The sequence below is a fragment of the Miscanthus floridulus genome, chromosome 1 (assembly GCF_019320115.1).
Source record: "Miscanthus floridulus cultivar M001 chromosome 1, ASM1932011v1, whole genome shotgun sequence".
Lineage (NCBI taxonomy): Eukaryota > Viridiplantae > Streptophyta > Magnoliopsida > Poales > Poaceae > Miscanthus > Miscanthus floridulus.
The window spans coordinates 133,640,754-133,711,893 of NC_089580.1; the positions used below are offsets into that span (position 1 = coordinate 133,640,754).

Here is a 71,140-nt window from a genome sequence, read left to right on the forward strand (position 1 = left end):
CCAAGTTGAAAAGCCGAAGCTCTCAGAGGGTATCGAGGAGATGAAGATGCTCGCTCAAACTAGCCATAATAAGGCTGAGGAGGTAATTACTCAAGCTGAAGAAGAACTCATGCTTGCTAAATTGATTAGGCGTAGAGCTGATAGAGATCTTGTGCAGGCCCAAAAGATCATCAAGGACTTGACTGGCAAGTTGGCCACGGCTACTGAAAACTGGAAAGCTTTGTGGAAGTCTTTTCGGTCAGTAGCCGACCTTCTTCGGACTTCAGCAGACGATGGTCATTCTTGGGCTCAATTCATTCCCCAAGTGCCGACCCATTTCCAGGAGTTCGTGAAGTGGTGTGCCCATCTTTGCACCAGGAACATTCTTTCCTAGGTCCGGGTTCTTTCTCCAGATTTTCCTTTGTCCAAGGTTGCCGATGAAGCCGAGAGCCAAGAGTACCTAGATGCTGTTGAGAGGTTGGAGCCTAAGGTTGATGACTTAGCCAGGAAGATTGTAGATAATCTTAACATTGATGTTTCTACTCCTGATGACAATGCTTGAATGTAATCGACCTTTGTACTCTGGCTTTTGTAACAGAATACTTATACTCTTTCTTGAATGAAGATCCTTTATCTTTGTTGATGTCTTCTTTGTCTGGATGTCTAATCCTTGCTTACTCTTTAAATGTGTTGTCCATGTGATCAGAATTTTCTCCGAGTAGTTATCTGTTCTGACTTTCATCTGTGTTGTATAAGCCACTCGGTGTATGTAGATCATTGTATTTGACAAATTTTCTTGATTTGTCGAGTACTTGTCTGGCTTTCATCTGTGCCGTGTGAAACAACTCGGTGTAGATCGTTGTCTTGACAAACTTTGTGTTCTTGTTAGTACTAAAAAGACTTAGGACCGGTGATCTCAGCTTTTTTGCTTAACTCGAGATGTGATCAGCATCTGGTGTAGCCCCCGAGCACTTCATGGCTGAGCTCTAGGAGCCTCGCCTTGTTCCTTTAGGTCTTGCCGAGCAGGTACAGGCGTTGTCCGAGTGCTTTTCTGAGCAAAACCATGTAGCGCTTCTTGCGATCTTCTGAGTGTATCCCCCGAGCCCCTTGCTATTTGGCACAATGAGCTGGAGGGTCTTGTCTTGAAGTCATTTTAATTTATGTTCAGGCTTAGTTTCTGTCGTTTTGCTTTTTGGTTCAGGTGTTAGCTTATTAGCTACCCTCATCGGCGGGCTCAAGCATCTTTTCAGCTCTTTTGCTCTCGGCTGGTATGCTCAGGCATCTTTTCAGCCATTTTGCTTTTTGGTTTGGGTGTTAGATATTTAGCTACCCTCATCGGCGGGCTCAAGCATGTTTTCAGCTCTTTTGCTCTTGGCCGGTATGCTCAGGCGTCTTTTCAGCCATTTTGCTTTTTAGTTCAGGTGTTAGCTTATTAGCTACCCTCATCGGCGGGCTCAAGCATATTTTTAGCTCTTTTGCTCTCGGCCGGAATGCTTAGGCGTCTTTTCAGCTATTTTTCTTTTTGGTTCGGGTGTTAGCTTATTAGCTACCCTCATCGGCGGGCTCAAGCATGTTTTTAGCTCTTTTGCTCTCGGCTGGAATGCTCAGGCGTCTTTTCAACCATTTTGCTTTTTGGTTCGGGTATTAGCTTGTTAGCTACCCTCATCGGTGGGCTCAAGCATGTTTTTAGCTCTTTTGCTCTTGGCCGGAATGCTTAGGCGTCTTTTCAGCCATTTTGCTTTTTGGTTCGGGTGTTAGCTTATTAGCTACCCTCATCGGCGGGCTCAAGCATGTTTTCAGCTCTTTTGCTCTCGGCCGAAATGCTCAGGCATCTTTTCAGCCATTTTGCTTTTTTGTTCTTATTGGAACAACTCGGGGTAAGCCATAATGAGACATATGTTTGTTGAGAAAGAACTATCTTTATTGATCATGAATATTGATAGGTCACAATAGTACATATGTTGTTGATGAGCGCTATCTTTGTTGATCATGAACGTTGACCTCTTGTGTCTTGTGTACATATTTTCCCTTGAGTTGTTTTCATGCGTAGAATCTTCGTAGCTGACTGATGTGCCATGTATTGTTGACTTCTTTTCCGTCTTTGGTTATCAACTTGTATGTGCCCGGTCCGATGACTTTTTTGATGATAAAAGGACCTTTCTATGGACTGAGTAGTTTATGGCGTCCGTTGTTTTTTTGTATTCTTCTTAGTACTAGGTCTCCGACTTATAATGATCGAGACTGGGTATTCTTGTTGTACTGGCGTCTTAGTCCTTGGTGGTATCTTGCAGATTGAAGGGTAGCATTTACTCTGACTTCTTCTGTACTGTCGAGTTCTAATATTTGGGTGTGTTCTGCTTCTCCTTCGTCGTATTGTTCTATCCTTGGTGACATCCAGATCAAGTCTGCAGGTAGTACGGCTTCTGATCCATAAATCAGGAAGAAAGGTGAGTATCCGGTGGCTCTGCTTATTTGAGTCCGTAGCCCCCATACGACCTTGGGTAATTCTTCAATCCATTTTGATTCATAGTCTACTAGTTCTTCATACAATCTTGGTTTTAATCCAGCTAGTATGAGCCCGTTTGCCCTTTTGACCTGTCCGTTGGCCTCTGGATGTGCGACTGATGCATAATCTATTCTGAAGCCGCAGTCATGTGCCCAACTTTGGAATTCTGTGGCTGTGAAGGGAGAACCCAAATCCGTGATTATTCGGTTGGGCATGCTGAAGCGGTGCATAATGTCTTGGATGAACTTGACTGCTTTGTCTATGCTGTATTTCGTGAGTGGTTTGAATTCAATCCACTTGGTGAACTTGTCAATTGCTACGAAGATGTACTCGAAGCCGCCTTTTGCTTTCTTGAGAGGTCCTACTTGATCTAGCCCCCAGTAGGAGAAAGGCTAAGCAGGTGGGATGCAGATGAGGTTGTGAGCTGGCACATGAGCTTGTCTTGCGAACATTTGGCAACTTTACATCTTCTAACGAGTTCTTCTGCGTCTTTCAAAGCGGTTGGCCAATAGAAACTGGTGCGGAATGCTTTGCCGACTAGTGTTCTTGAAGCGGCGTGATTTCCACAGCAACCTGAGTGTATTTCGTCTAGGATCTCTTTGCCCTCTTCAAATGAGACACACTTTAAGCGTACTCCTGATGATGCGGCTCTTCTATAGAGCTTGTCTCCCACTAGGACGTAATTCTTGCTTCTGCGAACAACTCTGGTAGCTTCCTCCTTTTTCGCAACTTATTCTCTTTGATGTAATCAATAAAAACCTGGGTCCATAAATTGGTGATTACCAAAATCTGGATGCCTTTAGCTGAGATTTCAGGGGTTATCTCACCGGGTTGTTTGATAGAGGGAGCTGATAATTCCTCTATGAATACACCAGGTGGGACCTTCGCCCTGTCTAATCCAAGCTTAGCGAGGACGTCTGCTGCTATATTAGAATCACGCAGGACGTGTAGAATTTCTAATCCTTGAAAATGTTTTTCGAGCTTTCGTATTTCTACATAGTAAGTGCCCATGTTTTCTTTGGTGCAATCCCAATCTTTATTGACTTGATTGATGACTACTGTTGAATCTCCGTATAGGAGTAAACGCTTGATTCCGAGGGTAATTGCCACTCGTAGCCCGTGGATGAGGGCTTTGTATTCTGCTTCATTGTTTGTAGCTTGCCATAATATCTGAAGGACGTACTTGAGTTGCTTTCCGTCTGGAGAAATGAGGAGGACGCCTGCACCGGCTCCGCCTAGCTTGAGTGATCCATCAAAGTACATCTTCCAATGATCAAGTATGGTACTCGATACAGGTTGTTGAATTTCTGTCCATTCGGCAACGAAATCAGCCAGGGCTTGAGATTTAATTGCCTTCCGTGGGGTGAAATCGATATTGAGAGCACCAAGTTCAACTGCCCACTTAGATATGCGCCCTGTTGCGTCTCTGTTGTGTAGGATGTCTCTGAGTGGGAAATCTGTTACTACGGTAATCTTGTGGCTTTAAAAATAGTGGTGAAGCTTGCGTGAAGTGATCAGGAGGGCGTAGAGTAGTTTTTGCACATGCGGGTACCAGATTTTTGATTCTGATAGTACTTCGCTGATGTAGTATACGGGGCATTGTACTTTATATACACGCCCTTCTTCTTCTCTTTCTACGACAATTACAGTGTTGATCACAGTAGAAGTTGCCGCAATGTATAGCATCATGTCTTCGTATTTCTTCGGAGGTGTGAGAACGGGTGAGGATGTGAGATATGCCTTGAGCTTCTTGAAAGCTTCATTGGCTTCTTCTGTCCACTCGAACTTGTCTGTCTTCTTTAGTAATTTAAAGAAAGGTAACCCTTTTTCGCCTAGTCTTGATATGAAACGATTGAGTGCCGCCATGCAGCCTGTTAGTTTCTGCACATCTTTGACACTTCGAGGAGGGCCCATCTCCGTTATGGCTCGAATCTGCTTGGCGCTTGCTTCGATTCCACGATGACTAACCAGGAATCCAAGTAGTTGTCCTAAAGAAACTCTGAATACACATTTGTTTGGATTCAATTTGCACCTCCATCTTTTCAGGTTTTCGAAGGTTTGCTTTAGGTCTTCAATTAGTGTATCCAGGTTTTTTGTCTTTACCACTATGTCATCCACGTATGCTTCTATGTTTTTGCCGATCTGATCACCGAGGCATGTTTGGATAGCTCTTTGGTAAGTTGCACCAGCATTTTTGAGTCCAAATGACATGGTTTTGTAGCAGTAGGCACCGAATGGAGTGATGAAAGATGTCTTGCTCTGGTCTTTTTCCTTTAATGCAATCTGGTGATATCCTGAATAGCAATCAAGGAAGGATAATAGGGCTGATCCTGCTGTTGAATCAACTATCTGATCAATGCGTGGTAGCCCGAACAGATCTTTCGGACAATGTTTGTTGAGATCTATGTAGTCAACACACATGCGCCACTCGTCCGTATTCTTTTTCTGTACCAGAACTAGGTTTGCTAGCCAATCTGGATGGAGGATTTCTCTGATGAATCCGGCTGCCATTAGTTTTGTAATTTCCTTTTTAATTGCCGCCTTCTTATCTGGTGAGAATCATCGTAGTCGTTGTTTCACAGGCTTGGAGCCTTCATTGATATCAATTATGTGCTCAGCCAACTCTCTTGGGACCCCTAGCATGTCGGCTGGCTTCCAAGCAAAGATATCTTTGTTGTCCCGAAGAAAGTTGGTGAGCGCAAGTTCCTATTTTGCCGATAGGTGGGCGCTGATGGTTGTCGTTTTTGAGGGATCACCGGTTCCCAGGTCGATTTGCTTGACGTCGGCTTCTTTTGGTGGTGCTAGGATGCTGGGTCTTTTAGCCGGTATCTCTAGCTCTTCTGGGCTCATTTCTGCTGCAACAATGGTTATTTCTTTTCTTCTATCGTTGGCCTGTGCTTTTGTTGCAATTTGGATTGCCTGAACATCATAGTCAAATGCGCGCTTCAAATCACTCCGAAGAGAGAGGACACCGTTAGGCCCTGGCATCTTAAGAAATAGGTACGGATAATGCGGTATTGCCATGAATTTTGCTAGTGCTGGGCGCCCGAGGATTGCGTGATATGATGAATCGAAGTCTGCGACTTCAAACTTGATGAATTCTGAGGGAGTCCCAAAAGTAACCGGTAGTGTGATTTGTCCAAGTGGCATTGCTACCTTGCTGGGTACTATGCCATAAAAAGGTGTGCTTGTTGGTGTGATCATCCTAGCGAGTTGTAGTCCCATCTTCCTTAGAGTTTCTAAAAAAATGATGTTGAGTCTAGCTCCTCCGTCGATTAGTACTTTCGTAACAGTCATTCCAACAATGGTTGGATCTAGAACCAGTGGGTAATGGCCCGCATTTCCTACGCTGGTCCATTGGTCTTCTCTTGAAAATTGGATTAGATACTCTGACCAATTGAGATATCTTGGTGTAGCAGGTTCTGCTACCATGATGGTTCGTAACGCTAGCTTTTCTTGATGTTTGCTTCTGGAATCTGGAACCCCGGCAAAGATTACTGCCACTGTCCCCCTAGATTTTTGGAATCCCTTGTCTTCGTGGTTGTCATCTTCTTTTTTCTGATTGCCTTCTTTGGTATTCTCCTTACTATCTTTCCTTGTGTATCGATCTTTGAAGGTGTAGCAATTTCCGATGGTGTGATTTCCTTTGGGGTGCAAGGGGCAACGTATGTTCTCAATGTCGTCATATCTTCTGGGCTTGGAAAATTTCCTTGATTTGTCGGTCACTGCTACGGTGTTGTCTGGACCACTCTTTCTTTCCTGATGTCTGTTGTTTCGAGGATTTTGCCTATCCGGGTTGTCTCTGTTATTTCTATCCGGGAATCTTTCTTGTGTCTTTTCCTCTGCGGTAATCATCTTTTCCACTGTTTGTCTAAATTCTTCATTGTTTCTTGGATTTTCTTTGCAGAAGTCTTGAAATTGCCACCTAGCCATGATTTCATGAGAGAAAGCTTCGATTACTTCTCGTTGTGTGATGTCATGTACTTGAGCTCGTAGTTCATCAAATCATCGATAGTAATTTCTGAGACTTTCACCTCCTTTCTGCTTGAGTCCTTTTAACTCTGCGTGGGTGATTGGGTGTGTAATAATACCCATGAAATTTTCACAGAAAGCTCTTTGCAAGTCCTTCTAATTTTTGATTGATCCTGGATTCAATTTGTCAAACCATTGAAGTGGCATGGTTTCTAGGGCCATGGGAAAGAACAAGGTCTTGATGTCATCGTCTCTTCTGGCCAATTCAATCGATTGCGAGTAAATCCTGAGCCACTGCCTTGGTTCGGTCTTGCCATCATACTTGGGGTGGTTGGACGGCTTGAACTTGTGAGGCAGTCGTATTGAAGCAAGTCTGTTTGCAAAACAAGAGAATCTATCATGCGTTCTGGCTTTTGTGTATTCTGATTCCGCGCCCCCTTCTTGCCAACTGTTGTCTTGGTGAGAGTAGTTCTGCGTGGCTGTCCGAGTAGGTGCTTTGCTTCTAGCCTTTCTTGGTTGTTCGACCCGGTCGTTTTGACTATGGTTTCTTGTACTTTCTCTATTGTGACTTCCACTTGGTCCAAGTCTCTCGAAGGCGGACTTCCTTTGATTTTGATCTTCCTGTTCATGAGATGTTGCCCTTTCATCGTGTGTCCAAAGGACTGTTGATCAGAGGAAGTCCCAGAGCTGTTCTTGTTTTTCATTGGGATATGAAGTCGCCCTGAGTTCTTCTAGTGCTTCTCGGATTTTATCGTAGGGTGTATTCGCTGCTCGCCCTTCTTCGACCTCTCGCTCTGATCTTCTCCTATTGTACTCGGCTAGGTCTGACTCATATTTGATCCAAGTTTCCTTTCGTTGCTTAGCACGACGTTGACGTCCTTGCTTCAATTTGTTCTTTCTCTCTCTGGCCTGCCTTTGACTCTCAGTTTCACCATCGTGCCCCTGGATAAATGGTGTTATGTTGGATTCGGATTCATCTAAAGACCTGATGTTGGGTGCTTCTGGGGGGACCAAAGGTGATCGAGGACGGCGAATCATGAATACTTCTCTAGCGTGAGTTGTTTTGTCATCGTCGTTGATTTCCATACTGCCAGAGCTGTTGATAACTTCAGTAGAGGTTTTAAGGTCACAGATTGAGTCTCCTTCTTGGTAGGGTAGAGTTGTTGTCATCGTATCATCGACTAGTTGGGTGCCGTCATCTTCAGGAACGGAACCTGGCCAATGGACGATACAGCCTTGAGATGTTATAGTTAAGACGAGACCTTCCTGGGCTCCTTTCAGCGGCATTCTAAGCACGGGATAGGTGGATCCTTCGGGCCATGTCTGATAAGATGTTGCCATGTTGTGGAGTCCAAATGGAAGAGGACCCGACTTCTTTGAAGTACTTTGAGTGTACTCCGAGTAGTATTCTTGATAGGTTGACGTCGTGTTCCGAAGCTTTGTCGGAAAAGAACTCAGTTTTCCAAAAGAACTCGGATAAGACTTCGTCTTGGAAGCGGAACCTGAGTTTGAATCGGATGCGTGAAGTCATGAAATCCGAGTTGGATTGGACATCACGAGCTGCGCGAATCTTCTGGCAAGCTGATCTGTCGTTGTCGCCGAAATGGAAAAGTCCTGATGATGATCTGAATCTTCGAGGAGACGGCCTTGGAGCTTGCCATCGTCGCCTGCCTCGCAGATCCACGAACCAAAGATGAAGGTTGATCCCTTTGAGAAGATCATGTTGTCTAGGTCCATCGAGCTCTCGGATGCAAAGTCACCGAAAGCCCCTACTTGGCGCGCCAGCTGTCGATGTTTTACCACCGATAGCCTGCCACGGGGGTACCCAGGGCAGTTTGTTCGGGCTTCAGCGTATGCAGAACTCAACGGTTAACGCAAGAGACAGTCGATTTATCCTGGTTCGGGCCCTCGACCGTGATCGAGTAATAGCCCTACGTCCAGTCGGCGTTAGCCTTTGCGTTGGATTGATTGTAAAGTGTTGTGTTGTACAATTGTTCTCTGAACTCCCGATCCAAGGAGCCTTGCCCTCCTTTATATAGTCAGGAGGCCAAAGTCCTAGTCGGTTTACAATGAGAGTTCCTAGTAAGATTATAGAATACTACTACTACAAAGATTACAGGGGAAGAATCCTAGTTAGACTAGTTCTTTTCCCTTCCTTGCGGGGTATCCCGTGGGTCCCGCACCATCAATACCTATGAAACATCTGAAACACTTTTGAAACATAGACTTGCAACGAGCGTTTTTCACCCTTCTTCCGTACGATGCAGCGCAGAACGGAGGAACGACCGGTTACGGCTAACCGATGGTCGAGGATGGTGGTGTGGCCTGGCAGTGGCCAGCTGCGCCTGTGTCTGGCCTAGGCCCGGCCAGTGATGGCCTTGTTGGAGTTGCAGACAGTGAGATGGGAGTGCCGGCGAGGGCCCAGCATGCTCGTAGCGGTGACGGCGACGGCGAGGCGTTCAGGTGGGAAGCCAAACAGGAGAGGTGGTGCTGGAGGAAGGATGCGGTGACAGTGAGCGGGTTTGGAGGCGGCGACGCGACGGCGGGGAAGGGGGTCGGGTTGGACATGAGTGCAGTGGCGAGGGGGAGGGAGAAGGCACGTGGAGATGGAGTCGGGGCGGTGGCATCACGTGGGTTGCGGCGGTGAGAGGCGCTTAGGTGGTGGCGTGGCGTGCGAGAAGGAATTTTTTTAGAGAGAGCGCGTCCCTCATCCTACGAGGATCGTACATGGTTTCGAATTGAAAATAGAAAAATATTTTTATTGCTCAGCACATATGTCACATGCTTGCTCAACTCAGCAATGGCACACTCATTTTGTCTTTAAAGATGTTGTTATAGCTCCGTGCAGCATACCACGCACACCGTGCTCGGTCTGGGCGTTCGGTTAACCGAAACTGATCGGTTCGGTTCTTCGGTTCTTCAGCTAATTCGGTTACTTGAGAAGAAGGGACCGATCGGTTACTTTGAAAATGCGGAACCGAGGAATTTCGATTTCGGTTAATTCGGTTTGGTTTCGGTTCTAACCGATGGAACCGAATTTTTCAGGAACCAGGAAAAACACATTCAATTGTAAATTTCGACAGCATTTTGCCTGATTTTCATGCAGTCAAAAGGGACAATTTAAACAACAATGCAGCATAAAACAACAGTACAACACATATATGTTATTGTTCTCTCAAATATTCAAGCATAGAGCAGTATTCAAGCCTGTAGTAAAAGAAATAAGAGGTTCAACAGCTTAGTTCGGTGAATGCTGGAACCAAATTGACCAAATTAACCGTAATAACCGAACCTGTGATCGAAGATTTCGGTTTCGATTCTGCCACCGCGACACGAGACACCCTAAGGGCGCTCCCGCTCCCTCGTGCGTTGCGTGTCATTTGACACGCCTCCCATCTGGCTCTCGTCTCTTTTGACAATGAAACCGCGCACTTAACTAATCGAGGCGGGACTAGTACAGCGGCCATCCTGGTCTATTGTTTCTTGATGCCGGGAGTGTACTTTCTATGCCCACCCAAGAGATGCAACGCTTTGGGCCGCCGTAGGTAGCCCAGCCCGTCAAGCGTTGCTGAAGGAAAAACAACATATTCCACGCTATATACGAGCATCCGTGAGCCTGATGGATCTGTACAATTGTGATTCACTATAAACTCAAGATCTCCTTTGCGCATGCAGAGGAAATACTAGACAGTACAGGGCAACATGATTCTTTCTAGAAAACTCAATGTTTGGAGCATGCAATTTAAAACCCGACGCTGTACATGTTCTTCGGTATGAAATTGTATGTACCCATCAATACCGGGCAATACACCTCACCAATGCATCAATAATTCAATACCGTCATATACACAGCACTCATCATCTGGTAACAGTTCGATTATACAAAACTCCAGTCTTCTGGGTAAGTTCTATCCATATTGCTCGTTCAAGATATTCTGTTTCCTCTCCTGCGCAGCGTGCAGAAAGATACAATTTTGAGAGTTAATAATCTGATTTTGCCGTCATAAAATATGATAGAAGAAGCATATGCTCACATTCTCACACTACGACGCAAGCGGATAATCAAAGATGTTACATAATTTCCAATAAAGATTTTGGACTCTAAGAATTTCCAATCCTTGTCCAACTACTATGGTCCAGCTAAAAGACCCAAAGGAAAGGAAAAACAATGGACAACATCCATATTTAGCATTTGCTCGGTTAGGTCAACCAAAATGCAAGGGGTGTCTTTAAAGTCCAGCTTACCTGAGCCAGATGACGCTCTTTATTTAATTTCATAGCTCTTCCTTTCTCTCCTTCAGATCTAAACATTTTCTGAACGCAGACAGATTCTTTAGAGAATTATAGTTATGACCACGTCTTGATGCCTATATATCTTACTGGTGATTGTTTTTTCAATAAATTTAGAAATAATACTATATAATATGCCCAATACTGGTGATTAGTGTTCATGGAAGCACAACTTATTCAAAAAATCAGGAAAAGACAATATCAAATCCAACAACGCTTCGTCTTGATAATACTTCAATATTATGTTTCAGCAGTAATTACCAAACATACTATTCTACGCTAGGGTGCAGCTAGAGCCGCAAGATTACCAAACAGAAAACTGAAAGTCAATTATAATGTCATAAGTAATCGTTATTGATGATCATTGCTGAAGATTATTTCTGAAGTGACAGTAATCCTGGTCTTTTGGTTCAATAATCCTCAAGGTGTGGAAATAACACTACCATGACAAACTAACCTGTTTCCAAAAAACAAAAAAACTAACCTCTGAATAATATAAGAAAATTATATGCAGAAGGCAAGGCCATCCAAGATGTGAAAAGCTTACCTTTTTAGTGGTTGACATGTTTTCAGTACGATCAATTTTGATGTCAAAGATATCATGCAGCAAATCATTGTCCTGCACAGACAAAGAGAACTTTAACTCTATTATACCAAAATCCAAAATTTCATTTCACAGATAAATCAATGCGTGCATGGTTCTGCTTATAGTAACCTGTGAATGCTTCAAGAATCCTCGCCCAAGAAACCACCTCATATAGTTCAACTAAGCAATGGGCAAATCTCAGAAAATTTACAAACTTGGAGCACAACAGTTTATGAAATCAAAGCAAGAAACCGGCACCTGTATTAATTCTCGCCATGATGTAACTGATGTAACTCTTAAAATGCCATTCTTGCCTGAAATCCTAAGTGATTCTTCAGGGCACTCACCATTCTGGAGAAAGAGAACTCAGATCTGATCTATTCTGAGAGAAAAAAATTCAAGAAAAGAAAATGAAATAAACCTAGACCTTAATAAAATCTGAGATTCGTTGGAACAAGTCTCTCTGATCATTAAGATTTTTCTTGTCAGCACCTCTGCCCCCTGCCTCCATAGAGAGACTATAGACTAGACCAGATATTTTGGCCTTCAATGCTTGCATATTCAAGAAAAGTTGATGCTTAGAACCACTGGTCTCTCTAGTGTCACTGTCAACATCAGCTTCATCACTAGATGAAACATCAAGCAGTTTTAGCTCAAAACACAGAGCTAATGCTTCACCAGCAGCAATCCGCACAGCACGATCCTCTGCTTCTAGAAGGCTACAGAGAAATGTAATTGGCCTACATGCAGAAGGACATATAGTTTCATGAGCAATTTGACATATAACAGAGAACAGTGATTGAGAAAGCTTTCACTAACTCTTTCCAAGAATCAGTATTTCTTCTAGATGAACCAACAGTTGTTAAAAGAAATGCCCATGCAGATACGGCAGCTGCTAACAAAGGAGGCTTCGGTTTTCTGACAATGCCAACCTGTAAACACACCCAAAACAATCAAGTTTAGAATAAACTGGATGCCATACTTTCTGTTTATTGCTATACAACCAAAAAAATGGAGGTCAGTCGGCCTTACATTTGATCCTGATTTTGGATGGATCACATCCCAGATGGCTTTCAGAGATAGCTGGGTTTCACCAAGATCAGTTGCACCAACAAATGTGACAACTGCTAAGCAATCAAGTGCCTACAATCATTCGGTTTAACTTAATTAGATGATAAATTTGCTAGAAGCCTAGAACCACACACAAAAACAGTGAAAATTGCAACATACAGAGATCATCTTTGGTGCATCAGGCCAAGTTTGGAGAACTCTCAAAAGCTGTGGATGTGACTCATCCATTATTTCGTGCGAACTACTTCCAGCACCTAGTGTAATTGCCAGTAAGCCTTGCAGGTACAAAATGAAGGGAAAAGGAACAATATGAGCATATCACATATTCTGCTGCAGCGAAAATGACTATGTGTGGAGAAGAATACTAACCAATGCAGCGACAAGCCAGACACACCTCCTTTGTAGATCCCTTTTTAATTGAATTGGTGAACTGGCTCAATAGTGTGACATATCTTTAAAGAGGAAAAGAACCCATCAGTTAAAGTTAACACAAAGAAGGATCCAATTTCTCAAGCAAACTATGTTCCTCTCCACTCATGCAGCATATGTATGCTCACTATTTTTTTAAACCAGAGCATAACTGCATTGATGAGGTTACAACTTACACACCCATGGGTGCACAGGACATAATATATCCCATCTTTTCACTGGTCTAGTTATATACAATACTAAGAAGGCATCACTAAAGAATCATAATAACTTACTTGTTTTCCACTAAACCAAGAAGCACAAAACTTTCAAAAGCATCGGTAAGAGCACCCAGTGCTTCCTCTCTCGTGGATCCCCTGCACCAGTCATGAATGTTACAGTAAAAAAGCAGTTAGTAATGTTATTTGGTCATTCACATCACCAATTGGTAAACTCTCACAACATCAGACGAATATTACAAAAAGAAAGTCCACAAGCAAGTCTTTATGATGATAGCAACACTGAAAGGAGTACTTTTTATTATTCTCAAGAAAAAGTGCCTTGTTAAGTGAATGTAGGTTGTGGAGAATTGAAAGAAAAAGCACCAGAGAGATGAGATCACTTTCAGTATACTATAAGCAACAAATAGAACTATTGAAAGTTATCCACTCCTTCCTACTTATGATGCATTTACTCTAGGGAACATTGATGCCATGGTCAACGGATATTGGTTCATCAATCTTAAACAAATATGGCAAGGACTCGATCAAGTTCAACATCTGTGAGCATGTAAACAAACTGTAGAGATATGCGATACCAAGTGTGTTTGAAACATGAATGATTAAGAATAGCAGTATGCCTTAATAAGCTTTGGTTCTGTACTATCAACTTTCAAGGATATATCAAGATAAACAGCAGATCGCAGCCAACAAGTTGAGTAATGTGACAACTATTTGACAGGTGGAGTAAATGAGACATGAAGCTGTTCCATTTGCTACAAAGAAAAATTATAGTTGGCTATTACAAGGGAATGGAATTGTAGCATGTTTACCTGTAAAATATTCTAAGCATAACATGTAACTAAATAGAAGAGCACGCATATGCATTTCCACCATTTGTCGACCAGCATCAGGGATCAAGTTTAAAGGCAACTAAAGATGCAACTTCCACTATTCTTGAACCAGCATCAAAGATCAACTTTAATGGGCAAGAAAATACATTAACGTAAAATTTACATCAAATGTGAGATATTCCTAGATGTCTTCATATGTGGTCACATATCCTGACAATTCATAACACCTATAAAAAATAAAAGCCATTTCCGTAATTGTGAAAGCATAAAGGTAAGGTACATAGTTGCATGAGGCCTATTCGAGCATGTACAAATGTAATACTCAAATGACTCCAAACCTTGGCACACTACTGAATTTTGCGCAAGAGAAAACTTGGCACGAGAACAAAGAGACAATATACAACTAATGGTAGCAAGGTAGTAAAAGATGTTCTCTCCCCCCTAACACACATTGTTAGGAGCGTCGACTGAAAAACTAGGCAATGTATGGAGTTAGTGCCAGGAGAAAATGTATTGTAGCGGCTATCAGTTGTGTTGTCAATATATATGAAGCGGTCACTTGTGAAATAAGAGTTGTTATGCATCGTTTGATGTTTTGGCAACAACATGAATAAGTTGATAACCAAGCAAGCATGAACATTAACAGTCTGCACACCCAAACAATCAACTACTGGCCCAAACCGAAGATACACTGACTAACAGACAGGCATAGCAACACCAAGGTGCTAGATTAGGAATAGGAGTATAGGAACACCCAGGCACCCACCTCTTCTCGTAGAGCGCGTCGATGTACTTGTCAAGAACGAATTCCTGCGAGTTAACATGCTCGGTGGCCTGCGCGAGCTGAAGGTTAGACAGCGCAGTGGACATGGAGGTCACGCTATCGGCATCGCTGCCGCCGTCAAGCTGGTCATCGGCACCACCACCACCTCGACCGCCCTTGTTCCTCTTACCTAAAACAAATGACACCAAATCACTCACAAATCAGCAGCCAAACAGCAAACAATCAACCGATCAAGAAATGAACGGGGCGATGCGTACTCTTGCCCATGGAGACGCCTGGGAGATCCAGGAAGCGAAGAGGCCAAGAACCAGCCAGTGATCAGGCCGGCGCAGACGTGGCGGCGCGCGGTCAGCGGTGGATCCGACAGAGGGAGGCGTCGTCGGCGGGGGCGGCGAGGAGGAACCGGGAGGAAGAGCTGGAGCTGGAGTTGGAGGTGGAGAAACGGAGGCGCGCGCCGTCGGTGAGGTCGGATTGGCCGTGGAGACGCCGAGCCATGTGAGATTGGGCGACGGTGAGGGGCGGACGGACGGAGCAGGGGAGAGGAGACTTTTTCTGGCTTGTTTGTCTTTCTCTTTCCCCCTCGTTTTCCTTTCCTTGTCGACGAGAGGTGGTGGAGTCGTCCGTCCTGCCACAGGAAGAGACACCTGCCACTACCAGCGGTCCAGCAGCGTGCAAAACGTGGTTGACGCCGCTCGGCCTCGGCCTCGCTGGAACGGGCCTGCCAAGAAAAACTCGTTCAATTTGCTTGCAAGTCCAAATTTCAACCATATAACTTACGATTACAACATAAAAACCTTATAGTTACAGCTCCAACGTGTTCGGCTGATCCAAAACAGTGCTGATTTCGGTTGATTCAATAATGTCCTGTGAGAGAGAATAAGCTGAAACAAGCTAAAACAGGCTGAGATCTATCTATCTATCTATCTATCTCGCCTTCTTTACTGTAAAAGAGTGAAAGAACTGATGAATACTCCTGATAGACTTTTAGTTTTATCCCTGGATGTTCTTTAGAGAACTTATCGTCTGGAAATCATTCAACTATATGTGGCAGACGGATCTAGGTTAATATAGTTGCTACAACCGTACCATCTATCTATACTATAAAATAGTGAAAAAATAATAAATATTTGCCATCTAACTGAACCAATCCATTGCAAGAGATCATCCTTTGGATAAAAAAGTTAGAGATTTGAGAAATAGTGTTTAAACAAGATCAAACCTAGTATCCTTTTATGAGCACTATTCCTTTGTCATCTATTGAACCATCCAAGATTGATGAGACTTTAAGAGATCCGGATTGGGTAAATGTCATGCATGAATAACTCAATAACTTCGCTAGAAATCAAGTTTAAGAACTAGTGGAGAGACCACAAAGCCACAATATCACCGGAACTGAGGACTCCAGAATAAGCAAAATGAGGATGAAATAGTCACTATACCACAATCCTGAATTACCTTGAGTGCTAAAGATTTCTTTGAGAGCCAAAACAAAACCGCCAAGGAAAGTGTAGTTTCCTTGGTTGTGGACATAGACCTCCAAGGAAATGGATATTCTTGAGTGCTAAACCAAACCGCCAAGTAATTTCATGTTTCCTTAAGTTTGCTTGACGGTTTGTGGCCAAGGATCATTTCCTCGGTGGTTTTGGACGCTCAAGGTAATTCAGAATTGTGGTAATAGTGAGTAGTTAGAAACAAGACAAGGCTAGTATCTCAAGGATACACACTCATGTGTAATGGCAAGATTTTTTTGGTGAAACTTATGCACCCTAGGCAAGGCTTAAGGCTATAAGTATCTTGTTGACTTATGTTTGCTCTCACAACATCAAGTTATATCAAATATATGTGAAGAGTGCTTTTCTCAATGGAAAAATCAATAAGCTAGCGTATGTTGAGCAAATCCAAGGATTTGAAGAGAGCAAAAGGCCTAACCATGTGTACAAGTTGAGCAAGGCTCACTATGGATTGAAACAAGCACATGAGCATGGTATGAGAGGATAAGGGATTTTTTACTCTCAAAGAGTTTGAAGATGGGAAAGTTTGACACTACCCTCTTCACTAAGAGAATTAGAAAAGATTTGTTTGTGTGCCAAATCTATGTGGATGATATTATTTTTGGATCACAAATTAAGAATTTTGTGAAGAGTTTGGTGAGATGATGACTAGTGAGTTTGAGATGTACATGATTAGAGAGTTGAACTTCTTCCTTGCTCTACAAATCAAACAATTGAAGAATGGCACTTCAGTTAGTCGAGGGAAGTATTTGAAGGACATGCTCAATAAGTATGGAATGAAAGATGCAAAGCCACTAAGGACACATATGACCACTAATGGGCATTTTGGATTTGGATGAAAGTGGTAGTTCGGTTGATCAAAAGCAATATAGGTCTATGATTGGAAGCCTACTCTACTTGACCACATCAAGATCGGACATCATGTTTAGTGATGTGTGTGTGCAAGGTTCCAAGCTTCACCTAAAGAGTGCCACTTGAGTGCCGTCAAAAGAATCTTGAGATATTTGAAGCATACTCTCAATGTTGGTTTGTGGTATCTTAGAGATGCACAATTTGAGCTTGTTATATTCGGATTCAGATTATGCAGAGTGCAAGGTTGATAGCAAGAGCATCTCGGACACATCAATTTCTAGGGATGTCACTTGTGCCGTGATCCTCAAAGAAACAAAATTTGGTCGTCAACGACCGAGGCAAAAATACATCTTCGTAGGTAGTTGTTGTGCATAATTATTTTGGATAAAGGCTACTCTATTAGACTTTGGAGTCAAATTTGAAGAAGTGTCTCTTCTATGTGACAATGAGAGTGCGGTGAAGACTGCCACCAATCCGATTCAATACTCAAGAACAAATCACATTGATATTTGCCACCATTTCATTAGAGATCACCTCAACAAAGGGGATATCAAGATTGATGGTATTGGCACCAATGAACAACTATTGGACATATTCACCAAGGCACTTGACGAGACAAGATTTTTGTAAGCTTAGAAATTATTTGTACATTGTTAATTACTCAAACATGTCAAGAAGAGCAACCCATATAAGACTAACCTCTCCGACTAACCTCTCCTCCGACCAAAGCAAAAGTAAAATTGTTTGTGCAATGGCATATATACCTACCTTACTAGCATGTGATTAGTGCATACAGAACATATCTTGTGACCTTACCGACATGCATTGGAAATTAAATGTTTTAAGTTCATATTGTACCACTACTCTATGTCTCTATGATCTAGTGGTAGCATATGACTTTCACGAGAGAAGGTGGGAGAATGGCGGACTAAAACCCTACCATTGCTTATATATATGAGGTCGGCGTTGGGACAGCTAGGATTGTAATTACACCTCTAAAACTAGATTGTATTTTTAAAGACAGATCGTCTCTATAAACTGATAATTAATAAATTAGGTTGCCTTCTAAAATCAATTTTGTAGCAGTACGTGGCCCTCACTCAAAATTCTAAAGCAAATTAATGAGGGAATGATGAGCCGTCAATCAACGAGGCACTCCTAGCCACAATTATCTAGTTGCTCTTCAAAAGTTTACCATGCTTAATAGACATCAAAACATTTAGTTGTTCTTGAGGCGTGCCCCCGTCTCAACTTTTGCCCATGGTCGATATGCCCCTGAAGCTCCCCGTTAAAAATAACCGCGTTTTGTGTGGATCCTTGCTCGAACCATGACATACTACGTGCAGGTAGCTGCGGTTTTGGATTTTTCCGACAGCTAGCACTCCGCTCTGATGTTACCCTGCTGCGTCGGCGTCGCTGTGCGTGTATACCACCGAGTCAAGAGATCTTAACAAGCCAGCTTGCGTACGTACGGGTCTTTATCACGCAGCCAGTTTTGCTGCGATCGACAACTTGGACAACGACGACGACAAACAACACGTACCTGAGCTTGATATATCCAGCTATAAGCAGAAGCAATAATAATCATGTTGTACAACGAAAAAAAATGAGCGTTAATAATGAACATAGTGCACTAGCTCATTAGGTAACCATTGGGGTATTGTAGCCAAATAATCGATCTCCTAAGAGGACCTAATAATTAATATAATCATGAAGCAGATGTGCAGCTATATACCTGTTCGCTTGCTCGTAAACGATCGTAAATTTCTAGTCGGGAACAGTGTTTTTCTCTCACACCAAACCAGCCAACAGTAAATAATCCATGATACGATACGGCCTCCCGAACAGGCTGATAGCTTCTCGCCGAAGCGAGACTTTGCATTGAATTTCAACTAACAACGAACAGCTAGCACGACACGCACCGCATGTAGCACACTCATCTTCCTCTTGCTTGGTGGCTGGATGGCTGTTCGTGCATGTGCATTTGCTGGCTGTATTTATTGAGGCGCATGGCTTGTATGCATAGCCTACTACACGCCACTAAAACGACTCAACCCTACTAATTATGGTAGTGGCTGGTTTAATTGCTGTATTATATGTGTGTGTGTGTGTGCATGAACGATAGCAGCGCTACTGCAAATTAATCGATCGGCAATGTGTCATTCCTCCTCCATGTCCTATCTATATGCATCTTAATTAATTGTTTAGTTTGTTTCATTATCCTTCTGTTTCATGTCATCTTCAATTTCCTATGGACTATATATACAGCTACTCATCACTAGATCGTCTTTGCTTGATTGCAACGCAAGAGCATGGCCGGCGTTTTAAGGACCTGTTAGTTGCCAACATGGTAGCTCCTCGCATTGTAGCTCAGTGCATCAGTACCCTATATATATCAACCAGACAACCACCCTGCAAGGTTGGGTAGTAGTGCATGCAGTTGGACAATGAAGGATTCTTTTTTTTTCTTTTTAGTTGACAAGCATCATCTGATGAAGTATTGTGGAGAACCACCATTATATATATTGAGCAAAACAATACAGATGGAGATTGCGCCGCGGGGGAGAAATCAGTGGGCAGCGCGCGGTGGCGATAGTCTAAGGTAGGTTTTAGAACAGCAAAGCAGCACAGAAGCCATGGTTTTTTGGACTGGCATTTCATCTAACACCATGTGGGCGTCCCTTGAGGAGTTGCTATTCTGAGCTTTCTTCGGTGCCGTGCTGCCCCACGCCACTGGTCGGAGCCACGACGGTGCTGGGAGAAACAGACAGGGGTGCGTCCCTGCGACCGCGGTGGTGCGGAAGGTGCGAGGTGACGCGGGCGGCAGACCACGTGGAGGTCGCGGTTCGACCGGCGAGGTGGCCGTGCACCGTAGTGTGGTGGAGAGCACGTTGCAGGTAAGCAGACAGAGCTCTCTTTCTCTCCCTGACGCTCTCCCGCCGTGTCACGGCGGCATCTCCGGCGGCATCCCATCGTGAGCGCGGCGTCCCCGGCGTGGCGGTCTCAGCCACCTTGGCACGTGTGGGGGCCGCAGGCGTGGCGGCCTCGGCTACCTCGCAGCGGGTGAGGGGCGCTGGGATGGCGGGGGTGGACGGCGCCCGCACCCCGCCCGCGCCAAGAGGAGGAGGGAGGTGCGGAGGCGGCGGACGACAGCCGGAGGACTGGAGGAGAGGAACGCGCGGCGGAGAGGCCGAGTCGTCCATGAGCCGGTTCGCGAGGATTCACGGCCGCCCGGGTTTAACGCTTAACGGGTCAGAGACCCACTATAACCCCGATCCGACGGTCCATATTGCGACTTGGCCAGATCTGACGGCTAGCGGGTTTGCGGGTGACGTGTCCCTATCCGTTAGCCCGCTTTTGGTGCAGGATTCGTTTACGGAGAATGTGTTTTGTCGACCAGAAGGGGTGGTGCCATCTGGTGTCATACTGTCATGCATTATTAAGGAGGCTAAATGCCGATATTCGTTGTTGCCTATATCTATCTATAAAAAGAAGCTCTGGCCTCTTCCACTGCTCTGCAGTCTACTCCGATCCCAATTCCCAAACCAGAGTTATTGGAGGACGGTGCATACCATGACACCCCTCGACTGCGACATGGCTCCTGCAGCTTCTCCCAAGAAGCACCTCTCGCGGTCGCGGCCTCTCCCTCGTCACTGCTGCTTGATGACCTTGACCCTTGCACTGGCGACGACCGCCGCGGTGGCCAGCGCGCAGCTGTCGTCGGAGGACTACTACGACGCCTCCTGCCCCGCCGCCCTCCTCACCATCAGGACCGCCGTTTGGACGGCCGTGCTGCTGGACCACCGCATGGGGGCCTCCCTTCTCCGCCTCCACTTCCACGACTGCTTCGTGCAGGTAAATCATCATCTCCATCTATCACCGGATCGTCGTCGTCTGTCCTGCCTAGCTATAGCTAGATGAATTCATAGTAAGTGTAGATTACTAGTAGCTAGCAGAGTGACACGGCGAGCTTCACCGCGATAGAAGTGTGTGGATCTACTACGGCTTTGTTTATATATGCACGTACGTACGGCCGGCAGGGTTGCGACGCGTCGGTGCTGCTAGACGACACGGCGAGCTTCACCGGCGAGAAGGGAGCGGGGCCGAACGCGGGGTCGCTTCGCGGCTTCGACGTGATCGACAACATCAAGACGCTGCTGGAGCTGCTGTGCCCGCAGACCGTCTCCTGCGCCGACATCCTCGCCGTCGCCGCCCGCGACTCCGTTGCACAAGTAAGCCGCCAAGCCACACCACCCGCTACCATCGATCAATCAACTGTAAATGAAGGCACACACCTCTGTAATTTCGCCTAAACTGTTTTACATTCCACTGAGTTGCTTTAGATAAATTCTTTTTCACTTGCACATAATTGAGTCGGAAAATATGGTCGAGCATGAATCTGTCAGCTAGCAGCCTATATATAACAGATGAACTGAACAGACACACAGATGATGCTCAGCTCTCCGATCGATCCACTTTCCCACACGTCGAAAGTAGAAATGAAATGCACGATTAGTTTATATCGATATCGATCATAGCTGAGGTCGATCGAACAGCTTAAAAGTGATTCTCTGAACGTGCTGGTGCAGCTGGGAGGACCATCGTGGTCGGTTCCCTTGGGCAGGAGGGACGCCACCACGGCGAGCGCGTCCCTGGCCAACAGTGACCTGCCCGGACCCACCAGCAACCTCAACGGCCTCCTCAACGCTTTCTCCAACAAGGGTTTGAGCAGCACCGACATGGTTGCCCTCTCAGGTACTACACATGCATGCACGAGGTAGCTAGAATGCATCATTTTTGACACATGTTACATGACTGCGAAGATTGAAATCTGGCCGATCTCCTTTTTCCTGCTTCACATGCAATGCATGCATAGATTAGCAGCAGGCAGGCAGGCTAAGATGGCGGATGGCACGTCCCATCATAGATCTTTGCTTCACCACACTGCATTCGGCGGTGCAGCAGATCATCCACAGCTAGCTAGCTCGAGCACATGGTATGTCCTAGTAAAAAATAAACTAAATTGCATGCACAGGCAATTGATATCGACGCGGCAGCAAACTAGATCGATCTTGCACTCGTTCCAGGCCAGGCAGTGCGACCAAATGACTATATATACTTATATATATGCATATAACCAGATCATCTATAGTCTTGCACTCGTATAGATACTGGAGCCCGGAATATAGTCATTCCTTAATCTAAGAACAGCTCTCAAGATCTCAAGTACGTACCGGTACGTACGTGCACACGTACGCATGGATGCCAGTATTTTGTTGCGTTCTGTTTTCCTTTACTCGGTAGCAACTGTCTGCTTCATCTCGACTTCATATGATTGTGCAGCGCACATCATCTATATGCATATTTAATATACATACATCGTACCAGCAAGGAAAACGCTAGCTACATGCATGACGATGCATCATTGTTCGTTTGCATGCGCGGATCAATTCAACATGGTGATGCATGGACGACGTACACTACCGCAGAGTAGGAAATTCATGATGGCCCAAAAACCGTCAGGAAAAGGCAAAAAACCGTCAGGACTGGTCGTCAGGAATCGACCGACAGGAACGACTCGGCAGGAAAGATGACTGTTTCCTGACGGCTAGCCGACATGATATATTTCCTGATGGCATTTCCTGACGGTTCTGGTTTGACCAGTCAACCCAGAAACCTGACTGTCAGGAATTCCCGACAGGAAATAGCAACCGACAGGAAATGTCTTAACCATTCCTGACATTCAACCGACAGGAAAAAATGTTCAGGCCGACAGGAAATTGAATTTGGCAGTATAAAATTGATATGCATGAGGGACATAATCTATCAGTTCTACAAATTGATTTGTCCACTCACAAGACACAGTACACATTGAAGCAACAAGTAATCCATCAAGAACATGTAATTCATCACATTCATGTGCCAAAATCCAAACACCAACATATTAGTACAAGAAATAAAGCAAGAAAGCTCTTATCAAATAATAAACTAACTGATTACTTATAGCCAGAAGAAACAAATCCTTGGTCCAGTTGATACAATTTCCACAACACTTAAATTAGCACAATATATTATGGGATCAACAGTTTGCTAGTTCTAAATCTAAACCAAAAAATAGATCTCATCAATTTTATGCAATTGTGAACATAGATCCCATCAAGAAAGGAAATAGATAGCAGATCTGAGAGGGAGAGGTTGGGAGAGAGAGATCACCTGAGTGGCGCGGGCGACGGGAAGCCCCTGGGGTCGGCGCAGTGGGTAGCAGTTGTATTAGGTCGGGGAGGCCCTTGGGGCGGCGTGCGGACATCGAGGAGCCGCTCAGGGAGGCGACGCAGGCGTCGAGGAGCCTCCCAGGGCGACGATGGCGCGGGCGTCTTGGAGCCCCTCAGCGTGGCGGGAGCCCGTTGGGGCGGGGGCGATACGGGTGATGGGGAGCTCATCGGGGCGGCGGCAGCTTGGCGTCGGGGAGGCCCCTGGGGGCGGTGGCGCGGGCGGTGGGGAGGCCCCTGGGGGCGCTGATGGTGCCAGCGCCCGAGAGCTCCTGGGGCAACGGGGAAACGCTCGAATTGGAGACGGGCGCGATAGAAGCTTGGTGGCGGCAGGTGAAGGAGATGGGGACAGGCATATGTAAGCTAGGGTTTGGTGATGTCTTATATTATTTCTCTTGTGGGACCACAATACTGTAGCGTGGGGAAAAAGGAGCGTCCTGAATTTTTTTCGCTAGGCCTTGCGCGCGAAATTTTGTTCGCCTCAGCCGTGGGGAGGACTCTTGTCGGTTGGGCCGGGCCATCGGGAGTCATGGGCCTGTTCCTGTCGGTTTCAATATTTCCTGTGGGTTTTCAGCAGCCGACAGGAATATTTTTACTCAATCTTGTCGGTTTTCAGCAACCGACAGGAGTCTGCTGAAGTTCCTAACGGTTTTAACAAAGCCGACAGGAAAAATAGAAGCTGACAGGAAAAGGCTCTAGTCTGGTAGTGGTACACGTCCTGTTGGTCTCTGTTCAAGCTAAGTCACCACCTTTCTCCTTTCTGCTCGCAACCTGGCAACAATTGGACGCGTAGGCGACTAGGCGTCACCTACCGAGTACTACGTGCATGATTATCATCGATCACGCGATCGACAGCCCAACTACCAGCTGCTTCTACCGCCATGCAACAATCATGCATGCACGCGACAGCAGAGCAAGATTTCCGTCTCCATGCATGATTGCGTTGAATGCCTCACCGCCCACGGCTCACCAAACGTTGCAGGTGCCCACACCGTCGGCCGGGCGCAGTGCAAGAACTTCCGGGCCCGGATCTACAACGACACCGACATCGACGCCACCTACGCGGCGTCGCTGCGGGCCAGCTGCCCCGCGCAGGCCGGCGGCGCCAGCGACGGCGCGCTCGAGCCGCTCGACGGCTCCACGCCGGACGCCATCGACAACGCCTACTTCGGCAACCTGCTCTCCCAGCGCGGCCTGCTCCACTCCGACCAGGCGCTCTTCGGCGGCGGCGGTGGCGCGACGGACGGCCTCGTCAGCACCTACGCGTCCAGCGCCGACCAGTGGGGGAGCGACTTCGCCGCGGCCATGGTCAAGATGGGCAACCTTAGCCCGCTCACCGGCACCGACGGCGAGATCAGGGTCAACTGCCGGAGAGTGAATTAATTAGCGCTCACAAACACATTGATTGCATTTGTGTGTATATTTTTTTTATCTTGCAAAGCGGCAGAGAATAATTGAAATGGAGTCTAAGCTCCTATGTATACATACAACTATTGTTTACTATTCAATATTATTTCGTGCATAGACGTCTGTATCTAATACTAAAGAGGCATAATTTCAGCCTAATTTTTCCGTTAGTTTTTCGTCTGGCATCTCTTCCTCTTATATAAGAAGGGGTGGAGACTTAGTCCGCACGGTACATAGCCTCGGCCCTTGGACAAAGAGAAGGAAAGAAAAAATCGGCCAAAGATCGAGATCGAATCCAAAAGATCTCTAAATTGAATACAAACATATCACGGACCAAATCAAAACTGTCTTTAGTGTCTTTAGTATGCAAATGTACACAAGCCCTACCATAAAACTGCATCACACAAACAACGTTCCTCTTGCATGAGGATCCGAAACTCATGCCACACGGACAACAGATCGACCATAAATTAAATACCGCTAGGCAATAGATCGAATCGAACTGTATAACCACTCGAAATCGAACAATGACGGAGTGCAAAGAAGGGAGGGAAGGAGAAATCCGTAACTCAAATCTTGCACAAGGATCTGAAAATCATGCCACAACAACACCAGATCGAGAGGGAGGAGAGGTGGCGCGCCGAACGAAGCTCGCCGATGTAGTGGGCGCTCGTGCACCGCCGACCGGCCTGCTGACGCCACCACCTAAAAGGTCCTAATGGCTAGAGGGGGTAAATAGTCTATTAAAAATTTGACAACAACACTAAGCCAAGTGGTTAGACAATTATGAGGCGAAGCAAATATTGCGCTAGCCTACTAAAGATGCAAGCCTCATATCCACAATTCTAGTTGCAATGATCTCTATTTCACACAAAGGCTACATCACTACTCTCTAAGTTAGTGATCTCTCAAAGACTAATTAAAGAGTCTCACTAACCAAACTAACAAGACACAAGCTAGCTCTCAAAACTAGTTATATACTAAAGAGCTTAACTACACTAGAAAAATAAATGCAAGAGAGATAGCGAGGGTTATACCGCCATGGCAAGAGATGATCAATCAATCACAATGAATACCAAAAGAATTCCTCAAAGACAAGATGACACAATGATTTTTTTCACCGAGGTTCACTTGCTTACCGGCAAGCTAGTCCCCGTTGTGGCGATTCATCCACTTGGAGGTTCACGCGCTAATAGGCATTACACGCCTAACCCGCAATCGGGTGCCGCACAACCAACACAAGATGGGGATCACACAAGCCACGAGCAATCCACTGGAGTGCCTTTTGGCTCTCTACCGAGGAAAGATCAAGAACCCCTCATAATCAGAATGATCGCAGCCGGAGACAAGCACCTTCCTCTACTCGACGATCCTCACTGCACCAAGCTGTCTAGGTGGCGGCAACTACCAAGAGAAACAAGTGAATCCCACAGCAAAATACAACCACCAAGTGCATCTAGATGCAATCACTCAAAGCAATGCACTTGGATGCTCTCCAATCTCACCAAATGATGAATCAATCAAGTAGTAAGAGTGAGAGAGGATTGGCTAGGCTCATTAGGGTGTATTCTCAATAGAAATAGCCAAAAGTATGAGCCCAAGCCGGCAAACACATATTTATCGACACTCCAAATAATAGAGTTGTTGGCTTTATTATTGAGCTGTCTGCGCACTGATCGGACGTGTCCGGTGTGGCGACCGGACGCGTCCGGTGGCTCCACGAGCCATGTGTCCCTATTCAAATGAGTTAGCCGTTGGCGTCCAACGGTCGCTTTTGCGCACTAAGTCAGCGTCCTATCGAGTCCAGAGAGCTCCTAGAGCCGCTCGGACTCGACCGGACGTGTCCGGTATTGAAGACCGAACGCAGCCCTGCATCCGACGCTCACACCCGCACGTGCCACCTGCTCAGACCAGACACGACGCTCCGCGTTAGGTCACACAAATGCACTAGGCGTCCGATCTCGTCGATTTTTACACAGAGAGGTCCAGAACCGTGAAAACCATGACCGGACGCGTCCGGTGCGGCCGACCGGACGCACCCCTACGTCCGATCCTTTGTGGATCAACTCCTGCATGCCACATCATCACGACCTGATGTATGAACAGTGAACTATCGGTGTCAGGTCACTCATCGAGCCAAAATACGATCACTTTTGCCGCTGCTGCTCAAGTCTGGGCCAAATACCGGACGCGTCCGGTCCCAATACCAGACGTGTCCGATCATCTCTGCAACACTTGCTCGACCTAGGGTAACACACCGGACGCGTCCGGTCCCAATGTCGGACGCGTCCGGTCACCCAGCGACTAGCGCGATCAACTCCTTTCTCAACACCCTTCTTCCATATTGCCAACCACAAAGTGTCTCACCATAGTGCACGTATGTTAGCAATTTTCACAAGTATTTTCAAGGGTGTTAGCACTCACTAGAATCTAAATGCATATGCAATGAGTTAGAACATCTAGTGGCACTTTGATAACCGTATTTCACGATGAGTTTCACCCCTCTTTAGAGTATGGATATCTATTCTAAATGTGATCACACTCTTTAAGTGTCTGGATCACCAAAATAAAATGGCCCTATCAAATATACATTTGCGTTAAGCCTATTTTGTTTTTCTCTTTCTTTTTTTTCAAGCTTTGAGCACTTAATCATCATCATGGCCTCCACCATCATCATGATCATTATTTATTTGTTCCACCACTTGAATTAGTACTAACCTATCTCATATAAGCTTAGAGCTAAAGATTAATATTTAGGGTTTCGTCAGTTCACCGAAACCAAGAGCTTTTACCACTGGACACCGGCGACTCTAAACGGAGGGGGCGCCGAGGTCACCTACTTGCCTCTGGATCCTAGTGCGTGGAGTGGGGGAGGAGGCGGAGCGGATGCTGTCGGCGTCGGAGGACGATGGGTGACGGGTGGATGGATCATGGCCGGAAGGATATGCGTGTGGATATATGCAGTAGAAAGATGTGGAGCAGGAGGTGCCACGTACGTATTATCTCCTCCTCTTGATTTTCCTGAATTAATCTCCTCTTGATTCGGCTTATGAAGCTATAGGCTGTCATTACGTCTCCTCTTGATTCAGATTAGAAGTAACGATTTCTTATTTTTCTATATGGTGTCATTACGTGTGGTGTCTAATTTTAGCGACAAACTAATAGTCCACACCTATTACCAGAGATTAACAAAAAATCCTAATAAAAATTTATTTGCCATGAGCTCCATTCACATGCATGTAACCAGAGTTGATTTAATACTTACTCCCTCCGTTCCAAATTATAACTCACTTTGCTTTTTTTGGTACATCGATTTTACCATGTATCTGAATATAATGTATGTCTATATACATAGTAAATTAAAAAAGTCAAAGTAACTCGCAATTTGGAACAGAGGGGGTACATGCTTATGTACATATGGTGCAAAATCTGATCGAACTAAAACACATCACTCTCTCACACCCCCAACGCAAAAACAAATGAATCTCCCACGACCCCAACGTATTCGGATGCGTATTGAAGTCTAATTCTAAGATGAATTGGAATAATGACACACTCTCTCAAGGCATACAAGTTAGAGTAGCGTGTGTTTATATGTATCTTGCTGGTCTAATTCTAGGATAAATTAGAGTGACAATTGTTTAATAAATCTCTAAATTGCAAATTGGCTAGATAACTGAACAACAAGTTATGTATCCCGTTGCAATGCACGGGCACGTTTGCTAGCATATAATAATATATAGCTTCTGAACTAGACTAATCGATCCCTGTATGCTAGAGGAAGCGAAAATCATTCTCCTACACATAAACCAACTAGAATTCTCGTTACATGCATCTAGCCTTTTAGTAGGCTTTCGTCGATTGAATGACAATACGATTAAAAGTCTAATAAGTTTACTAAGTATTAAATAGGGATTTAATTACATAGACTTGGAAAAGAGAGTTGTTTTAGTATAGTTTGAAGTGTGTTAAAAGTTCAACAAGAAGGCAAACCTAATGGTATTCCATAGTGTGTTGAAATGGAAGTGAACTTGTGTGTGTTGTTGTGTTGGAAGATAATGGAACAATCTAGTTCAAGTACAAGACAATAATGTAAATTGAATTGATGAGATGACTTATGTGTCGTGGGATATCATTGCATCATATGAAGCCAAGCATATTTATGAATGATAAATGAGACATAAGGATATGCATATGGAATGGTCTCACTTTGAGAACTTGCTTTGGAAATTAATGAAGATGAAAATGGTTTTTATTGTTGTTGACACGAAAATATGGCAATGTGATCAACACGTAGCAAGCCGGAAGAATCTGCTTGATGAAGCAAGGCTAGAAATCCGCTTGGCTTCAAACACAGGACCGATCGGCTTCGAGGCAGGAGGCGTGCCAGTCAATTTGACCTTACAATTGATAAGGAGAAGATAATCAATAGTTTAAGATGGAACATGCCGGTGTTGCACTAGACAGTTCCAAATATACTGCTTTGAAAGCCAATAAATAAGGCCATCGACTAAATAGTCGATATCCAGCATATCCATGAAAGGAAGATCTTTAAATCAAGGATGATTGGCTAATATTAAATGATAATGACGTGAATCAAAATAACCGATGTTCATGAATCATGGCAGATTCATGGTGACTAATTAATCGAGACAAAAATAAGTACAATACACCCAATTATAAAGATCAATGATTTCATCTTTGAAAGCACAAGCTATCGGCTAAACAGTCGATTCAGATTAAAAGGGAGATTATAACATGTATGTAATCAACTATCTAATAAGAATAAATTTATAAACAAACTAGATTTAATCTATTAACATCATCAATGAGGTTCGACCGGATCGATGTAGCTATGGTAACGATAATAAACTAAAACCAAAAAGCTTATAGATCTATCCATATTTTTGATAGTTTAATGGTACAAGCTATGGATGTGAAAGCATACGCAAACGGCTAAAATAGCCAATTTCAAACGTAGTAAACAAGCAAAGCACATGTCTTAACCATAAACAAACTCATTAATTAATAAATTCTAATCTAAAGTTCCATCAGTGAGGTTCAACCGGATCGATGCAGCTATGGTAATAACGATAAATCAAACTTTATCAATTAATGAATCTATCTAAAATTAATTCATGCCTTTGAAAGCGTACTATGTATAGTTCAGATCGAGATAAAACAGCTGATCTTAACAGAACGAGTCATCAAATTTAAGATCTGATTGTGACAAAGCCAAAATACGACCAATTGACATGATATGATACCGATCTATCTCTATCTTAACCGGATAAATTGTGATATCATTATAACTAATGAAACATTAATTATAATAAGATCGATAACTAGATGAATTGACCAAAAACAACAAGAAGAATCTTACTAATCTTAGTCAAATTCGGTAACTAGTGACCTTGCAATTAATATAAGATCGATAACTTTGATCAATATTAGTATCTACAAGAGATCAATCGGATGATGCAGCCTTGCAAACAATGATACGAATCGATAACTAACTTATATTATAATTCACAAGAGATTAAACAGCTGATGCAGCCTTACAAACGATAATACAAGTCATGACGGTACTCACAGACAAGCCGGAGGTTGATCAACCGATGCAGCCCTGTTGTTGAAGAACTCACCGAGATCTATATTACTCCTACTCCTAAGGGTTGACGTGAAGCCGAAAAAGTAAAGATTACAATTGGCCGCAACCCTTTATATTTATAGGGGTGCCTGGTCTATGGCAAGGTTGGTAACTATACAAGAGTTCTATACATGTACATGCTAAATTAATTCTCTCGTACATAAAGCCTAATAAAATATTAATAGATTTGGCCATCAACTTTGATAACCTTCCATGATTTTCTCCTTGGTTGCCTTCTCCCACGTGAACTCCAGCGCAAACAAAAAAATGTATAATCTCCGTGCAGCACATTACTCATGCACGACCAATCATATTTGGCTATGTATGTATGTATGGATAAACCGAACATGCAAGTCTAGTGTTCACATGTGCATGCATATCTCTAATCTTCTAGCTTTCCTTCTCTTTTCCCTTATCTTCACGTGAAGAATTCTTGGACACGAGGCTTCTCCCAAAATATATTAAATAATATCTCCTAACTAGTAAAGAGCTTCCTAGACGTCAAGCGTTTATCCCAAAATATACAGAATAATTCCTTTCCTCCCTTGCACGTAGATGATACACCGTGTGTAGCCTGGCAAATTAAAATATATTTTCTTTCCTGTCTCCTTCTTTGCCTCTTTGACCATTGATCAACGTTGTGCTTTGCTTGGACTCTCACTAGATTCATACTCCTTAGTTTGATGCTGTATAACTTCCTATTTTGGCCTCCGCAGAATATATACAGGACACCGCCTGGTAATTCTCCTGTTTGTTTCGGCAGCTGTCCGAAATACCACGTATGCACGCTATCGGCCGATTCTTTCCTTTCTAGGGTAAGCTTGCCAATTTTTGGTGTAAATAATTATTGATTCAAATCAACCTATGTCTTGGGATGGCTTGAGACGGTGAAGATAGTAAGGAAAATGTTTTGAAAGACCAAGCAAGAGTGAAGGGCAAGCGACGACTTGGGTGCTGATGGACCACGATATGATTGTGGTGAAGAAAAGGTACTTGCATTGAGTCTTAGCACTAATCAAGCTATGGGAAGGCACATCGTGAGGAGAATCAAATCATTATAGCAGGATTTATATGAAAAAGTGACTTGATGTCATAAAGTGAACTCATATGGTTGGAAATGGTATAAATCACATGTTGAAGGTGGATTTGGTCAAGAAGAATGAGACAAAGATTGTTGCAACCCTTGTGAAGACATTTTGAAAAAATGGCATATGAAGAGTCATGTAAGCTCAAAATATTGAAATAGATTTTACCTTTTATCTCGAGTATGAGTATGCTATACTGTCAAGAGGGATACAACATTAAGTGTGTTGACAAGTCTCGATGCTCAAACTAACTAAACCCAAGTGCTAACTTGAGAGAAACACTTGTCACAACACTTGCATATGGTGGTCTTAGAGCTTGTTTTTAGTTGGGACCGACAACCCTCTAAATAAGCTTTCCATAGAGTCAAAGATCATCAAAATCAGAGTTTAGAGTAAAAAGTTATGGCTGTTTTAGCTGAGCTATTCTGATTATTCCAAGTAGGGTTAGAAAGTCCGATTGAATTTATTATCAAGCCTTGCAGAATTTGATTTATTTTCCTGATCAGAAATTCTAGTCAGGATTTTAGGTTTCTAGAACTTCTGGGTTGGAAATTCCAAATGAATTTTTGACCACAGAAATCGATTTATTTTCCTGGATCAGAATTTCTGATCCGGGTTTAAATTTCTGATTTCTGTAACCTTTTCATGTGTAGTTGTCCTGGTTTTGAACTTACTCTCCTAGGGATCAAAATTTTCGATAGGGATCCAGATTTTTTATCATAGGTAAGTGACATAATGGATAGCTTTGGGGATGTGTATTTGTACCCCCTTAGAGGATCTCCAAGAGCCTTTCTAAATTTCACTCTCTAAATCATCATTTGAATAGCCATTTACATAAAAATCGATTTCTATATCTTTTCACTCTCCAACAGTTTTTCTATATCTCATGCGCTCTAGAGAGTCATTCTTGTCTTCTATATTTGGCTAACGAAAAATCCAGAATAAAAGATGGATATATTTGGATAACCATTTAGGGAACCTGTTGGAGGATAGTTTTTCACTAAAATCTTTAACCCTAGCATTTAGGAAAGATACAGAGATTCTCTTGGAGGTGCTCTACTCCCTTTCACTCCATTTGGCAACTCCAACCACGAAGAGGATGCTACCACGACTCCTATACTTCAAGGGGCTAGTGACTAGACAATCATCATTTGAAGAAAACTTAGCCCTAGAATCATCCGGTGTCGCTGTGGGATGGCATTCGACCATGCTGGCACGCTAGAGGTGGTCGATGATGTACTGTTAGTGGGACAAAAGCAAGCCATCGAAGAAGCGCGTGACGGATATGCCGAGGAAGTGGTTTATGGTGATCTCAAAGTGAAGGTGCCCCGGGATGCGTTGCAGGAGGGACGTAGATGACGCTATTAGGATGATGTTGTCGACATAGAGGAGGTAGGCGATACTGTCTCCATCTTTGTGTACAAAGAGAGATGACTCAGACTTTCAATGCGATGAAGCCATTCTAATAGATGTATGTGGTGAAGCATTGGCACCAAGCACGTAGAGCCTGCTTAAGACCATACACGGACTTCTGCAGGAGACAAACATAGTCAAGACCATGAAGAAATGTGTTCTCATGTCGAGATGATGAATGGGTACATGAGTGCAAGGCAACGATGCTAATGGCAGAATAGATAGTCATTGGTATGACAACTAGGCTAAAGGTCTTGTCATAGTCGATGTCATGCTGCTGAGAGAAGGCACAAGCCACCTAGTGGGCCTTGTGACAAGCAAGTGTTCCATTGGAGTGGAACTTATGTTTGAAGATCCATTTGCCCATCACAATAGTGGCATGAGGTGGTCATAGTACAAGGCACCAAGTATTGTTGTGAAGAAGAGCTTGAAACTCATCTTCCATGGCAGTGCGACAGTTAGGATCAACCAAGCACCCGTTTGGATGAATATGAGACCCAAATAGAGTTTAAAGACCGAAATGACACACTTTCTGAGTTTGAGGACCGGGATAACACACCCCCACAAGTTTGAGGACCGGCCATGAACTTTACTCCTCAATATATATGCATTGTTATGTATGATTTTGAATGATAAGCTGGGCCTGATGAATTTTGACACAAACTATGGTCCCTATGACCATTTCCTAGGATGATTCGTGCGATGGGAAAGATGCTGATGCAGAGGTAGTTGATAGTGTAAACATGTTGATCTATATCTTGTTCTGTTGTTCAGATTTCTGTGAGAAGTATAACATCTTGTCCTAGTCCATGATTTTACATTTTACAACTGAACCGTTACTTCCCATTTACTTTCTTCCTGCGTTTTGTGTTCTAGTATTTTGTTTCTTTTACTAGCACTCTTTGATCATTTTCGTCCGATCAGGAAAAAAAGCTTTTCCATTGGCTAACAATTGTCGGAGACATAGAGGTTAACCATGCAGCCACTAACAAGTTGATAGCATCCCAAGATTTCCATTCATTACTTGATTTATCCTATGGCTCAGGCATTTCTCCATTGACAAAGACTTCAAGTTTCCTAGCTTTCAGCAACAACAATGCTCTCCTAGACCATGCCAAATATTTTTTATGCCTTCCAACTTGATGTCGATTGGCATCAATTCCAGTTTTTGGCTTGTGTCTGAGCATGGCACGACTTCTTTACTCAACGATGAAGCTTCATCCTTCTTTGCCGTCAACAATTCAACCAATTTTCTGAGAACCTGCTCAATTCCTTGATTTGTTCCCGATTGCCTAGGTGCTCTAGCTAGGCTTCTTGTATTCACAAGTGCTTCAAGACGCAGCAGCAAGAAAGCAGCAGCACCTCCAGTCTTCTTGCCTCCAACCAAGATCCCCTTCAAATCCCATGCAACAGCCAAATCCACTACTAGGAACAGTACACAAGGAACCTGCTGCAATCCTTCCTCCTCTCTTGCACAATCTTTCCCGCACTGCTTTCTTCCATAGTTTCTCCGACAACAATCCACCCATGCTGCTCCAATCGAGCACCACCACACAGGCCCTGCACACTTTCGTCGTTGCACGCTCGTGCTTGCAGCCCAGCCAGACGTCGATGCGCTGCTGCTGCCTTGACCTGTGGACTATGGTCCACTAGCTCCACCACGCACTCCCGAAGTTCCAGAGCAGCGGTCCTTCTCCTCGAGGTACACCGCCCCGCCTCTGCTCCTTCACCACCTCACCTCTATAGTAGCAACACACGCCAGCAAGTGCTACTGTCGCTCCTCTAGCACTACGCGATGCACGTAGCAGCGTGCCTACAATCACTGCTGCCGCTCCTCTGGCCTTCCATGATGCTCAACGGGATACTCTACGTACCGCCATCTCCATTGGCGCTCTCTCAATGGTTCTGACACCATGTTGACTCAGATGGGGAAATTTCTAGAATCTGTCAATGATCCCTTCTCAGCCCTTCACTATATCTTTTATGTCTTTTACAATATAGTCCTTGTAGGGTCATATAATTTACAAACACACCAATCTCCATATATAACAATAGTTTTTAAATCATGTAGGAAACCTTTAGCAATAAAATTGGAGATAATCATCCTACCTTGGTCATCCACATCCTTGTAGCTTTTTTCTTCAGATGACAATTGATTGTAGTTCAACCTTAGTATGGATAAAACATTATCCAAAAATGCAGCATTGGCTCTGATGTCAACTTTAGCAATCGCTTCCCAATCAGCTAGTCTCTCCTTTGTGCTCATAAGGCTACTCATTACTCTCAATGCTAGAGGTAGACCATTGCACATTTCAACAATTTTCCTACCAAGCAGCACAAATTCTTCCTGGTCTTGTATCCTATGGGAAATGCCCTCTTAGAGAAAACTTCCCATGACTCATGCTTTGTTAGACACTACAACTGATATGCTTGCAATGTACTCACTATAGAGGCTAAAGGCGTGCTCCTACTGGTGAGTAGTATACAACTTCTAGGCCTAGAAGACGAGCATAGAGCTGGCTTTAAGTGTTCCTCAAGCAGAATGTCTCCAGCAGCAAAATCATCAAGAACTAACAACAAACTTCTTTGAGAGATGGATTTACCAAGACCCTTTTGCAAACTATTGGTTTGGCCAACAAAAGAGAGAGAGAGAGAGTTGAACTAGTGATCCAGCCAAAGGTGCCTCTCCACCTTTTATAGGAGAGGTGGGAGAGAAGATTATCTTTATGTGTAGCACCCGATTTTAAGAACAAAACCAGATACGCACCATATGTGAGCCTAGGAAGTCAAATCTCATATATAGCTATCAAAAGACAATGCTTAATATAACGTATTATTACAAGAGATATAACCTTAGACAGCACACAACGGAAAGACAACTCCGATCTTTAGGTGAAGACTCTAATTCCATAGGGACAACTGACTGGTTGATCACAAGCCTAATTCCTCCAAACTCTAGCAATATGGTACCCATCCGGGATTTTTATCTAAATATTTGAAAAGTAAAGCAAGCGTAAGTACATGTCATACTCAACAAATATAACATGGGGTTCATGAGGCTCAAAAGGCTAACACTGGTTTAACTACGATTAGCTTTTAATGAGTCATGATTTTAGCAATTGGGTGGCAACAAGTTTATCCACAAGCCCATATAAACACATGATAATGTAAACATGAACAATGAATAGCATAAATAGTAATCATTAGTGAGCATCTTTATCATCAGTATCATCAGTGTTCATCATCTATTCCATAAGGGTCCAAGGCCGCTCGTGATCATGAGCATGGCTGTTATAACAGTTTTACACTCTGCAGAGGTTGTACACTTTCACTGTGAGTCGTGATTTACCCTTTCGCCCGAGGTGATCAGCCTCTTAACCCACTACCAAGGAAGATCGGCAGGGTTCACTATAAAGCCTTTCAAAGGTTCCTCTAATAAGTTAGGGCCGCTAAGGATTCCCCATCAACCAGTAAGATCCCTCCCCCAAGGGGTGACTAAGGAAACCAAAGTGCACTCCCTTGGTACGCCAAAATCAAACCAATTGGAGCCCCTCTTGCACCATAAAGGTAACCACTAACAAGCTAGAAAAGATTCTCATACTTGACTAAAGCCAGAGCCATGTAGCCCTCACAGCTATACTGTATGTCCCAGATGTTCGTTTACAGATAAGTCCTTAGGGAGAGGAATCTGAAGCATTTAGAAAGTAGCTAAACACTCCAGCCCTCTATTTCTAAGTTGCTAAAAAGTCATGTTTTAATGTTTATTGCATATACCATTAGTCAAGTTACAAGATCATGACTTTGGTTGAGCACCAAAATCATACTATCCAATGCATAAACCCATAGGAATCAAGGTACAAGATAACAAAGTACTAGGAAATCCTTAGTGGTAGTCAAGGTTGACACATGCAGCATGAATTAAATGATTAAAGGTGTATAGGTCTACAAGAATGATCCCATGCTATACTTGCCTTAAACTCTGATCCTTCTTCTATTGAATTGTAACCTCCAAAGAACTTCTAATCACCAACTTCTTTTATATCACCAACACAAAGCTCCCCGACTGGACATGATCATAAAAGCACCACACAAGCATCCATGCAATCATACACGAAGCAAACAATAGAACTAAATTAGAACATTAAACCAACATAATAAAACAACAAGTAAAAGGGTTTTAAAGATGTTCTACATGTTACTATGAACACACAGACGTGAAAAAGCACTTTAATCGGAGCTATAACGAAAAAGTTATGAATTAAACAAGTTTTTCTTTAATAAAATAATAGATTAAATCTAACCTCGAATTCCAAAAGTTGAAAATATATTTAACAGTAGGATGAACATGTAAATTACGCAATTACGAATCTAACGCAACTTGAACAGGTCAAATCAGAGTTGAAACAGAGAAGTTATGGCCTAAAGAAAATAGTGGCAAAACTGTAAATAGATGAAAGCGTATTTTAGATCTAACCGAAGAAACTGCGTTTTCAAAAGAAGAAAACATATTTTGAATCTAACAGAGGGAATCTACGCTTTCCAGAAAGAGAACGTATTTAGTACCTAATCCGAAGGAAACTACGTTTTCAAAAACAGAAAACGTATTCTAGGGAATATGCTTTGGACCGCGGGTTTAAACATGGAAAATTTCAGGGGCTCTTTAGCAAAGTTACCAGCCAAAGGGGTACCGACCAATCTCGGCCATTGGATCAAGGATGGGTGGCAGAGATTAGATGGGAGGAGATGAGTGAGGAAATGGCCGCCAGAACAGTAGGGCCGACATGGTGGAGCCATGGCCGGCGACCGCAGAGCTCATCGGCGTTCTTGGAGAAGAGCCTGCAGGCCATGACAGCGTGAAGAGATGGCATCGGAAGAAAGAGGAAGTGAAGGCGAGCTCACCTAGGGGGCTATTGTCGACGGTGGAGGCATGGAAGAGGCGCAATGCCGGATGGGCGGTCGGTGAGCACGGCAGCTAGGGTTCTATGGCGACGCTACGAGCTCTAGCGAGGTTACGGCTGTGCTGAGGGTTATGCGGGGGAAGCATCACGGTGCGGGCTCAGTATTTAAGGCCATGGACACGTGGGGCGCACGGCACGACACGAAGGCAAGACAAACGTGGACTTCGGAGCGACAGAGAGAGTTCAGGAAGGGGACGACTAAAGGTGGAAGACGACGTCGCGCTGACACACAGGGCCTGTCTATTAGTGACACCAAGTGAAAGAGAGGAGAGCACAGGCAACGCGATGCTGGGCCAGCTCACGAGCGGAGCGTGAGAAAGTAGATGGGTTGCGTGGAGAGGAGAGCTAAAGCGGCCATGTGGAAAAGGAAAACGCCAGTGGGCGCACTAAGCTACGGAGGAGAGAGGAAGCAGGTTGCGCAGGAAAAAAGGGCTAGGCCACTTGGGCCAGAAGCCGAGAAAGGGAAAGCTTCCTTCTTTTTCTTTTTTTCCCAAGCTTTTCCCAAACTCATTTTCAAAAGCAATTCAAATCATTTTAATTTAAACAAAGTCACACATTCCAATAAATCCAATGCACCAACATGTATGCACAAACAAGTTGCTAAACCTTATAATCAATTTTAATTTTAATGAAAAGATTTGTTTTCCTATATTTTCATGAACACATAAATACAAAATTAAATCACTTTAACTCTATTTCGAAAAGAGCAAGTTTTAGGGTGTTACATTATGCCCCTGATAGGGTTTGTATTTATAGAAATGACACTAGAGGCTACAAATGGACCCCTAGTGTGGTTTGTATTTAAAAAAATGCCACTAAAAGCTACAAATAGCCCCCCCCCCAAATATTGTTTTGTGAGCCCTAGGCTATGTAATTGGGCCCTGAACATGATAATGGGGGTCCTCAACATATGATGTACCCCCCAATAGTAGCCCCTCAGCTATTCAGTTTTGATCGAAAGTACAAGACCTAATAGTTGAATACAACAAAGTGTGGCCCAATTACAACTTAGACTCGACACATAACTTTTGTCTTTTCATATCTCTAGTTAGCCTTCGGTATGTCTTTGGCTAATCTTCTGTGGTTGTCTTCGCTCTAACCTCAAAGATCATGTCCTTAGTAGCTCGCAACTTTGACCTTGAGCCCTTTGTATCCAGTTTTCGCGATTTAGCTTTTGCCAAAGACACTGATGTAGCTGATGCGGGTGAAGCAGTCGACGCAGGCAAAGTAATATGTAGATGATCATGATATGTCTTTAAGCTTTCACTCACAGGCGCTAGGCAAAGCTTTTGTCTTCGGGCAGATTGCTTGCCCAATGCGTTCCTCGCCAACCCCTCTTGGCTGGTGCTTGTGCGAAATTCTCTCAAAGATGTTGGTGACGGTCGTCCCACTCCAAAAATTAGGCGAAGGCGAAGTCAAAGATGTCGATGGGGACACCTTGCCAAACTGTTGATGAAGTTGTTGTTGATGGCATCGATGTTGTTGGCGTGATCCCTTGTCAAAATGTTGGCGAGGGCGTGGTCGACAGTGCGGGAATCGGTGGCAAAACCCCTTGTCAGAAAGGTGGCAAAGGCGTTGTCGCCAAAGTTATTGTCGAACCCCTAGAGTTTATGGTCAAACATCTCTTGAAGATGTTAGCGGAAAAAATTTTTGTTGCCGGGTAGTCGGCCCTATGGGGAATCCTTAGGATCCTGGTCCATTAGTACTGATGATGGAGGTGACGTTGTGCGCTCCTCACCAAAGTGTTTGTTTTGAGAGAAATTCTTTCATGTATTTTAATTCAACGTTTGCAGGCATGGTAGGTCTTGGAAATGTCGTGAATGGATATGCTCCTAATCCGATTGGCGGCGAGAGCTGTGCTTTTGGATTATTCCAGTGGCAACCACCATACCCTTTCAGAAGAAAGGCGAAAGGTTGCAAAATGTGCCCCTCGACGTTGACTTTTAGATTGGTTCGATGCTAACGCCCGCACCTTTTCAGGCGAGTGGCGAAAGGTCGCGAAATGGGCTCCTCGGCGCTAGCTTTTAGATTAGTTTGGTGCCAACATCTCACACCTTTTTGGGTGAGGGGCAAAGGGTCGTGAAATGAGCCCCTCGACGCTAGCTTCTAGATTAGTTTGGTGCCAAGCCCTCACACCTTTTTGGGTGAGGGGCGAAGGGTCGCGAAATGAGCCCCTCGGCACTAGCTTCTAGATTAGTTTGACGCCAACCCCTCATGCTTTTTTGGGTGAGGGGCGACACGTCATGAAATGAGCCCATCGACGCTAGCTTTTAGATTAGTTGGACGCCAACCCCTCGCACCTTTTCGGGTGAGGGGCGAAGGAAGGCGAAAGTAGCCCCTCGACGCTTTTAGACTGTTTCATGGCCATCCCCATGCCTTTTAAGGAAATGGGGGCGAAGGGAGACTAAAGGAGCCCCTCAGCGCTTTTTAGATTATTTCGTCGCCAAATCATAGTCAATGTCACCTACACGAAGCTTCTCGCCGGGATGTTGGTGAAAGCTTGGTTGATGACACACGGTGTTGACTACGACACAAAGTTTGTGAAACATTGATTTGAGTTTTGCTGTTGTCGCATTTATTCTCGACAACGCAGTCACTGAGCTCTTCTTATGTATATCGTTGTGTACATAGAGGTCGAAATGGATGCAGGCGTTGCTCTGCGACTACTGACTATATTAGTACCTGTGCATTGTGCTTATGTAATCGATATCAATATAAAACATGCATTACTTCTTATGAACTAATCTCTTGGGTTTTCAATTGAAGTCATCTTCCACTATGTGTAACTTAATGTTTACTGCTTGAATTTCGTAGGAAGCCATGGAAACTATGCGAGCAGAACCAGTTGCTGATGGGCAGGAACCAATAACTAGTGCTGATGTTGTTTCCAAGGTCCTCTGCCTCTCCCAGGGCAAGGTCCACTCCTAGAGCAGCAGCCACACCATTCTTCTGAAGAATGCTGGTATCCCGACAAGCTCCACCAGAACAGAGATATCGGTGGAGAAAATACTTCGGGAACAGCTTTATGCTGAACAGAAAAGTTTCGCTGCCCTCGTCGAACAAGTGGATGAACTGAAGAGGAAGACAGAAAAGACTAAAAGGAAGTTTGAGGACTTCAAGAGACAGCAACACGAGGAGTACAATAAGCTACGTGAGGATATCATGGGCTTCAGCTACTCTTCTGGTAACTCTCAGTCTTCAACTCTGTGTGGTTTGATGTGTGGACTCGTGTGCAGGTTTGATGTGGTAAAACTCTGTTAGTGGCTTACTACTGATGTGTGAACTGTAAATTGTTTTATTTGATTGCCAGGTTGAATAATTGTGTAGTCATTTGTTGAATAATTATATAGTCAATTTGTGCAACAGTGACGATCTCGAATTATTTTTATGATGAAATGATTGTTGAGCACGTGGTAGAACCTGGACATGCCACGTGATCAAATAAAAATATGACACATGGATGAACCAGTACATGACACGTGAAATAGCCAGGACACGACACAACACGGGCTATTAAAAATGTGAGACGTGGAAGTAAGTCATCAAGCCACATGGCCAAATCAAAAAACGAAACGTGGACGGACAGCATGGTGACGCGTGGTTGAATAAGAAACGGACACGTGGACCAATAAAAATATGACACATGACTAATGAAGAATTGACACGTGCTCCAACGCCAACACGACATATGTGCCAATAAAAAACTGACAAGTGGAACAACAGGACCTGACACGTGGTCCAGTAAAAACCTAAAACGTGACCCAAAGCATCTCCAATGCAACCGGCTATAATATGTACATATAGAAAGCATCTCTAATGAAAGCACCCGCTAGCGTGGCTGCCCCCTACCACGTATGCCAAAACAGTTCTATGACAATTAGTTTTTCGTCACAGATCGAACCATTTCTATGACGAAGTTTTCGGATTGGTCATGCATGTACCAATATGATGCGTCATTTTTTATGAATGAATTTTTGTCATAAATTCATCGTAGAACTGAAATTATGACGAATTTCGCTTTTTCAGTGACGAAAGTTGTTCGTTCGTATACGTGCAGATTTCTACCAGTGGGTCCAACCGTCAATAAAAACGCCAGCGACCATAGAGGCTCGGGGTACCATCAGATTAGTCCGATGACCTGCCAATGGAGCAAGCGTTACAGCGTTTCAGCGTTACACTGAAATTTACCAACAAAAACTAGTTCAGACAAAGCAAACTAGAATAGACACATAAGATGTCTCCAATCTCACTCCTAAGCACGAGTCTACAACGCAGAACAAGTTTTCTTCACATGTAATTGCATAGGGAGAACCCCATAATACTGGAAGCTCTGTGCTAGATGTATTGAGATAGAAACTGCTGCTAGCTTTCTTTTCTCGTCTATGAGTGAGTCTGGGTTCCAATACTCATCATCCCTTTAGAAGGACTGATAGCCCTTCTACCCATACTTCCAAGGAAGTCCTGGACGTACGGAACCTTCAGGAACATACTGATAGCCGTTTGGTTGCATACCTGGCTTAGGGAGCAGAGGCCAAGCAGAAACGCTGACCACCAACAGAGCAAAATGAACGCTTGAGATCGGTTGGCTGGGCCAGACAAATTCTCAGACCACTGTCATGACCTGGCCATGGGCCTATAATAGCTTTAGGGAATGGGTCGTGGTTTAGGCCTGCGTGCCTTTAACTGTGTTGGGCTTTGCCCATTTAGGGAACCATATGTCCATATATACTCTTGGCTGCTGTGGAGATAATATGGATGATGAAATGAACTAATCTACTACCTCCAGACCTTATGCTCTTCTCTCCTTCCCCATTCTTCTTTAGAGAAGGCATTGCCGATCTCGCCCCGCCGTGCGTGTCACCGGCATTTACCTCAAGGGTGGTGACCACCACGAAGCAAACAGCCTATCGATGCCTCCATACTTCCGAATTATATGTAGTTCTGCTTCTGTCGAAGTTTTTTTCACACTGTCAAATGCTGCTTATGGCCCAACTGCCAATCCATGATACTGGGAAACAAGGCCTCTTCTCTTTGAAAATAAGGAAACGTGCATACAGGGACATGAACAAGGCAACGTGTAATGAGATAGAAACTGCCGAGTCACTCTACCAATGGAAAACATCTTCATACATACAGTGACAGGAACAAGGCAACGTGCAATTTAGAAAGACAAGTTACTACAATGGCAAATCCAAGTTACACATATACAGATATACTATTGTAAAGTTGTGAACCATGTAACCTTCTATGCTATTGATAAATAGAGTTGTACTTGATTATGTACTCCATCATCCCAATGGATAGGCAACACTCCTGCCATTTATTTAAAAGAAAAACAAAAGAGAATAAAGTTCCAGGAAAATTACTTTCTATTCAATATATATCCTTGCATTGATAGGATAGGCCATGTACATTGAAATATCTAGATTCCATTGTTGGGCAGGGGAGTCAAAACATTTCCCCACCAAACAGAGTACCTATTATTCCAGGGCGCAGTTACACATTCTTTTCGCCAACGATCGCGAAGTAACTGACTCTAGGCATGAAGGGTGCCAACCATGACAGTTATGGCTTCTCCACGGATTCGGACCCTCTGAGTTTCCTCATCCCACTGCAGACATAGTGTTCCACTCCTTGGAGAGGCCTGACAAGTGACAACATACAGACAAGATGTATGTGATTATGACAAGTTGCAATCTGGAGGATGCTATCAATGGATCAAATACTTCCAAAGCTTGTGCTCAATACCATGAAGGCTGTCATGTCATATTTACCCAGCTTCTGACCCCAGTAAGGTGCCAAGGAGCAGTGTACGCTAGCACAGACCGGGTCCTGACAAAGAAAAAAGGGAGAAAATGAGACGTTACGAAAAAGCTTTCTTTTCATCAGTGGCTTACATAATCTTCAAAGCATACACAGTGCAGGAAGATATTATCTCTTATCACATCAATTCTTTGAAGCCATAGTAACTTAATAAGTGGGAACTAGGAACTGAATTCGTTCCTCAAGAGTGTATCTCATGCTGATACAGAGTTTGTTCATATATCTCACAGCCAATGCAGAGATGGTTGTGGCTATTCATGAAACACTTAAGTCTTAACTCAGGATGATAATATGGTTATGAATGCATCAGTTGACCAGAACCTGTTGATGTAAGATTCCTAATTCCAACATTCCTTTTGAGGACAGATGAAAGATTTGTTACCAACTGTAAGAGAGACTATCTTAGCATGATAGAACACATGTTTATATTGCATTATTACCTCATTTATTCCATATTTTGGGCTGAAGAAACGAGTGACAAAATCATAACTAGATCCTTCACGAGCTGGACCTGTAATGGCAATGCCTCTTCCAGGGCACTGGGCTAGTTCAGCAATGTTAGGACAAACATTTTCAACTTCATCACATGAACTAACTTCCACCTGAGGAGTCCAAAAAGGTTAAAAAAGTGCAGCCAACTATTAGAATGAAAGAAACAAAGTTGGAGAGCTTGCAGTTAAAACAAGAGTTTTGATTATGAAATGAAATGGAGATTGGATTAGTGGAGAGAAGGATGAAAGGAATTACAATGAGGTCAGAAAAAGCAGAGATGGCTTGCAGCTCATTAATGACAGAAGCACCATTTAAAGTATCAGGAAGTGAAAACACCTCTGCAGAATTGTATTTTACCACCGGGATAACAGGAAAATCCAATTCTACAAAGAACTTTGCATCGCTTGCATCCTTCGATCCAACAACTTTCTTAGCTGTTAGACGTCCAGATTTTGCCACAAACTCTATAGCATCACGCTCCACAAGGCCAGATGAGATTAGGTAGTGCGCAGCAGCTAATGTCCCATGCCCACAAAGTTCACTCTGCACAATTAATAAAGTCCAAATATGATTTCTCCAATAGCGTCAGATCAAGAGTATAATAATAAAAAGACTGCTTCTACAGAAGTACCAGATGGTAATTCTGTTTCATGAAAAGAACACTGGAATACAGGATTATGGTGGAAGCTTGATGCAACTTAGATGGCACCAGGAACTACAGCATTATCGTGTAAATGATCTCGAATTTTAAATTATTCAAGTGCCAAGAAAAAAAAAAGTCTCATTTCATGTTAACTGAAGGGGATAAATGACCATAGTGAGAAAATCTCTTCAGTAGTTACAAACAACTAAAGGGATATCAGAAGTTGCAAGGAAACATATAATGGTATAATAAAAGTTGCAAGAGTACTTATTTAACACTATACCATACCATATATCAGTCAGAAAGCAACAAAGTTCTTCTTTGAAAGAAACATATAAACATATGCGCATCCATAACATCTTATGAAGGCCACCCTTTGCAGAAAGAATGGATTATATTTCCTAAGTACTACATTGAAATCCGGCACAAGACACTAAAGTGAACCATCGGTATTGCACAATGAGTAGCATCCTAAACTAATCAAACAACATAAAAATGGCATAATGTTACTCTAGGATGTTAACTACCCCGGCCACTACCTACCTGGTGTCATAGAGCTCTGCACCAATGCGAAATCCCTGCCATATTAGCTCATGTGGTTCGTGATACAGGCATACAGCAGCTCAGTGATTCCAGTTCACTCAGGCACCCTAATGCTAGCAGGTTCTAAGATAAGAAAGTGGAAATTTTGAGACGGAAACAATCACCTCACGAACCGGAGTGAACCAGCGGATACGGAACTGGGGAGTCACAGCCGTAACACCACCCCCTGCAGCATCCGCACCGGCACCGGAACGGACCAGGAACGCGGTGATGGGGGTGTTGAACTCTGCTGCCACCGCCTGCATCCACCGCTCGTCCACATGGTCTCCTGCGGCGCCAGCGTCGTCCTCCAAGAGGCAGACGGCCGCGGGGTTGCCCTTGAACGGCTCATCCGTGAAGGCATCAACCTGGAGGGACAGATCATCATGTTAACAGAAATGGAGCGAGCTAGTTGGTGATAGAGAGAGCTTTGCGACTGACCACGGCGTATCTGAATGCTCTCTTCGGCATCTCGTCGAGCACCTTGGGGGACGGAGGCGGAATCGGAGGAGCTGAGGAGCTGGAGCAGTGACAGGCAGAGGCAGGACAGGAGGAGGGTTTGCCACTTCGACTAGTACACCTATTTTGTTGACCCTGAGTCCCTGACTTCATCATGGATACTTTTGACTAAACTTGGACGCCAGGTTCTCTAATTATTGTGTTCGAAACTGTTACTAAACTACACCCTTTCTGTGTATTCTACGGTGTAATACCAAACTACCCTTCTGTATATTCTACAGTGTAATTGGTTGGTTGTATATGTCCAGCTAAACGCGTGGGACAAAGTTCGTTCTTATTGTTGGTTGCACTGTCTTCTTTTTTTTTTTTTTTTTTGCGACTGGGGAGATTCATTCACATTCATCAAAATAGCACCGGGATTACAATCTGCAGTAACAGGTTCGCAATGCAAGTCAGGCTGTCGAGCCACCACCCGTTCTGTGCATCACCTGTGACCTGTTTAGCTAACATATGGGCTACACTATTACAATTCCTACTGATGAAAGAAAATTTAAAAGCTTGGAACATCAAGCTCAAATCCCGGATCTCCCGCAGGATCGTTGCCACACGTGATCTCCAGCATATTCACTTGTTGGTTTTAGTCAGGGCTTATCAGCCAGTCAATAGTGTTTTTTCTCGCACAACAAACCAGCACGAGTCGGGCTTATCAGCGCAGAAACCAACCAGCAAACAGGTCGAGAAGCTCGTGCTTCTTGGTTGCACTATCTTTTGGGTCTAGCTTGGATAATGTAAAAATGACCACTCAGTCTACCTCTATGTGGATACGTCGATTTCAGACATTTCTCTAAAGCTAGACTCGCTAGATGCATACGCTTACTTAACTGATGATATTATTAGTGTATGATTAGTACATATCAAGTAATTAATATTGATTCAAATATTCTTAATACATAATAAGATAAATAAGGACCTTAAGAGTACAATAACACAAAATAAGAATTATGGCCATAATTTTGTATTTTTTTTTTTATTCATGCAACATATTTTCGTACGGGGCTACGGGCAATCAAACATCATTTCTTTTCAATCCAACTAAACAGTTAGCCTCATTGAATTGATGTGAGATAGGCTAGGACAAGCAAATAACCAATCAGGTCCCTAGATTCATTGGACAACATTTGTCGAGACGGGAGCTGGCCAAATGGCTATGTTAAGAGCCTATTTGGATCAGCTAAGGTTATTAGTAATTAGTTAGTGCTATAAAATAGTCTAAATTACATGAAGTCGGCTAGCTAGTTAGTCAACAACTGGTGAGAGGTTTGGCTAAAAAATACGCCCGTGTTTAAATACACTAGGCTAACAATTAGCCATATTCATCAACAAGCCCCGATGCTAAGCAATGTGGTCGTATGTTATATATATGTATAATAACCCATTTGTATATTGAAAGTACTTGTATTTGACTTCTAGACTTATCGAATGTTGGTTTATTCTAGAAATAACTAAGGTAATATTTTTTCACATTTTTTTAGTGTCTATCCACATTCACGTTTATGGCAATTTTAAACTTAATATACCATAGGCACGTATAAAAGTATATGCATGCTCTCATAGCCTGACGGGCACAAAAAGCAAGAGACAGAGTCATGGGCGGACCCAAGGGCAGGCTTCGTGAGCGACAGAAGAACAACACGTGTCGGGCACGCAAAGAAAAGGCAGCACTGCCAGCACACGGTGAGAGAGATGTGAATCAGCCCTTAGGCTTTAGCCACGTGCAGCATGACAGAGCACAAATTTACAACATCGACTAGTATGTTACAGTTCTGACCAAAAATCTATAACCTTTGCGTACTTTTCCACTTCCAGAACATTAATTTTTAATGTATGCTCATTCATATACGTATTTAATGTTAGCTTTATTTCTAAAAGTATAGTTGTTATCGACTTTGCTTCTATTGGTATTGGTAGTTGATGTATCTGTCGAAATTTGGGCTCTGTTTGGTTCGTGTCCGCACAGCGCTGCACCGCACCTTTCGTGCCACAGTTTTGGCACGCGTTTGGTTAGGTGTCGCACTTGCGGCGTGACCACAGCTCCTCCATAGTTCATTTCGGCGCCACAGTTTGCCAAAACGTTGGGCGAGCAAGTCGAGCACCGAAGTTTTGGCGTCGCCCGTGTTGCGGCTCGACGAGCGAAGGCATGAACCAAACGCGCCCTTGGTATTAGTTGTTATGTTCGCCCAGGCTCTAGAAAATCTCTGGGTCCGCCGCTAAGACAGACACAGAGGGAGAAAGGGTGAAGAAAAGGGCAAACACCAACGATTTTGTTAGCATCACATATGTAACCCTAGATATATTTTGTCTTTGATTGATGGCACGGCCGGTTAAAGCGAGATGGTTCCGCGCATAACACACGAGACAAAACATGATGATGGCGATGGGTATAGACTGTAGAAGACTAGTAGAAGCAGCACTGAAGCAGGCAGGCCCTTGCTTGGATTCAAAGGAAAGGAAAGGAACGGCTGCTAGCGCTAGCGATGGCCCGGAGGATAGGATGGATAGCATCATTTGGCTATGGACAGAATGTGGCCAATTCCCGGATGCCCGCATAAATCCACGTTGGAGATTCTCTTCATGATCGGAACGTCGAGCCGCTCACTTTACTACAAGTTTTTTTTTCTCTCCCAGCAAACACAAATGGGAATAGACCCGCCGTACTTGTGCGACGTCTACGTGGGCCCGGTTCTTGTGCCGAGAGGAACAAATTAAACGACTGTGAAAGCAAAACTTGGTGGTGGCGAGGTAGCTGTGGATGGGAATTGGACAATTGGTCATGGAAGCATGAATGGTTCAGAACTTGAGATGAGCCTAGCCTGTCCTAGAACGGGAAGAAAAAACTTGGTTTGATAACTTACTCGGCTTAATTCGTTACAGCGAGGTCAATAATAGAGCGAGTGTTTGACTATAAGCCAAGTTATACGATGGTTGTCTCCTATTTGCCCGTAAAAAGATTTCTATTTCTTATTCCCCCTCACAACACTTGCTATTTTGGCCCACTACTGTATATGCATTTGTGCCAAGCTCATCTCTCTCCTCTCTTCTCTCCTTCACATGAGCATTAGCTTGGCTATAAGCCCATTATTATACTTGCACTTAGTGGCTCGACTCGAACGTCTCATTTACTTTTTCTAACAAGCTGGCCAACGGTTTATCTCGTTTAGTTAACGAGTATGCTCTAGCTCGCGAGCCAAATGGGAGCCTAAAGAAAAAACATGTCCTCCACCATGGAAGTCACCAAATTAAGAAGCTGGTAAAAAGCACATGTTGATCAAACCATCAGCCGACGTAAAGTACACAATGGCACAAATACAAAGCAAAATTAGCTCTCTTACTCATCCTTATTTGTGTATGTATTGATTCGTTTGTTCAATTAGCCAAATGAGCCTAAAGAAAAAACATGTCTTCCGTTACTTGGATTCCCTTAAGGGCCCGTTCGCTTGCTCCAGAATGGCCCCAGGAAGAATTACCGGAAGGAATCATTAGTTAATTTATATAGCTTTCATTGGCCGGAATATTTGGCCTGGTTTAGATTGAAAGTTTTCTGAACCCGATGAATAGTACCACTTTCGTCTTATTTGGTAAATATTGTCCAATCGTTGACCAACTAGGCTCAAAAGATTCATCTCGTGATTTCCAACTAAACTGTGTAATTAGTTATTTTTTTTACCTACATTTAATACTCCATGCAAGCGGCTAAAAATTGATGTGATGGAGAGAGAGTGAAAAAACTTGGAATTTGGAGGTGATCTAAACAAGGCCCTAGTGTGATACTGCCTTAAACGAACGTGCCCTTACTATGTTCTAGATTTTCGTACTTGTCAGCCAAACGAGCAGCCTCAAGCTGGCCCTCTAATGGGTAAGTTAATGAGCTGAGCAGCTCATTAGCTTAACAAGCGTTAAGCTGGAACGAGCCGAGCCGGTATTCACCCCTCCTGTCCTATAGTTAGTGTACGTACTATTTAATTTGTAACATTGTCAGGGTTCGAAATTTCGGCAAAATTTCGCGAAATTCGGTAATTTCGGTGGTGGCCGAAAGAAAAATCCGAAATTTTGTAATACACTAATACATGTGTTATATAATTTTAGACTCAATTTTTTATTGTTTATATTACATTTTTTGTATTCAATAGATGTGTAGTCATAAATCATACTAATATTTGTTTAGATTTAAATGTTTTTTTTAGAAAAAGCATACTTCATGTGCTAGTCTCTAAAAAAAATTCGCCGAAATTTCGGCCGAATTTCGCGAAATTCGGTAGTTTCGGTGGTGGCCGAAATTGAAAACCCTGAACATTGTATTAGCATCGTATCATGATCACGTACGTTCACCTTGTGGAGCTGGTGCCGCACCGATTTCTTATTCTTACTATTACTCGTACAATATTTGTAGCGAGTACGAGTGTAGTCGCTGGCAGCGCTGCACTCAATCAACTCAGAGACGACGAGGACTAGTGTACTAGCAGCGGCCGGTCAACAGAGACCGTGAAGGCAAGCGGTACATGTGGAAGCTGAAGCAGGAGGCAGGCGGAGCTGCAAAGAAGAATCTGCTGCAGAGCGCATGGCAACAACATCCTCCAGTGCCCTGTCTTTTCTCTAGTCCGGCCCGCGGCGCGGCCGGCACCGGACCGGCTCGGCAGCCGCCTGCCTGCACCGCACCAGACAAGGCGCAGGCGGCCGAGGCAGCAGCGCGTGGAGTGGAAAAGGACCGGGGCGGCCGGGCGGTGCGTGCGTGGCCTGCCTGCTGACACCCCTTCCTATGGTGCTGTATGGGGTTTCCGGGTTTGCGCGCACGACACGGCTCGACCGATGCGATGCCGAGGGGAGGAGGACGGGAGGTGAATGGTGATGATGCCCTGGGCTGACCGGTTGGACGCCCGCGCCCGCGTGCGCGGGCTGCGCCAGCTTTTGTCGCCGCTATGCCTCCCGACTGCCTGCCTGTGCCTCGGACTGGGAATCTCGTGTGATTCCTCTTTCCTTCGCTTCTCCCACGTCGATCGACGCCTCCTGCGTCTGCGTGCGTGCGTGCCGGCCACCAGCCTGTTCGGCGGGACTAAAAAAATAAACTAAAATACTATTTCAGTTGATTGTTGTGAGAGAAAAATATTGTTCTATCTAGGAATACGGTTTACGTGAAGAGTAGTTCCGTGAGTGGGCTGGCCAGCCAGCCGAACAGTGGTTCACGTGAAAAATACTACGGCCTGCTAGCTGCCTCTTCCGTGTGTCATCCCAAGCTGCCAAATTCATGCTCGGTTCGGTCGTCTACATACTGAAAAAGTTTGTTGTGCCTTTACAAGGGCTTGTACTAGAGGATTTGTTTTCTCTACTAGGGAAAGTTGAGGATCGGGTGATCATGCTATAGGATTTGTATAAAGCAGGATTCTGGGCACAAGGGCAGTGATGGAGATTTTACTTCAATTTGCCATCGTTGATTTCATCATCATACGGAAAACATATATAAATAAAAAGGTGTTCCAACGTCCACCTAGACATTTTTCCTCTTCTTCTTTGCAGATTTTTATTGCTAATAAGAGTCCCATATACTCCTTCCATCCCATAAGTCGTATTTTATGATCCTTTAGAGAAATTAGTGTTACAGAAAAATGATGCGTATGCTACCTTACAAAAGCTTATCTTGCCATGTAGAGCATGTTTAGTTGGTGGCCTCGTAGATGCCTACCAGGCAGTGGCGGACCCAGGATTTTTGCATAGGGTATGCGCCGTAAAAAAAATTCTTATACAATTCGGTAAACCATTTATAATTCGGTAAAACCATATTATAATTCGGTAAAACGACGTCAAATCTTAATATAAATTGTTCAAATGAAATACAAATACTTCGAAATATAACAATAGGAGACTTACAATATTACTTGTTTATCCGCCGCTTTCTCAATGACATGAATGTCTCCATTATATCATCTTTATTAACTTGGAAGAAAATATCCCGCTCAATAAATGTGACTAGACAATCATCCAAAACAGTATCACCTATCTTATTCCTTGACTTTGTTTTCACTATAACCAATGTAGAAAATACCCTTTCAACACTCGCAGTTGCCACTGGTAAAAGCAATATCAATTTGAGAAGCAAGTACACCATATCGTACACTTTGTGCCTCTTTGTTTCAATAAGCTTAACTGAGAGATCAACAATGTTGTCTAGACCTTGGAAGCTAGCATCTTGTCGCATGTCATCAATATAATTATCAAGTTGCAATTCCAGTTTTAACAAATCATTATTGGAGAAGTCCTTACGATAAAATTCAGCCAATCTACGTACCTTCCGTGCATCGAAAGAAGCAAAGGAGTTGGAAGGACTAAAGGCTGACATACAAGACAGTAGTTCCATATTGATCTCATCAAACCGATTATCAAGCTCTTGACTAATTTGATCAATGACACCAATGTATACTTCTCTTCGGAAATGGTCATCATTTGTTTGGTTTCGGGCACGAGCATACCGTGCTGATTTTCCATAAGGCACATAAGCACCATCCATAGCAGGAACTTCAACACCATGTTTAATACAAAAAGAAGTGACATTCTGAAGAAAATTATCCCAACCATTATACCTCAACTCCTGCATTCTGCTCTTTGCCACATTAACAAGGGAGATTGCATTAAGAATATCTTGGTCCCTTCTCTGCAAGCACTCAGATAACTCATTTGTATATCCAAGAATAACATACATTACGTGCACAAAGAAAACAAACTCAAAGGTTTCAAATGCTCCAAGCACAAAATGTATCTTTGTCCAATCTTCCTTATATGCATTATCAGCACCAAGTTCAATGAGCACATCATGAATTGAGGAATATATAGTGATGATGCTACATATAGTTTTGTAATGAGAGCCCCACCGAGTGTCACCAGGCCTAGGCAAACCCATCTCTTGATTTAATCCACTCCCCGATTCAAGCTCACCACACTCTAGTGCTTTCTTGACATTCTCAAGCCTAGCATTTCGAAGCATATCATGACGCTGGCAAGAAACCCCAATAATGTTCAACAAGATAGATACTTGATCAAAAAAAGTCTTGCAGTCAGTATTTCCTTTGGCAACAGCAACAAGAACTAGTTGGAGTTGATGTGCAAAGCAATGAATATAATAAGCGGAAGGTGATTCTTGCATGATTAAAGTTTTGAGCCCTTTAATATCTCCTTTCATATTGCTAGCCCCATCATAACCTTGACCTCTAATCTGCTGCATACTCAATCCATTACTAACAAGTAAAACTTTAATTGCTTTCTTAAGTGACAAAGAGGTAGTATCATCTCCATGAACAACTCCAATAAAGTGCTCACATGGCCTTCCAAGTTTATCAACATAACGCAAGCAAAGAGCTAGTTGTTCTTTATGTGATATATCACTAGACTCATCAGCTAAAATTGCATAGGGCTCATCACCAAGTTCCTCAATTATTTTCTTTCTAGTTTCTATGGCACAATAGTGAATAATTTGCTTTTGTATCTTTGGGCTAGTCAAAGTGCAATTACCTGGTGCATTGTTCAAGACATACTTGTTCACTTCTTCACTATTTTCTACAAGAAACTTTAAAAGTTCAATGAAGTTGCCTCTGTTACTAGACTCTTCACTTTCATCATGTCCACGGAATGCCAATCCTTGATGCAAAAGAAACTTGATACATCTAAGTGAATATGTCAATCTTTTCTTGTAAAGACGAAGCTCCTCCTCACTCCACTTGTCAATGTTATAATCAATTGCTACCTTGGGATTCATAAAACCAATGTACTTCTCTTGAGCTGCTTTATGTGCCCTAGAACCAAAATGTTTGAGAAGTGCTGTGTTTCCTATATTCCAATTATTCCATCCATCAACAATAAAAGTTTTTGACCCACTGCCCTTCTTGAACAAGTAGCAAATGAAGCAAAATGCAGAATCCTTCTTGACACTATATTCAAGCCACTCATAATTATACAACCATTGTATACTGAATCAACGAGGTACGCCTCCAATGTTTCGGTATGGAAAATCATGGATATAAGGTTTGCAAGCACCTTTAGTAATATATGCTCTACGAATTGCATCTTGATCATTAACAGGATAATCTTCAATGGGCAGCCTTTCACCTAGATCATATGGTAGGTGATTGATGTCATACGCCGGTGGCTTTGATGCGGGCGGTGGCGGTGATGCTAGCGGGGGCGAGGGCAAATGATCTGCAATTTCTTCAACTTGTACTCTATCTTCTTTTTTATTCTGCTCTTCCACAATATTTTCATCCAGAGGTGGGTCAATAGCAGCCGCCTTCTTTGCTGCTTTCTAAAAAAGGGATCGAATGTCTCCGTTTCTTTTCATAATTCAAGACTCAAGAGTTATGGAAAAAACAATTGCTAATTAGCAAAACTAACGATCGGAAGAAAAAACCTGGAACTGAGGAAGCACAGGGATGGACGGGGAGTATCACCTGAGGAACTGAGGAAGGATTGGCGATCACTCGATCAGTCTTGCAGGCGATGGCCAGGCCAGGCAAAGCGATGGGCGATGATCTGCTAGAGTGCTCGTAGGGCGGCGGCGGGCGCGCTGGGCACGGCACCAAGCGGTCGAGCTGGAGCCGGCGCTGGCGCACGCGAAGTCGCGAAGAGCAGTCTGGACTCTGGACTCCTGGTACGACGCGTCATAGTCTCGTACTCGTAGACGAGGCCCAGGTCCAGCGCATAGTCATGGTAGCGCGTGCTTGCCTGCTTGGGCCGAATGTGGCCCGAGCCGTAGTCATGGGCCCCGCGACCGATCCACCTCCGAATGAAAGCAGCAAAGAAGCCGTAGTCATGGACCGCGCACGCTACCATCTGTATCTCGTAGAGCATGATGTATGGTTGACAGGTGTAGTGGACTGGTGGCCCACAGGGTGGTCGGTGGACCACCCTGACCACCCACTAGGTCTGCCACTGCTACCAGGCAACATATCCTAAGTCATTAGACTGTCTCCAACAAGAGACTTATATGGGCACCCAAACTCAAAATAGGTAGTAAGAGACTCAAAATCGGCCTCCAACAGAATACCTATATGGAAGACTCATTTTGGGTTGTCTGGGAGACACAACCCAAATATGAATATTCCTCTCTCCTGGAAACCTATTTGCAGAAAAGGATTCTCTTTTGGGTCTTATTGTTGGAGAAGATACCGAATGGGTATTGAACCATTTGCATGTAATGGTACCCAAAGGTCGAATGGGTCTTGTATTTTAGGTGTTGTTGTTGGAGATAGGATCGAAATTGATGGCCTAAGGCTGTTGCTTGGATGACAACCAAACAAGTTGTAATAACTGCACTTTTTGAAACTGAAAAGTAGCTAAAGCAATTAGTTCTAGGTGGGCCAAGAGCTAGAATGCCACGTATTATAGGGCAAATTTTAAATCCTAAAATGTCACTTATTGTGGGATGGAGGGAATATCTTCTACTCCCTCCGTCCCATAATAAATGCACTTCTAGAGTTTAATTTTTTTTTCAAAATAAATGCACCTCTAGACATAAGAAAACTAACTTCACTTGTCTTTTTCTACTCTCTCTCTTCCCAAGATATAATGATTACACCTTTATAGGGACATATATGTAATTTCTCACTAACCTTAATCCTGTCACCTATACTCTAGAAGTGTACTTATTTTGGGACAGAGGGAGCAGGCAGTTTAGAAATTTGGCCATTGTGGTCGAAGAGCTAGAATGTATTCCAGTTGCATCTAGAAAATGCCTCCATTTCTATACCTTGTTGGCAATTTGGCACGTCTCTAAAAAATAGGTGGCACACAGCAAAACTCATAACTTTTTAAAACTAATATAATGCTCGTGCTAACGCAACGGATTTATCTTGAAGACGCACATGAAAATAACCAATGTTTTTTTCTATAGTTCAACTTTTACACAATATCTTTGAGCATGTACTCAACATGATTTTGATCGAGGTAAACAATATCATTATCATTTTGAGTCAGTGACGCATCGTGAAAAAAAACAGTGCCTTTGAGGTCATGGACTCGTGAAATATTGTGGCCAAAGAGAAGACTTTCCATCACCGTCAAGTCGATCTTTATCTCCGTGACTTGCCTAATTTGCTTATCCTGAATAGGCAAGTGAGTCCAGATGAAAAAAAAGCTAGAAAAACAAATTGAAATCAAACACAAGCTCGATATAACTACCTGATAGATTCCCAATATCTTAGCAGGGCAAGTTTGGCTTCCAGTGTCCAGAGAATGGTAAACGTGCTTAAAGTAATCAGGGGCAAATTGAATAAATGATGACTAACTCTATTTTCTTGATCTGCTTTATGATGGACCTGTCATCCATTGTCTTTGCAAAATAGGCCTTCCTCTTGTTGTTAACAAGAAATACAGATGATTGTTTCTTTCCTATTTTAAGGGGTATCACGCAGAGCTTGTACTTGCAGTATGGAATCTATGGTTAACTGCGCAAGAAAATATCCAAGCATAAATACTTTCTTCAGAAAAAGTATTGACATGAACAAGATATGGCTGCAAACAAAATGAAAACACAATGTTTACAGAGGAAAATTAAATGGAGACACCAAACAAATAGAAGGTGTTATGAAAAAAACAAGCATTAACGATTGTAAGTTATATCTACCAGTCTAGAAATGAGCATTTGGGACATTGAGAACACAATTGTAATAAATTCCCAGAGAGCTACAATAACCCTACACATGAGGCTACTACACGATCGCCCGAAGCTACAATAACCCTATCACATGAGTGCTCCTATCTCCCGCAGAACACATCGCTCATGAGTGTCAAAACCTAGATGCAACCGCACTTACATGTTCCTAAAAAATGATTCATTTACAAATTCCAATTCCAATCTGCTTCTGATAATAGTATCCCAATAGCAAAGCTAGCATTCCAATGTTATCATAAACCTTATCTCACTGAAAACGTTGTAAAAGATTACTGTAGAAGCATCAGTCAAACTTTATGCACAAATCAAATTTTGGATTAGTACCTGTTAAGTAAACAGCCTGAACACTTCTAAAAAGCAAAAATGACAGTTTCCCGATAGCTAAAACACTACGGGAAACACGGGCTTTGCCTGAGTGTTTCCTACTTTGCCGAGTGCCAAATGTCGGGCACTCGGCAAAGATACACTTTGTCGAGTGCCACACTCGGCAAAGCCAAACACTCGGCATATCCTTCTTTGCCGAGTGCCAGGCACTCAGCAAAGGATAGCACTCGGCAAAGCCTCCCTTTGCCGAGTGTCGGGCTCTTGGCAAAGCTAAACACTCGGCAAAGGCTAACCGAGGTGACGGCGGCCACCCACCGTTAGGCTTTGCCGAGTGGTCGCCGTCAGACACTCAGTAAAGAATTTTTTAATTTTTTTTTAAATTTTTTGTTTATTTTCTTTGCCGAGTGCCCTGTCTCTAGCACATCGGCAAAGACCCCCTTTGCCGAGTGCCAGGTCTGGCACTCGGCAAAGAATTTTTTTTATTTTTGTTCCCAGATTTTTTTTAGGGTTGCTACCGTGCTTTAAAGTACATGTTAAAATTTGGTTGAATTTTGTGACTTTTTACTATATTTTTAGAATTATTTTTGTTTTGTTGATTTATTTCGCAAAAAGCAAGTTTGGACTGCAGGTGCATCGAATAATGAAATCTAATCATTCGAAAAATGATTGTCACGCTAGTGAGTGTGTTTTGAGGCCGTATCCAGGAATTTGCAGGATATTTTTCACATCTTGTTAACGAAACATGAGGACAAAGTTGCGGCCAAAGTGTTTTTAAATTGTATAAAATTCAAACGAATTCAGAAAATCACGAAACTTGTGGATGCATCGTTATATAGCATGTGGAGCCTATGGTAAAAAGTTGAAAAAGTTTCATGCACGTTGTCACGTACGGTGCTTAGAAACCAGGACATCTCCCGCGTGCGCCCCGCGCGCGCTGCCGCCGCGCCCTGCGCGCGCTGCCCCGGCGCCCCGCCCCGCGCCGCCTGCTGCACGCGCGCGCTGCCCCAACGCCGGCATCAAGCCCCGCCCCGACCCTCCCCACCGCCGATTTGCGCCGCGCCGCGTCTGGCCCCTACTTCCCGCCGCCAGCGACCGGCGAAGAGCGCCGCACCCGGCCCTGTCCGGCCGCTACCCCGCCACTCCCCGCCACGCCACGCCCCACCGAACGACCAGGTGCAGAAGGAGGAAGAAGGGGGAGAGGAAGGAGAGCAAGGAGAGGAAGGAGGTTGCCTTCCCGTTCCGTTCCCAGCGCCATCTTCCCCGTGTTCCTGTCTCATCGACACCTCTGTCGCCAAGGTATAATGATGTGCCATTGTGATTGTTGGCCTTTGAGCCGTTGTGATTGTCGGCCTTTGAGCCGTTGTGATTGTCGGCCTTCGAGCCGTTGTGATTATCGGCCTTCAAGCCGTTGTGATTGTCGGCCTTCGTGCCGTTGTTTTTTGTAGGTTTTGGAAACCTCCCCTGTGCAGGGGAGGTGCTGCCAAAATTTAGAATTGACCCAAATCTATTTGTTTTTCATATAGGTGAAGGAACTGTCTGAGCGGAGCCGGAGCACCTTGGCTACACCGATCATCTTCCTCGGCGTTGCGGCTCTACCTGCACCGCGTCGCCTCGCCACTGCACCGACTCGCCACCGCCCCTGCTAGCCTGACTCCACCGACACCCTAGGTATAACCCCTCTTTTGCGTACCTTGGTCGTAGATCGCGTAACCAAGTTAGGCGTCTTCCCGTCCGAAAGAGATACGGTTGGTGGTATGCATATCTTTGCATATCTACGGTCGTATCTTTTTCAGATTGTCCACGTTATTTGGACAGCCCGTGGATGCGTAGATGAGTTTAGTTTCCATGGTCCGCTCTGATCCGAGACAAGGTTTCGGCATTACCTCCCCGTTGTTCTCCAGATACACACTCTCCCTGCTAGGAATGTGTATTGGGAGAACAGCGGGGAGGTGCTGCCAAAATTATGTCTGGGATAGGAGCAGACCATGGTAACTAACCTCATCTACGCATCCGCGGGTGGGATTAGGACCTATCCTCACCTATTAGACAGTATGAAAGTCGTGTAGATGTAGTTGATGGTTGCATTACTCGCTAGGCATTTTAGAGGATGGATGACCGTCAGTGGATGTACACGGGCTAGAAAAGTCACATGGAGTACATAGATGAATGGTTTCGCAAGACCGAGGCTTTTTTGAACAAGGCATTTGGCAAGGCTTCGTCATCACATCTGCTAGAGCCAGTGTCCCTGCTCCAAATGTGCAAATAGGAGAAGGATAAACAGGGTCGACATGGGTAAACATCTTGTGAAGAATGGATATATGCCGGGCTACACCCGGTGGATCTACCATGGTGAAGCCCATCGTACAAGAGAGGAGGTGGTGAGACCACACGTCGAAGCTTTTGATGATGATGCCGGTGTACCAGACTTGTTAGATGATGTTCACCAAGCACTCGGCTGTTGACGAACGCGAGAAGGAGGAGATGGAGGCAGCCACAAAGGCTTTCTACGAGATGATGAACTCTGCTCAGAAGCCCCTTTACGATCGGTCCTCGGTGTCTGAACTTGACGCCATTGGACGCTTGATGGCGTTGAAGTCCGAGTTAAACATCAGTCGAGACTGGCTTCGATAAGATGTTGATCGTGATTGGCACCCTGCTTCCGGAGGGCCACATTCTGCCAAAGAGCATGTACGATTCACAGAAGCTCCTTCGGGCACTTAAGATGCCGTATGAGCAGATACATGCTTGTCCGAAGGGGTGTGTCCTATTCTGGAAAGAACATGTGGACACAAAGTACTGTCCAAAGTGTGAATCGTCTAGGTACCTAGAGACAGACTCTAGTGATGGTCAGAAGAGTCAGACGATAGTCCTAGTGAAGATCAGTACGGCGCCTTCCGTTCCTATCGAGGATCCAATGGCTATTCATGAACGAGGAATCCACGAAACAGATGACATGGCACAAAAATGGAAAATGGTACAGTCCAGAGAAGATGGTGCATCCAGCCGATGGTGAAGCATGGAAACACTTCGATGACATATATCGTGAAAAAGCTGGAGAGGCTCGTAATGTACAGTGTTGTGTTGGCAACAGATGGGTTCAATCCTTATGGAATGATGGCTGCCCCATACACATGTTGGCCCGTGTTCGTTATCCCCCTCAATCTCCCCCCCCGGTGTCTCCTTTGAACGACATAACATATTCTTGTCGTTGATAATTCCTGGACACCCGAGGAGTAATATGGGTGTGTTCATGGAGCCGGTGATTGATGAATTGATCCATGCTTGGGAGGTAGGGGTATGGACATACGACATAGCTACAAAGACAAGCTTCAAAATGCACGTTTGGTACCAGTACTTCCATGCATGACTTCCTGGCGTATGGGTTATTCAGCGGTTGGTGTGTTCACGGGAAGTTCCCATGCCCTAGTATGCAAGGAAGCTTTGAGGTTCATCTGGTTACGGAAGGGTGGCAAGTATTCATCGTTCGATGCACATCAGGCAATTCCTCCCTTCTGAGCATCCATTCAGACAAGACATCAAGAACTTTACGAAAGGTGTCGTAGTGACTAGACCCTCCACCACGGATGATGACTGGTGCCAAGGTTCATGCGCAGATAGATGCCCTCAGTGTCCGCTCCAGATGGTGGGTTTGTGGGATATGGTGAGCAACATATGTGGACACATAAGTCAGGCTTGACGAGGCTCCCCTATTTTGATGACCTTCTTCTGCCACATAACATCGATGTAATGCACACCGAGAAGAATGTCGCCAAGGCACTTTGGGGAACACTCATGGACACTGAAAAGTCTAAGGACAACACTAAGGCTAGAGTAGGACCTGGCAACGTTATGTGATAGATCAAAGCAAGAGATGCAGCCTCCTAGAGGCAACAAGACATGGAGGCGGCCTAAGGTCGATTTCATCTTGACCAGGGATCAGAGGAGGGAAGTACTTCAATGGATCCAAACGCTAATCTTCCCTGATGGGTATGCTAGTGAATCTGAGGAGGGGAGTCAACTTAGGCACTCTGCGAGTCAACGGGATGAAGAGTCATGACTTCCACATCTGGATTGAGCGGCTTCTTCCAGCGATGGTTCGAGGCTATGTCCCTGATCATATATGGCAAGTGCTTGCAGAGTTGAGCTATTTCTTTCGCTAGCTTTGTGCAAAGGAGCTTGACCGGTCCGTCGTTCGTGACTTGGAAAAAGCGGCACCTGTGTTGGTCTGTAAATTGGAGAAGATCTTTCCACCCAGCTTCTTCTTGTCAGATGCAGCATTTGATTGTGCACCTCCCCTATGAGGCACTGTATGGGGGGCCCGTGCAGGCCCGGTAGGTGCTATCCAATCGAAGAGATGTCTGAAGACTGTTCGAACAAAATATAGAAATAAGGCCAAAATTGAGGCTTCCATTGCAGAGGAAATCGTTAGGGAGGAGGTGGGAACCTTCACATAGAAATACTACAAACCGAACCTCCTTCCTAGCGTGCATAATCCACCCCCTCGTTACAATGCTGGCGAAAATGAATCGAAGCTCAGCCTTTTCCAAGGGCAGCTCGGAAGCGCAAGTGCATCGACCACTAAGCAATTGAAAAATGAAGAGTGGCACAGTATCATGCTGTATGTGTTGACCAACCTTGTCGAGGTGCAGCCGTTCATTGGGTAAGTTCTCAACCCCCTTGTTTCGATACGCCGTCACACTATTTCGCATCCAAACCCCTTATTTCTCTTTGGTACAGGGAATTCACTCGTCAAACCTGGCAAGGACGAAGGGATCCAACCCCACAGGAAACTGATACCCTTCTTTCAAAGGGTGCGGGACCAGGGAGGCCCGATTTCATTTCTTGGTTCAAACAGGAAGGCCCAAACTGATGTTACTATAAGTGACGAGTTAAGACAGGTTGCAAACGGCTGTGCCATTAGGGTCAAGTCATTTAACGGCTACGACATGAATGGATATCGCTTTCAAACAACATGCTACGAGCAGAGTCGGCCCAATCGAAAGACCACAAATAGCGGAGTTTTAACACCAGGCACTGATGAGGTCCAATATTATGGAAGAATTGAGGAAATCTATGAACTTTCATTTCATGGTTCCAAAGCTCTTAATCCTGTCATATTCAAATGCCACTGGTTTGATCCTAGAGCAACGAGACGACCCCTAATCTTGGGCTAGTGGAGATTCAACCAGATTTCATCTACCCAGGAAAAGATGTCTATATTGTGGCTCAACAGGCCTACCAGGTGTATTATATGCCATACGCGTGCCAAGACGAAGAGCTTAAGGGTTGGGCTATTGTGCACAAGGTATCACCACATGGTAAACTACCTGCCCCAAACGATGAAGATTACAACTTCAATCCAAGCACATATGAGGGAGAGTTCTTTCAAGAAGAGGGGCTACAAGGAAGCTTTGTGATAGACTTAACCGAAGCGATAGAAATGGAAGTAGACAATGAAAGGGTTGATGATGAGGATGCTGGAGATGAGGTCCAAAATGTGGATGACCTACAAATGCTTGAGCGATTACGTTTAGGCAATGACAATGAAGACAACATTCCTCCTTCAATTAGTGTTGATGATTTGGACAATGTTGATAGCGATGATGAGACCTATGATCCAGCTAATCCAAATAATGACGATTATTTCTAATAAATGTAATACTAAAGTTGATTATCATTTTGCATCTATTTCTAATTAAGTGTTTTGTAAGCATGAATATTATTTCTAATACATGTAATACTTTCTTTTTTTCAGGTGATTCAACAAAGATGGTGGGTGGGCGTCATAGGCCCGTCAGGTCGCTTTACCAAGCGGGGGAGGAGGCCGAGGGGTCGAACGTGAGGAGGAGGAGGAACCCGAGGAGCAGGAGGCCCTCGGCACTGTCTCCAGGTGTCGGAGGAGGCGGAGCCGGTGACGCCCGTGGAGAGGGCGCACGAGGAGGAGGAGCAGGCAGGAGGAGGAGGTTTCGCAGACGCCCCCTGAGGGCGACGAGGAGGAGGCGTCCTTCGATGAGCAGGAGGCGTTGGCAGGAGGCACGGGTTCCTCTTCCTCTGCTCTGAGGGTGTACCTGCGAGGTCCCGTGAGCCTCCCTGCTTTTCCGCTTCCTCACTGCCGCCCAGTGATTCGCCCTGAAGGGCAAAAGTAAGTAAACTTGACATTTTATTTGCCCCTACTTCATATGATAAGTTCAAACAAAGATGAACTACCTAATTTTTCTTAATCACATGTGCAGGAACTGGGTAGTTGTGTCCGGTGCTGGTGCACGCACCCCCAATGGCATCCTAGGTCTTCTATGCAGGCAACACTACCCCGGCGTCATCACGTACAAGAACAACACGTTGGCGGCCTATTTCGTTTGACCACTACGCCATCGCCGCTGATACGGAGCCGTACCCCAACAAGGCAGCACGAGTCATTGGGGAGTTCTGGGTAAGTCTCCTCGCATAGCATTGCTTCTTTCATTGAACTTTTTCTTTAAAAATATCCATACAAATATCGTGTTTGTCTACAGGCTTATTTCAAATGCGAGGAGGGATTTGAGGGCAGGAAGGATCAGGTGGTGACCAAAGCCTGCAAAAAGCTCATCATCGACATGATTCACGAGGCAAAGATCCAGGCTGTTGTCACCTACTACGGGTCGAAGCTTGGACAGAGGGTCAAAAAGGCCGACGCCAGAACCATGGACCTGACCCGGGAGCAGTACATTGAGGTACATGAGAACATCCTAGATTGATTCGTTTTGAGAATAAGTAGGTTTAATTCGATCATCTTATATGTCAATTACCGGATGACATGCAGATGATTCCCTGGTGGTGCGGATCGTATCCCAAGGCGTGGGAGAAGATCGTGGACAACTGGTTTACTGGAGGGGTATGCCTCGACGCACAACGCTGCAAGGGAACGGCGTTTGGAGATGCAAGGACCAGCACACCATCAAGGCAGCCGCAACCTCGCCAGGATACAGAGACGCATGGGTACACGAATTCATTTATCTATTCTGATGCTCAATTATGACTGATTTCTAATCTTCTTGATGTCTTTCTCATAGAGGGCGGCACATCAAGGCCAGGAGTGCTCGGACTTCTAGGCATGGTGCATGTCCCACAAGGGAAACGCGACGTCCGACGTCTCCTTCAGCCTGGAGGACGGGCCCCAGGAGTACACGAACCCAAGCGTCCACACCCGCATCAGTGAGTACACGTCGGCGGCAAGGTCAGTCCATGGGCCAGACTTCGACCCGTGCACGCAGGAGATTGATACGGAGCTCGTCATGAGGTTGGGAGGAGGGAAGAAGAACGACCGCATGTGGATTGCCGATGGCACAATCGACTCGACCGCTGTCCCCGACCTCTCCACGATCTGAGCCCGAAGCACGAGCGAGAGCCCAACCATACGCACACTGGCCGACCATTGCACAGCAGCGGGTCGACGTCCTCGAGGTAATTTCAGTTTGACTCGTCGTATATTGACTTTTACACACCGTAATTAGCTATGCATTACTGAAACATTGGAGTGAAATATTGCAGGCCCGGCTCGAAGAAGAAGCTCGGCAGCGTCAAGAGTTGCAGGCGCAGCTGATGTCCCAGCGTCAGACCTATGAGAGTAGGTTGTCGAGCATCATGGGCTTTCTTCAAAGCCTTGGGCAACATATGGGTCTTGCTGTGCCACCTGAGCTGCTCGCTCCACCACCTCCACCTGCAGCCTCACCCTGGGATGGACCTACACCTGTGAGTATGAAAGTTAATTGCAGTCTCTTACATGCAAGTAATTTCTAATTAGCTAGCCAAGTACATGTCTAACACATAGAATATATACTCCTTTGTGCAGCCTCAGTCGGCGGGTTCCAATAATCCGCCTAATCCTCAGGATCCGTATCAGTCACCGCCCGATCAAAGGCGTATTTGGTAATGAGTTTGAACTTGTCCATGTTCATGGAATTGTGGTAATAAACTGGATGTTAGATGATGAACAACTTTTGAACTTGTGAATTTCGATGTGATATATTCAGACACTTATGTTTGTGACTTCTAAATGGTGTTTGTGATATGTAAGTGATGAATGTGTGATGAATGTCATGGATTTGAAGAATGTGATGAATATCTGTGAAATTTTCTGTTTGAATGTGTGATGGAAGTGTTGGAATGTAAAAACAAGAAAAAAAATAGGCAATTATAGACGCTTTGCCGAGTGTCACACTCGGCAAAGGCCTCTTTGCCGAGTGCAATGGCCACTGCTTGCACTCGGCAAAGCTGGCAAAAACTGGAGGAAAACACCTAGATTTCCCAGCTTTGCCGAGTGTAATTGCAAGGACACTCGGCAAAGCTGGGCTCTTTGCCGAGTGTCAGGCCACAGCACTCGGCAAAGGGGAAGGCTTTGCCGAGTGTCACCGCAGACACTCGGCAAAGGGACTTTTTTTAAAAAAATAAAAAATTCTTTGCCGAGAGCCGACACTCGGCAAACAATTTCGGCAAAGCTAGGGCTCTTTGCCGAGTGTCAGGCCACGACACTCAGCAAAGGGGAAGGCTTTGCCGAGTGTCACCGCAGACACTCGGCAAAGGGACTTTTTTAAAAAAAATAAAAAAATTCTTTGCCGAGAGCCGACACTCGGCAAACAATTTCGGGAAAAAAATTATATAAATTCTTTGCCGAGTGTCGTCCTTGAGACACTCGGCAAAGCAACCGTCATGATAGCGCGCCGTTAATGGCTACTTTTCTTTGCCGAGTGTCGGGTCGACACTCGACAAAGGCTTTGCCGAGTGCCCGACAAATGACACTCGGCAAAGAAGGCTTTGCTGACTTTTTTCTCTCCGAGTGGCCTATGCCGAGTGCAGCGCTCGGCAAAGCCTTTGCCGAGTGTTTTTAGGCCGGCAAAGTCCATGTTTCCAGTAGTAAAAGCAAAATGACAAAAATCTCAAATCACTTCTAAAAACTAAACTAAACGCATCTCAGAGCTTGTGAACATCAGATATATATACATGCCGGACGAAAGCCACTTCCTTAGCATCAATATCGTCAGTAATCCTGTATTTCATGAAAAACTATCACATACTGTACAGCCTCAGTGCTCAATCTAGCGAAAGCATGAAACACTAATCTCGAGTTCGCGAACCTTTCTAAATAAATTGTAACAAAAAAAGAACTGCAGCCCGCAGGGCAAAGGCAGGAGTATTAACAGCACAGTAAGTGTCATCTTCTCTACACAACTTTTTTAATGACCTAACTGAAGTTGTAGTACTCGAAGAGATATGAAACTTTGTAGTTGACGATTTTTTTCATTTGAAATCATTAAGGCCTCAAAATTCTATTTTAAGATTAACAATTTTATTTTATTTTTTCAATTTTTCAAATGACCTCAGATGGAGGAACAACTTAAACTAAAGTTATAGTACTTAAAAAGATCTAAATTTTTTTAATCCATAGTCTTTTCATTTTAGTTTATTTAGGATCTCAAATATGCATTACAATTTTTACTAAAGTGAATAAAAAAATAATGTATCAAATACTTAGTCACAAATAACTTTAAGACGTAGTGGTTAAGGAAGTAACGTGCGAGGCATGCATTTGATGCCTTGTGTCGATCCCTCGTGGTCGCATTCGCGTGAAAAATTACGCGACTTGTGCCATGCGATGGGCGGTTGGATAGTTGGAGTCTCCCGGGTTAAAATATTTTTTTTGCTATTGTTTTGTCCGATTTAAAAATCCTGAAAAAGTAATTTTTAGAAGCGGATGGATTTGGACTGAATCTAGAAATCGATCTCTACAGGTGCCAGAAACCTAGAAATGGTTTATATGTCCATATATTCAATATAGGTTACCGGATCGGATTTGAGTGTTGACAACGTTGAATGGAGACAAAGTCACCGTTAAATATGTAGTGCTCGATGAGATATATAACTTTGCAGTCAACGACTTCTTATTTGAGATTGTCTATAGTGTTAAATATACTCCCTCCGATCTAGCTTATAACGGATTCACGTAAATCAAGAGTCAAAATTTATAATCTTTGACTAATAATTTAGCCAATCTTTTTAACAATTGTAATACAAACTTGATACTATTAGATTTGTAATCAAATGTACAATCCAATAATCGTAATCTTATAAACAAAAATAATATAATATAAAATAAATAAATGATCAAACTATAATTTGGAATATTATAATATTTAACTATGCCTTATAAAATGGACCAGATGGAGTACAATATAAGATTCATAAATGTGTTAAAAGAATAGTATTAGTTATATAGTTACAAGTGTTGTGTGTTGTGTAGCTCGGATGATGTGAACGTTTGAGACGTTGAGGTCTAAGTTTGAATCCTAGAAACACAATATTTTTTATCACTGCTGGTTCGTGGCTAGACCCGACAATAATAGCATCCTATTGCTGCTAGGTCTACAACCAGCAATGATAGGGCAAGCCCATCACTTTCGATTGCCTTTTCTTTCGAATCTGCATGAATCTGTAGTAATGTTCTATCTATATATGTTTTTGGTATTAGATCATTTTTCTATTTCTACATTCCTGAAGTGACCCTGAATAGTTAATTTCCTAATTTTGAAGGTAGTTTGAAGATCATCATCCTCCATAGATTTATTCTCATCATCCTCCATAGATTGATTCTTCATGTTTTCAAAAGAAGAGAGAGGATGCATATTATGCGAACTTAAAAGACCACTTATTTGATTGATTTATTATCTGAAACTTAGATCAATTAACCCACGCCTTTTGGCATGCCTTTTCCAACATGTTGTTCTATCTTTGGCTGAAAAAGTATATTAAACGCCCTGTTCTGCAGCACTGCTTCAGCAGTACTTTTCAGCGAACGAACAGTGTTTTTCTCTCACAGCATTTCAGCATAAGCATCAACATTAGCCAAATTTCAGCGAAATGAACAGGGCTGAAATGCCGCATGCTCAGCTTCATATTCATTATTCAAATGTTGTTGTAAATATCACATGAAATCATCAGATCAGAGTATATATAGCAAAGAAACAAACGAAGTACAGAGGACATACAGTGATTTTCCTATTCTTGTTGACAGTTACAAAATAGCGCTGAGCTAGCTGCTGGTGATCAAGTGTTAATTGTCAGGTTGTATAACTAATGGAGCAGTTTTTTTTAATAAGGCCAATGAAGCAGGTTGGAAGGTAACTGCAGGAGGGTACAACATTTGACCCAGCGCACTCGTCTCTCTATCGTCTGCTCTGCTGAACGAACGTTCTGGTTGGCCAAACCCTGTGACTTTTCACCCGTGTGGGTGTCGTCATGTACATATCAGATGTTAATACTCCCTAAGTTCAAAAAAAAAAAAGAATACAATTCGTACAGTATCATGTTTTAGTATCTTACAAGTTTGCTGAACCATAGATAAAAAGTATTAATATTTATGATATCAAATAAGTACCATTAAATTAATATACAATATATTTTTATAATAAATTAATTTGGAGCTATAAATATGAATATCATTTATTAGAAACTTAGCTAAACGTGAACCATTTTAACCGGTGTGTGCGCAATTTATAGTTACATTCTTCTCTGGATGGGGGGAGTAATAAGCACTGTAATTTTGTGGTGACAGCTTTAATCGTGCCTGTACTGGTACTATATTCTGCGGAAATGCAATAACGGTGTTGGGATAAAGACACGGCTGTGGGGTGGGCCAGCAGAATTTTTCAAATGCATCCAATCGTCGCTAACTTATCTGCATCCGCCTGCGGCCTGCCTTTTGCGCACAATCCTACTGTCACGCCCACTTTAGCCGGCCCTTTACTTCGCCAAAGTTGATCAACACCCAGAACTAAAGGCAAGCAAGAGGATGAAAAAGCTGACGAGGCACTACTCCACCTCAGCCGGTAGTAAAAAGGTCCAAGAAAGAAGAGAACAAGATGAGCAAGCATGCATGCGCTTTAGTTTCTGCCCTAGCTCACCTCAGTCATCTCATCGATCGCACAAAAAGCACCCAAAATTTACCTTATCTATCTATCCAAGAACAGTGGTAGCAATAGTAAAAAGAAAAGTGGTGGTATGGTAGCCAGCATGCATCCCCTCCTCCTTTTGCAGGTTATAACCACAACAAGGCCACCACCAGATTGCTGTGTTTGTGTAGCAACAACAGCACAAGCCCATTTGCTGGCACTACACCGTAGTATGCATGTTGTTGGCTCCTGGCGCGCCGGTGGTGGTTTAGATGGATACACTGTTTACGTTGGTTAGCCTCCACCAGCATCACCAACAGGCAGCAGCAGCAGCAGCGTCCTCCTCGCCGGACCAGCACCACCAGTCCCCCTACAGCTCCCGCTCCACCACGTCCCGCAGCAGCACCACCTCCACCGGCTCACGCTCCTCCCCTTCCTCCTACCACACCCACAACCACCACTACTACTCCCACTCCCACTCCCACTTCCACTACAGCAGCAGGCGGCGGCTACTACTACGACAACCCTGCCGGCAGTGGCAGCGGTGGAGGATCCGGCGGCGGCTACTACTACGACCACCACCAGCCGGCGCCGTACCAAGAAGAATGCGGCAACGACCACCGCTTTTACATGGATGAAGACTTCTCCTCCTCGTCCTCGTCGCGCCACTTCCAGTCGCGCGCGGCCCCGCCGGCGGCGCCGCCCTCGTCGTCTCCCGCGCCCACGCCACCGCATCAGCAGCCCGCGTCCACGTCGTCCGGCGCCGCCGGTGGCCACCTGTTCGAGGCGGCAGACTTCTCGTTCCCGCAGGTGGATATCGACCTCGACTTCAGCTCCCCCGCGTCGTCCTCCGGCGCGGGCGGCGGGGGCGGGACCGCCGCCGCCTCGTCGTCCTCGGGCGGTGGCGGCGCCGGGCGGTGGGCCGCGCAGCTGCTGCTGGAGTGCGCGCGCGCCGTGGCCGCCCGCGACAGCCAGCGCGTGCAGCAGCTCATGTGGATGCTCAACGAGCTGGCGTCGCCGTACGGGGACGTGGACCAGAAGCTGGCGTCCTACTTCCTCCAGGGCCTCTTCGCGCGCCTCACCACCTCCGGCCCGCGCACGCTGCGCACGCTCGCCGCCGCGTCCGACCGGAACACGTCCTTCGAGTCCACGCGCCGCACCGCGCTCAGGTTCCAGGAGCTGAGCCCCTGGGCGTCCTTCGGCCACGTGGCCGCCAACGGGGCCATACTCGAGGCGTTCCTGGAGGCGGCGGCGGCGGCCGGGGCGGCGTCCTCTTCCTCCTCCTCCTCGTCTTCGCAGCAGCCGCCGCGGCTGCACATCCTGGACCTCAGCAACACCTTCTGCACGCAGTGGCCGACGCTGCTGGAGGCGCTGGCCACGAGGTCATCGGACGACACGCCCCACCTGTCCATCACCACCGTGGTGCCCACCGCCGCGCCGTCCGCGGCCGCGCAGAGCGTCATGCGGGAGATCGCGCAGCGCCTCGAGAAGTTCGCGCGCCTCATGGGCGTGCCCTTCACCTTCCGCGCCGTGCACCACGCGGGGGACCTCGCGGAGCTGGACCTCGACGGCCTCGACCTCCGCGAGGGCGGCGCCACTACCGCGCTCGCGATCAACTGCGTCAACGCGCTGCGCGGGGTCGCGCCGGGAGGCGCGCGGCGGCGTGACGCGTTCGTCGCGTCGCTCCGCCGGCTCGAGCCGCGCGTGGTCACCGTCGTGGAGGAGGACGCCGACCTCGTGGCGGCATCCGAGTCGTCGTCGGCCGAGGAAGCAGCCAACACGGAGACGGAGGCGGCGTTCATGAAGGTGTTCACCGAGGGCCTCCGCTTCTTCTCGGCGTACATGGACTCCCTGGAAGAGAGCTTCCCGAAGGCGACCAACGAGAGGCTCGCGCTGGAGAGGGCGGCGGGGCGTGCCATTGTGGACCTCGTGTCCTGCCCGGCGTCGGAGTCCGTCGAGAGGCGGGAGACGGGGGCGTCGTGGGCGCGGCGCATGCGGTCGGCCGGCTTCTCTCCCGTGGCGTTCAGCGACGACGTGGCCGACGACATGCGGTCGTTGCTGCGCCGGTATCGGGAGGGATGGACCTTGAGAGAGCCAGGCGCGGACGACGGCGCGGCGGCCGGGGTGTTCCTCGCGTGGAAGGAGCAGCCCGTGGTGTGGACGAGTGCGTGGAGGCCATGATCGTGCATCAGAGATCGTGCTCGATCGGCAGAACAGCTAGCTATAGCATAGCGCATGCATGCTCGCATGCATTGATCGTGTGAGTGAGTGGCGGCAACACGTACTAGGAGCAGAAGGTAGCTGTGCTTTTTTTCACTTATTAATTGGAGGATGGATCTTAGCACTGTTTACCACATTACTTAGGTTTTCCCAGG

The 71,140-nt window shown here is 44.7% G+C and overlaps 5 protein-coding genes across 8 annotated transcripts; 2 read left to right on the forward strand and 3 right to left on the reverse strand.

The window, feature by feature from the left end:
• Window positions 1-10,083: 10,083 nt before the first annotated feature.
• LOC136494128 (uncharacterized) lies at window positions 10,084-15,272 on the reverse strand. 4 transcript variants are annotated; one of them, XM_066490285.1, is made up of 13 exons: window positions 14,932-15,272; window positions 14,651-14,837; window positions 13,109-13,189; window positions 12,774-12,856; window positions 12,564-12,679; window positions 12,366-12,476; window positions 12,153-12,265; window positions 11,761-12,073; window positions 11,592-11,684; window positions 11,463-11,513; window positions 11,295-11,366; window positions 10,703-10,771; window positions 10,084-10,404 (listed from the first exon to the last, which is right to left on the reverse strand). In XM_066490285.1, exons 1-13 carry the CDS (start codon window positions 14,933-14,935, stop codon window positions 10,366-10,368), a joined length of 1,332 nt encoding a protein of 443 aa, XP_066346382.1. In that variant the 5' UTR covers window positions 14,936-15,272; the 3' UTR covers window positions 10,084-10,365. The 4 variants fall into 4 exon arrangements, with proteins under 4 accessions (XP_066346382.1, XP_066346374.1, XP_066346390.1 ...); XM_066490277.1 differs by having other exon boundaries at window positions 14,926-15,271; XM_066490293.1 differs by lacking the exon at window positions 10,703-10,771 and having other exon boundaries at window positions 14,926-15,272.
• A 4,822-nt stretch (window positions 15,273-20,094) lies between these two features.
• On the forward strand, window positions 20,095-24,851 carry LOC136541763 (peroxidase 70-like). The gene is made up of 4 exons (XM_066533848.1): window positions 20,095-20,886; window positions 21,072-21,263; window positions 21,621-21,786; window positions 24,283-24,851. Exons 1-4 carry the CDS (start codon window positions 20,110-20,112, stop codon window positions 24,681-24,683), a joined length of 1,536 nt encoding a protein of 511 aa, XP_066389945.1. The 5' UTR covers window positions 20,095-20,109; the 3' UTR covers window positions 24,684-24,851.
• An 18,122-nt stretch (window positions 24,852-42,973) lies between these two features.
• On the reverse strand, window positions 42,974-45,919 carry LOC136494151 (uncharacterized). Its single transcript, XM_066490313.1, has 6 exons — window positions 45,795-45,919; window positions 45,479-45,721; window positions 44,384-44,671; window positions 44,077-44,238; window positions 43,562-43,645; window positions 42,974-43,457 (listed from the first exon to the last, which is right to left on the reverse strand). Exons 1-6 carry the CDS (start codon window positions 45,822-45,824, stop codon window positions 43,350-43,352), a joined length of 915 nt encoding a protein of 304 aa, XP_066346410.1. The 5' UTR covers window positions 45,825-45,919; the 3' UTR covers window positions 42,974-43,349.
• Window positions 45,920-51,735: 5,816 nt separating this feature from the next.
• LOC136463560 (uncharacterized) lies at window positions 51,736-54,680 on the reverse strand. Its single transcript, XM_066462552.1, has 3 exons — window positions 54,461-54,680; window positions 53,367-53,681; window positions 51,736-53,222 (listed from the first exon to the last, which is right to left on the reverse strand). Exons 1-3 carry the CDS (start codon window positions 54,678-54,680, stop codon window positions 51,736-51,738), a joined length of 2,022 nt encoding a protein of 673 aa, XP_066318649.1.
• A 14,288-nt stretch (window positions 54,681-68,968) lies between these two features.
• Window positions 68,969-70,953, forward strand: LOC136494160 (protein SHORT-ROOT 2-like). Its single transcript, XM_066490323.1, is given in 2 exon segments — window positions 68,969-69,265; window positions 69,267-70,953. Coding segments are annotated over 2 exon segments (1,908 nt in total). The 5' UTR covers window positions 68,969-69,037; the 3' UTR covers window positions 70,947-70,953.
• Window positions 70,954-71,140: the final 187 nt, after the last annotated feature.

Excerpts from the sequence above, each read along its gene's own strand:
- LOC136494151 (XM_066490313.1), bottom strand. The coding sequence starts at position 45,824 with ATGCCGAAGAGAGCATTCAGATACGCCGTG. Across the intron at positions 43,646-44,076 it reads CAAAATATGGAATAAATGAG|GACCCGGTCTGTGCTAGCGT; the intron begins GTAATAATGCAA and ends TTTCTTTGTCAG. Across the intron at positions 43,458-43,561 it reads ATGACATGACAGCCTTCATG|GCCTCTCCAAGGAGTGGAAC; the intron begins GTATTGAGCACA and ends GTCACTTGTCAG.
- LOC136463560 (XM_066462552.1), bottom strand. The coding sequence starts at position 54,680 with ATGGTAGCGTGCGCGGTCCATGACTACGGCTTCTTTGCTGCTTTCATT. Across the intron at positions 53,682-54,460 it reads ACTGCTCTTCGCGACTTCGC|GAAACACAGCACTTCTCAAA; the intron begins GTGCGCCAGCGC and ends ATTGGAATATAG. Across the intron at positions 53,223-53,366 it reads TGTCTTGAACAATGCACCAG|AACAACTAGCTCTTTGCTTG; the intron begins GTAATTGCACTT and ends TATCACATAAAG.
- LOC136541763 (XM_066533848.1), top strand. The coding sequence starts at position 20,110 with ATGGCGGGGGTGGACGGCGCCCGCACCCCGCCCGCGCCAAGAGGAGGA. Across the intron at positions 20,887-21,071 it reads TCCACGACTGCTTCGTGCAG|GGTTGCGACGCGTCGGTGCT; the intron begins GTAAATCATCAT and ends TACGGCCGGCAG. Across the intron at positions 21,264-21,620 it reads CCCGCGACTCCGTTGCACAA|CTGGGAGGACCATCGTGGTC; the intron begins GTAAGCCGCCAA and ends GTGCTGGTGCAG.
- LOC136494128 (XM_066490277.1), bottom strand. Across the intron at positions 11,514-11,591 it reads CATGGCGAGAATTAATACAG|TTGAACTATATGAGGTGGTT; the intron begins GTGCCGGTTTCT and ends CCCATTGCTTAG. Across the intron at positions 10,405-10,702 it reads AAGAGCGTCATCTGGCTCAG|GAGAGGAAACAGAATATCTT; the intron begins GTAAGCTGGACT and ends CACGCTGCGCAG.